We start from the raw sequence: 72,089 nt of genomic DNA on the forward strand, positions 1-72,089 counted from the left end.
ATTTGTAGCAAGCTAAAAATTTGGATTGCAGTTTTGCCCAGAGTTAGTTGCACTTGGATAACCTCGGCTGCATTATACTGAGCAACAAGCCTGGAGGTGTGGATATCCTTAATGAATATGGACACACCTCCACCTTTGGTGTTCCGGTCCAGGTTACATGGCCAAAAAGTGTGGTATGAGTTATAGCCTGTTAGTGCAGGGGTGCTCTCTGGAGCCTTGAATCAGGTCTCAGTCACTGCACAGATATCGATGTTCTCCATTTTATGGAATGCCTCAAGTGAGTGCATTTTGAGATTTAGACTTCTAGCATTGAGTAGCATCACCCTCAGTTTTTGCTTGCCTGTTCCTGTTACAGTGGTGAATTTGTCATTTGAACCTTGCCTAAAAAAGGCACTATAGGGGTGGCAAGAGCCTTAGCCAGTATCCAGAATCCCAAGGGTGACAGGTGCAGGCTATCTCTGGCAAAGCATTGTGATCTGTCGATCATGTCATCCCAGGCAGACAGATACTGTATCCCCTTAGAATGACACCAGAAGCTTAGCCAATTGTTGAAGTCAATCATTTTGTCCTTGTACTGTGGTATCATTCTGGGTGATGGCAGGATGCTGCTCAGGGCTAGGGTCATACCTGCCTGGGCTACAAGATCGGAGAGCTCTTCCATGTCTCTTTTCATGTAGTCCAGGGAGTTACGTTTCTGGTCATTCACACCAGCATGGACAATGACAGAGTCATATTTGTACTTGTTGTGGAGTGACCTGGGTTATGTGGCAGATCCTGGCACCCGACAGGCAGCTGACAGTAACCTTCTCCTTGTTTAGCCTGGTGAGTGGGACATCAGTGTGCCTGACTATAGAGTCATCTATGACTAGTGTGTTGGGTATGTTGTTTTGCCTTATTGGCTGTGGTTGAGTGGCACACTGAGTCTGCGGGCTATGTGTCATTTGGGTTGTGTTGGGGGGTGGAGGTTGCTTGCATTTCTGCTTTGGAGGTCTCTGTTGCTTGAGCAGATTATTATTGAGAGCCTCCGTGAATGTTTTTGTGTTTCTATGTGTGGATTTTGGTGGTGTAGATTTAGTGAGACTATGTGATGAGTGTGGTGTGGTGCAAGTGTTTACCTTCTCCTCTTGACTGTCAATTTCAGTCTTGACTGGAGAGAGCTTTACCTCCAATTTGGCTAGATAAGTGCATCTCTCACAGGTTATAGTGTTGGGTGGTAGGAGGAGAGGGTTGTCTGTGTACATAAGGCAATTTCTACATTGCCCCAAGATGCCCAGATTCATAAGATAGACAGGAGAGAACACTGGGAGCTGACCCTTGGACATGCCTGAATAAAAAAACTATTTTCCTCTAGATAAGTGAGAAAAGTGAGTACAAGAGCTGTTTTTCTCTAAGCAAGTGAGGAAAGTAAGTACCAAAACTGTTTTCCTCTAGGTAATGAGGAAGGCTGAGTGCTGTAGTAATTAGTAGGTTATTTAGTGCTTACAAGTTCTGAACAAGTGCTGATCACGAATAAGCAAATTCAAGTGTTAAAACTAAGAATCTGTATCTGGACTAAACTAGTTACAGGAAAGGGGGGAAACAATTGCAAATGTGGGCTTTTAAATCAGAAAGTTGAGAGAGATGGAAAAACTGCCCAAACGGCCATAACTACAATTTCTGGGCCAGAACCCCTCCTTATGTGGTAGATAGGTTACCTAGTGCTTACCACTCCCACTGATAAGCTAGAAGGCTTCTCTCCAACACAGAAAGCTTGGTGGGGCTCAGAAGCTTACATACAGTCCTGTATATCAGCAAATCTGAATCTGGACTACACTAGTTACAGGAAAGGTATATTGCAATACTCAAATTCACTTTTACATGTTATTATGTCAGTTTTACAGCAGAACAACATTCATTCCACAAGGAAAATGATATGTGCTATAGTCAAACTTGAACCGTGAATGCCTGTTTGTTAGGCGGCTGCTCTAACCACTACACTATTGGTGTTCTGCTTCATTTATATGTATACCCATGGTTCATAGTTACCCGAACACATGCCTCAGCACTTCAATAACACAGCAGGCATCCATTCTCCTGTTGGGAAAACCGCACCACTACACATGCACCATTCCCTACTGCTGTGGACCCATCCCTCATGTTGACTCACTCCAAGTATATTCAGACTTCCCAAGCCTATAGTCCTGGCACATACATTTGTATGATGGTCAGGGTGTTCATATGGTCATCTGAGTTTAGGCTTGTCTGACTGGGGACTGAGACAGCCCTGTACCCATTTGAAAGTCAGACTTAGCATATGGACAAAGTTACTCCCACTGTTAGCATCCTACCTGTGGTTAGAGACACAGAGGGTTTGTCCACCTCTGGCCAGCTTGATATGTCAGCACTAGATAATATGGGTGTTCCACTGCTGTTTTTCTTCTCATTCGTTATGAATGTTTTCTTGTGCCCATGTTCATTCTATAGATATATATATATATATATATATATATATATATATATATATATATATAAAATATCTGTACATACGCATGCATATACATCTGCATGATTACTTTGATCATACTGTTGAATGACTGTGCTGTCTGCTATGTTTGTGATAACATCAGAGTTAGGCATAACTGCCATGGCTTAGTGGTAAATCACATTGGTTGTGGTGTGTAGGGTCCTGGCATCGTGCCTGGCTGAGGCGGTTTATTGTGTTGCTGGGCAGAACAAGGGCCGTTGGACAAAGGGTGAGTAGAACACTTTTCACCAGCGGTTTTCCGTTTCGTCATGTTTAACCGCCGTTTCCCATCATGCAAACACCTTCTGCATTCTTACTGTGATACGTCACCCCAGTTCACATTTCAATGGTATTATATCATTATACAGCATAACATAGCAGGATATGCTCGTATACGGATTACACTTCATAAACGGTGTGTGCTGCAGTCAAACCGGCAACATCTGCTTGACAGGCGGATGCTCTAACTACTACACTATTGCTGTGCTGCTTCATTTGCATGTATACCCATGGTTCATAGTTACCAGAACAAATGCAGCAAAACATCACTAACACAGCAGTCATCCATTCTCCGGTTGGAAATAAACCACACCACTACACATGCGCCACTCCTTACTGCTCTAGACACATCCCGTATGTTGGCTCACTCCAAGTATATTCAGACGTCCCAAGCTTATAGCCCTGGGACATACATTCATATAATGGGCAGGGCGTTCAATTAGTCTTCTGGTTTTTGGCTTGTTTGAATGGAGACTGTTTGAAAGTCAGACTTAGCACGTGGACAAAGTTAGTTCCACTGTTAGCATCCTATCTGTGGGTGAGGGTGCAGGAGATTTGCTCACCTCTGGCCAGCTTGATATGACAGCACTAAATAATATGTCAGGTTCTGCTGCTGTTTCTCTTCACATTCATTATGACTGCTTTATTGTGACCATGTTCATTCTTGATGTGTGTGTGTATATATATATATATATATATATATTTATGTATGTCTGTACATACACATGCATAAACATCTACATACTTATTTACATTTCCCATACTGTTGAATGACTGCCACTTACCGCCACCCCTATATCCGACGGCCATTATTCTGGGCATCATATAAAATTAGCAGCCCTTGCATGGTTTGGACCCAGGAACTGAAACACCTTAGTCACCGGTTTGACCACTACACCATCCGTGGTACATTCTGCATGGATGGTAGTTAGGTAATATGACTTTACTACAGGCATTCCACACTACTGGCAACAAATGTGACAGTCGGTTGGTGTACATATGTATAGTACATGTTAATGTTCATAGGTTTCTGAGAGACATATGTATACATTTGCAAGTATACATATTTATAAATAGGACACATACTTGACAACTACTTATATGCATGTATGTGTGATGTGTAGCTGTAGCTATGCGTATATAAGTATGCACATTCATAGATGTATGACTACATATCTGGGGTTGTACATGGCCATGTATATGAACACCCACATCTGTGAGAGATGTGTGCCATTTGTATAAAGGGGTTGTGTGCATCATTACCACATGAAACCTGGACAGGGTATACAATTTATGGACGTGTACTATTTGGACGATGGCTATGGGGAAGCTTCTAGGGAACATGTGAAAGGTATATATTCCCGATAATGCACATAGGGAGACATGCATCACAGTCAGGTGTTTAATCCCGGGTCGTAGGTTATGCAGGTCTGGCTGGAGGCTGAGCAGGGTTGTGGACAACTACTGCTAATGCAACTTGTGTCCGGATGTCTACGGGGCTGGACATCATGTTGTGCCACCAAGTCTAATCTTTAGAACAGACACTTATCCCATGAGGGATGTCCAAAAATTGCAAACACCAATGGCTCCCATTCTTTTGGCTTTATGAAAATGAGGGAGGGTTATACATGCATGGGAAACCTAGTTTGCAAGCCTGAGACTGCCTAGGGTGAGACTGCCTACTAGATGTGGGTAGGGGCACTATGTGCAGATATGGCTGGCCTAAGCTAGCAGCCCAAGTATGGGTGGTTTTGGTGGACGTTCAGCAAGGGGGTGTGGTGTGCTGTGGAGGGGATAATGGGTATTCAATTATGTATCCAAGTGCGTAGGGGGTGGATGGCTCAGTTCAGGCCAGACCATTATGTGGGTGTGAGCCGGTACCGTTTCTGTACATGTGTATTGCACATTTTAATGTTCATATGTTTGTGGGATTGTGTTCTGCAGTATGGCCTGTCAGGGTGTATTGGGGATGTGAATGTATGTTCTTTGGTTTCCTTTTTGATTCACCCACTGTTCCCTCGTACACCTCCAGTTCACCTATTGTACATCCGACCCAGTCTCCCCTTGGCGAATTATTACATTACCCGTCACCCCCCCCCAAATTCCACAAACACACCATCCATCCCTTCTCTGGTTGCTGGCCCATGGCACAGACAGCAGTACACATTGCATACTCTACATATCTCTGGTACCAATATGGTTGTGAGGACAACCCTAGCATATTTGGTCTTCCACATGCTGTACTTCACGCACATAGGTACACGCAAATACTTAGCTTTCATGACATGGTAGGTTGACCCAGGTAATACCCATTCATCTTTAGGCCGTCCAGACAAGGACAACTCAGACCGTGAATGGCCAGTTATTGAGCAAATGCTCTGACCATTGCCATTGGGCTAGGCTTAGCAAAGGGCAGTGGCATGCAAACATGCTGCGTTTCGCTTCCACTTGGTATAAAAATCAGCACTACAATGAAATACGGACACAGGGTTTTAAATATCATTGTTCGAGGGATAGGGGCTCAAATTTCAGCTACGTGCTTTTGTGTTTACTCCTGTGATTTAATTTTGGGGTTTGCAGAACTCTCTTGTATGCTTTGCATACATTTCAGTATCCACAGACACTGACAGGAGTGATTACTATTAGAGGCAGGTTGTACTAGTCAGTATTTTAGGTTGCGCAACTGTAGCCGACATGTTCACGCCTCCGTGCAGTGCTTAAGCACGCCCCCTGTACTCGCGCATGTTTCCTTCATTAATATGCATATGGTGCTGCTGTGCCATCTCTACGCCGCATGGTCGGCGCAAGGCTAACGCCGTCCTTGCGCCGAGCTTCATGAATGCCAGGGTAAGTGTTTGTGGTCTCTTTGTACTTTTACTTTGATGATGCCCCAGAAACTGTAGGGGGCAAAAGCACTAAGTCTTTTGTGGTATTAAAGCTTTTTTCACCATCTTTAGTGCCTTTTATTTGTTTTTATCATTTATTGAGTTTTGTTTGCTTAACATTCATGTCAGGTTGTAAAGGTTATGAGTATTTGATTTTACAGTTTGAAGACAGGACTTGGTTTTTGTTTCAGTTAAATTTCGTAAGATTGTCACAGTTTTTAGCATTTTATTCCTTGGCTGTTAAGCAGGTGCAGCACATCCAAGACTTGTATGAGGCAATTTAAAATTGTATCCATTCTGCAAAGCAGCAGTCGCTTGGATGGGATAACAGTGTGGTTTCCAAACCAATGGTGTACTTTGGGAGTTCTCAGAGACAAGCTGCAGTAAGGGGTCTATGTCTGATGTTGGCTATGGTAGTAATCATTTATGTGTAACAGCCATCTTAAACAGTGCCCCAGATGATTTGGGATCAAACTCTGATTATTTCAGGTATAATATGAGTCTCAGTGTACCTTTCTAAAAGGGTGCTATATTGGCTATATATGGATTATCCAAATCTATTTGGCAAAAAAATGACTGAACCAAAAAAGACTGCTGAATTTCAATTTGTTCAAAGGCAGGATAACATATGTACATTTTTTTCTTCGTAAAAACAGATGTTAACATATACTTACCATGTAGTGTAGTCCATTGATGTGTAATCACATAAAGTCCAGATGCTTTGTACCCATTACACTGCCACCAACTTATTACTTACTTTAAGAGAACTGTTGTTTCACTTGCTGTAGGTAGATGTGTCCAGTAACAATGATATTTCTGTTAAACTGCCTTTTAGTAATTTGCAAATCTGTAGCATTCATTCCATCAAGCTTCTTTGATATGCATAGGTTTAGTAACCTGAAGTACTATACCCCCCTTAACTACATTAGCTGAGACAATGCCGTGTTATCAGTTGTTATAAAATAGCTAAGGACACAAGCATATACTGTCTAGCTACTATGGTCTTTCTCCTGTATGCATTTTGTTCCATAACTCAGATGAAAAAGGCCAGTACACATTAAACAAACAGACAAACAAAAAAGTCAGTTCATATTATAACCAAAACAAATCCATCAAGTTTGGATAACACTCTGAACGCCATTCAAAGAATTTCTTAATAAACCTTGCAGCTCATTGTTTCTAAATATTTCACCACTGCATGATGATTACAGGTCAGTCTCCAATACAGAAGGAAAAGCATTTCAGACAGCCACCAGCATCATGCAAAGCTGCATTTGAGTAATTCCAAGCTATGGCACTGCTACAATACTATACCAGAGCAATACATGATTAACTCTAACAAATGTCAAGTAAGTGTGTGAAGTCAGTGGAACATACTACACCAGAAAAAGGTAATGACATCCATTTATATAAGCTGTGTCAGAATCTCATTACCTTCTTCCTATCATAAGACAAGCACCACCAAGCCTGCTGCATAGCTGTCAAAACACTCAAATTCAGACACCCCCACAGTGACAGCTGTATTTCAGATGTGAATTTACAGACATGCCAGATTAAGTTTTGTAATGTTTGCTGTATTAGGCCTCAAAGTGCAGGAATGGTGCACAGTGGCTACACGCCTACACAAAGTGTAGGTGTTAGTGAATCTGGCCCCATGGTTTGAACGTACTAAATTAAAAGAGATTTGATTTGGCCTCTCTGAACAAGGAGATGATTTGCACACACTATTACTACCACACATATGAGTGGTTGACTAACAGCACCTCAGTTTCCTTCACAACCTGTAGCCAGTTAAGGCTATCATCCATATATTGGCTACAGTACCAAACTGGACTTACAAGTAAAGGAGTAGCAATACTGTAGAGCCCCACTGATATTAATGGACAACTGTAAAATCTCTAAGTGTGCATCATAGCAAGCCCAATTCCAGTTTTGGAATTGAAGGTAGCCATCCAGCATTCTCCATTTTCTATGAAGAATGAAAATTCCAGGACATCTACTTATAGAATCAAGTGCTGTTAAAGAGCTTGAATTAGTGTCCTGTCCTAAGCAGAAATTATTTTAGAATCTATTTTGCCTGAATTTATTTACAAGGCAAATAGTCGTATACCTGTGTGTACACACAAACATACACACACATATACAGTATCACATAGAAAAAATGTTGCATAGTCATTGCTGTGACTAAATCAAAACTTGATTAATGCTGGAGGATAATCTACAATTATTTACAGCCAACAATAAATAACTAAAATGTCTTCAGTTACATATAGACACATAAAATGGCAAAAAATGACCAATCAAATTGCTGGCTACCTGTGTATGAAATATGTTCCATATATAGGAAAAATCTAGTTCAGATCACTGACACCTCACATTCAGACACAGATGACTATTCCCAGACAAACTTCAAATAAATTACTACCATCTTGAAAACTCTTTTACATTGAAATATTATGAAACGCAGAAATACTCTGTTCCTATAATAAGACAAACACCACAAAATCTGTAAGGTACAAAAGTGCTTAATCACTTGTTTGATTAAAGATACTTTTCATGCATTTCACAATTGGTATTATTTTGTGTGGCCCTATGGTTTAGCACCCAGTGTGTTATTTTCGTTTTTTTTTAGAATTCCAGATAACCTGGATCACTGAGATCAAAGCCAGTCAGAACACACTATTTTTAAAACTTTAGTGGCTGCTTTGTGCCCTAAACCTGTTGACTGTGATAAAATATATTTGGCTGTTGCTGTTGTACATAGGATTGGTAGGGTATCTGCTGACAGATACAGTACTTTTAAGTGGTCATGGTAAGATTTGTTTTCAATTTCTGTTACAAAAACTTGTGAAAATGGTTATCAGAAAAAACAGAATTAATGTAAGATAATATAAAAAGAGTAGTAACTATCTTAAATGTAATGAACAAGAAATTGGCCCTAATTAGCTTAGATATTGAGAGAGCTTTTGATTCTGTAGATTGGAATTACTTGTTTAAAACTTTAGAAGTGTTTGCATTTCCAGAACAATTTATTGGAATATTAAAAAAAACTGCATATAGACTTCAAAGCATATGCTAAAATTGGACTTTACATTTCTCAAGAATTCGTTTTAAACAAAGGCACAAAACAAGGGTGTCCCTTGTCCTTTTTATTATTTGCATTAGTCATTGAACCCTTAACTAATAGTACAAGCAGCAATGGAAAAAAATGACAAGATTCTAAGTTAATAGAGATTGTCAATCTAAAACACAGCTTTTTGCAGATTATATTTTACTAACTGTAGGAGATTTAAATTATTCGATCGAGAAATAGATAAGGAAATTGAAAAGTTACAAGAGGTATCGCTGCTGAAATTTAATAGCAAAGAAAAAAGAAACTTTAGTTTAAATCAATTACTAGATGTAAATTTAAGGATAAATATAAATATAAATGGAAGGAAAGGAACTAAAATATTTAGGAATAAAAATCTATTGAGATGTGAGTAAGATTATTAATAATAATTTTGGAAAAGTAATTGAAGAAGTGTTACTTCTTATTAAAAATGGAATGATTTTTTTTTTACTTCTGAGTATAGGTTAGTGCTTATTAAAATGATTATATTTCCCAAGATTATATATATTACATTCAATAGCTTTAATACCTGACAAAAAACTTTTAAAGAAAATGGAAAACATGTTGACTTCATTCTTATGGTATCCTAAAAAGCCAAGAACTGCTCATAGAAATCATATAAGACTATGGGTTTACGATGATATTAGCTTCCCAAATGAAGAATCTTATTCGATTGCTACAAGTTTTAACTCTATTATACTCTGAATAGACTCAACCTCCACTAGTGAAAGGAAAACCATCCAGGAACAGATTATACTAAATTCTTATAAATTTATTAAAGATGATAAATTAGAAATATGTGATAATTCTTTTATCTGGTTAACCAAATTTACCTTATGAGGAAATTCATTTCAAAATTTAGATTCTATATATATATGAAATCATTTCTTAAAACAGTTAAGAAATATGTTTTTAGAACTCCATTAATATCAAAATAGAAATGTCTGTGTTTTCCTATTGCAAATACCTTTAATTTTAAGGAAACTCAGAACAATGTTAAAATTAATTTACTAAAAAGGAATGGATTAGTATTATGCTCTGATTGCTTTGAAAAAGGAAAAGATAAGTCCCCACAGTAAATAATGAAAGAATAGAAGTTGGATGTGTCTGCTAACCCTTTAATATTATCAATCAGTAAGAAATTAAAATGAATTTGAGAATAATATTAGTGAAGAGGAATATAACAGTATTACCCCATTATATCTAGCACTAGACCCTCCTGTACTGGTCTCTATTTGACCTTACCAGCCATCCAGTAAAAGAGTTCACTGTACCTATCCAGGCATGTCCAAAGGGCAGTTTCAGATGTACTCTCCAGTCCAACTGGTGAATCTGGGCATTGTGAGGCAATGTTACAACTGCCTCATGTACACAGACAACCCCCTCCTCCTACCACCAAACACTAATACATGTGAGAGATGCAGTTATGCAGCCAAACTAGAGGCTAAGCTCTCTCAACCCAAGATTGGATCAGACAGTCAAGAGGAGAAGGGAAATACTTGCATCACACCACCAGTCTTACATAGACCCATTAAACCAGCACCAGCAAAAAACACACATAAATACATGAAAACATACTCTGAGGCTCTAAATAAAAATCTGCAAAACCAACAGAGACCTCCAAAGCAAACATCCAAGCAACCTCCACCCCCCAACACAAACAATGAAACACATACTTCACAAAACCAGTGTGCCATGCAATCACAGCCCTTAAGGCAAAATAACATACCCAACATACTAGTAATAGGTGACTCTATAGTCAGGCACACTGATGTCCCACTCACTAGGCTGAACAAGGAGAAGGTTACTGTTAGCTGCCTGTTGGGTGCCAGGATTCACCACATAACACAAGCTCTCAGGTCACTCCAGAACAAGTACAAATATGACTCTGTCATTGTCCATGTTGGTGTGAATGAACTGAGCCGTACCTTCCTGGACTACATGAAGAGAGACATGAAAGAGCTCTCTGATCATGTAGCCCAGGCCGGTATGACTCTGACCCTGAGTAGCATCCTGCCCTCATCAAGAATGATACCACGATATAAAGAAAAAAATTCTCGATTTCAACAATTGGCTAAGTTTCTGGTGTCATTCAAAGGGGATCCAGTGTCTGTCCACCTGGGATGACAAGCTCGACAAGCCACACTGCTTTGATAGAGACGGCTTGCACCTGTCACCCTTAGACTTTTGAATACTGGCCAAGGCTCTTGCCACCCCCATAGTGCCTTTTTTAGGCAAGACTCAAAAGACAAACCCACTGCCGTAAATAGCACAAGTAACAAAAAACTGAGGGTAATGTTACTCAATGCCAGAAGTCTAAACCTCAAAATGCATGCACACGAGGCTCTCCTCAGTATGGAGAAAATTGATATATGTGCAGTAACAGAAACGTAAGGGTCTAGAGAGCACCCCAGCACTACCAGGCTAAAACTCATACCATACATTTCAGCCACAGAACCCAAACCGAAATACAAAAGGCAGGGGCGTATCCATATTCATCAAGGATACCCACACTTCCAGGTTAGTGGCACAGGGCGATGCTTCAGAGATCATCCACATGCAACTAACAATGGGCAAGACTTCAATTCAAATTGTAGCTTGCTACAGATCACCACCATGTCCCAGGACCCTCATTCCGCATTTCTGGAAACACTGGGAAACATAAAGATTCTACCAAACACCCTAATATTGGGTGATTTCAATTACCCAAACATTAACTGGGAGAACTACTCAAGTACTAACTCCCTTGCCCAACTTTTCCTAGAATTTATAAACTCAAACGCCCTGGTTCAACTGGTCAACTCTCCCACCAGACAACATATTGAACCTGGTCATCACCAACATGGGAGACCGTTGTTCCACACCAGAGGTCAACCTCTCGCTGGTTGGATCTGACCATAAACAAATCACTTTGGATATCCATATTCCACCCCCACCCCCGGACAAGAAAATCACCTTGAAAAACATTTCAAAAGCAAACTTCACGTTATTTAAGACCGAGGTGGAAAGTTTCAAAGCCCCCATGCTGAACGATAACACTGTCCAAGCTGCAAAATCATTTATTAATGCATTCTACGGGCAGCTACAAGAATGCAGGGATCATGCCATCCCAAGCAAAAGCAGGACTTACTCCTCCAAGAAAAGGAAACCAGTCTGGTGGACTCCTGCCATAAACAAGCTATACAATAGAAGGAGGAAACTAGTACAGAAAAGAGTAAAATCCCAAGAAGGGAAGACATCCCTGATCAGTATCAGCAAGATACTATGATCCCTCATAAAATCATCCAAGGTGAGCTTTGAAAGAAAAATTGCCAAGGACTCCAACGATAACCACAAGGCATTCTTTAGCTATGTCAAGAATCTAAGTGGCAATGCTCAGATCTGCTCGGAGTTAGTGCAGAATGACACAAAATACACTGAACTGACCGATGTCGCCAACATCCTGGCAGACAGGTTCAGCACAAACTTCACCCCCCTCTCACCCCCAAAAGGGCCCATAACCATACCAGAAGAATGTAGAGTCCCTGAAATCACAGACACTCAGGTTAAAACAGCCCTTTCCAAAGCCAAAAACGCAGCATCAAAGGGACCGGACAGTATCCTAGGCTGCATCCTACATGAGCTCAAAGACGAACTAACCCCTCACCTAAACACACTGTTCAAACTCAGCCTCTCCACAGGCTACATACCCATAGAGTGGTGCACAGCAACGGTTATTCCGCTCCACAAAGGTGGAGCCACAACAGACCCTGGGAACTATAGCCCTATAAGCCTGACTAGCTTGGTCTGCAAGGCTATGGAGTGCATCATCATGGAACTCATTAACAGAGACATTGGGAACCTCCAAACACTGGACCCTACCCATTTTGGCTTTGTTAAGGGAAGATCATGCCTCCTAAATCTGGCGGACTTCTTTGAGACAGTTAAAAAGGCTATAGACGAGGGAAAGGTGGTACACACAGCCTACCTAGACCTCGCTAAGGCCTTCGACACCATTCCCCATTCTGGTATTATAGACAAGCTCACCAGCCTGAACATAAACCCCTACATCACAAGATGGGTTGTCAAATGGCTCATGGACAGAACCCACATGGTAAGAGTTGTGGAAGCTAGGTCCAACTCTAAACCGGTTACAAGTGGCATTCCCCAGGGCTCAGTCCTAGGACCCCTCCTGTTCGGCATATACTTCTCAGAGGTACAGGCAAGCACAGGAGGACTATGGCTGACCAAGTTCGCAGATGACTGCAAACTAGGGGCTATAATTGACTCTCCGGCTGACACAGACATCCTCCAAAAGGGTCTCACTGAGACGGATACATGGTGTCAAAATCATGGCCTCAAGCTAAATGCCAAAAAGTGCATAGTCATCCCCTTTGGAAAAAAACAAAGTACCCACAAACTACCACATAGGTGGTAGTCCCCTAAATACAGAAGATGTCATAAGGGATCTGGGGACCCAAGTAGATAGTAATCTCACCTTCGATAATCACATTACCAAAGTGGTTAGAAAATCCTCCTACATGGCCCACCTAATCACAAAAGAGTTCGCATCCAGATCAAAAGAGGTCATTGTGCCCCTCTACTCATCACTCATCAGACCCATCATAGAGTACAATGCCCCATTTGGGATGTACCTTAAAAGACACCTGCAACAGCTGGAAAGACCACAGAAGTACCTCATCAAGAGGATCAATGGCCTCAAACAGATGCCCTATGCAGCTCGACTGAAGAAACTCCAGTTGTACTCGGTTGCATACTGCCTACTCAGAGGTGATCTCTGCCTGACATACAAGGCCATGTCCAACCCAGAATTGATGGGCATGCTCCACCTAAAAAAAACCTTATCCCCTCGAGCCACATGCTCTAGGGATCTAAACCTCACCACAACAATAAATAGGATGTGCTGGAGGGATAGATTCCTGTCCCAGAGACTTCCCATGCTTTGGAACAAGATCCCAATCTACATTAGGCAGAGCTCCTCACTAACACTCTTCAAAAGAAACCTTGACAAGTGGATGGGAAACAGAAAGTTTACCTCGGGGATCACTTCAGTGGCTCTGCTGGACAGAGGCACAGGGAACTAATCTAAGGGGGCGGTGAAAGCCAACACATTCTGGCAAGGCTTATAAATGCCTTCAGGCAGATAGCCTAGTACCAAACAATGAATCTATGAATATATGAATGCTGTTATCAAAGGTTGATTGATGCACAAAGGAAGCTTGTCCAATTTATATAAGTTAATTATAAATAATAATAATAATTTGGATGCATAATTCTGGAACTTTTAGTGTGGATTGAGTGACTCAATAGATGGTAAAGCTTTGATACTTAAATCAGTTAGTTAAACTTCTTCAAGTTTATACTGGAAAATGTTTATGTGGAAATATATAAATAGAATGTTTGTTACTCCATATAAAATCTCTAAGTTTAGTGAAATGACTTCTTCAATTTGTTGGAGAAGTAGTAAGGATGCAACAGCTGATTGGACACATGTATGGACTGTGAAAAATTAAATGTTTAAGAGGTAAGTATGTTTAATAAGGGGCTATGGTCTGATAATTGTTCTTTAACTAGATCAGTAATACAAATGAATGTTCTACTTCTTGTATCTATAAAAGCCAAAGAGCAAAGACTCTTTTGGGTTCTCTTGGCAGTTGCCAGAAAAGTTATTACAAAAAATTGGAAATCGAATTTACTTCCTATGTTCAAAGAATTTTTTAAATTTAACAAAACACTGTAAAACTGAAAAAGAAGTGATGAGAATAAGATCTATAAATCATGGTAAGACATTTAGTTGTTGGGATAACCTTGAAATGTTACTGTTGAAATACAAAGATTTTTAATGTGTTAATTGTATAAGATTACCTTGATTATTCAAAGTATTCCTATCATTGTATAACAATATGTGAAGTTGCATTTTTTTACTTTCTGTGTATATCTTGTGAATATGTTAAATTAATTAAAATTTTCTTGAAATTGTATTCTGTAGCCTACAGACTACTAAGGGCTGACTTGTTTCTGGCCTACAGGGCATTCTACAATCTGGTTGTGATAGGTTCATAGGTTCATAGGTAGGTACAAGGCTATTGGTCCTAGGGCCTATACAAGCCTAGCCAAAAATGTACCCTGGCTTTCGCCACCCAAGACATTTTTTTCCTGTGCCCCTGTCAAGCAGAACAACAGAAGTGATCCCCGGGGTGAATTTCCTATTACCCATCCAATCATCAAGATTTTTCTTGAAGAGTGCTAATGAGGAGCTCTGTTTGACATAGATAGGTAGTCTGTTCCAGAGTATGGGAAGTCTCTGGGACAGGAATCTATCCCTCCAGCATGTTCTGTTTATTGTGGTGACAAGGTTTAGGTCCCTAGAGCATGTAGCTCGGAGGGATTGGGATTTCTTTAAGTAGAGCATGTCCAACAGCTCTGGGTTTGACATAGCTTTGTATGTTAGGCAGAGATTGCCTCTGAGTAGGCGATATGCGACGGAGTAAAGCTGGAGTTTTTTGAGACGGTCTGCGTAAGGCATCTGTTTGAGGCCAGTAATCCTCTTTGTGAGGTATTTTTGCGGCCTTTCAAGTTGTTGTAGATGTCTTGTGAGGTACATACCAAAAGGGGCTTTGTACTCTATAATGGGTCTAATGAGTGATGAGTAGAGGGGAACAATGACCTCTTTTTTTTCTGGATGAGAAAGCTTTTGTGATGAGGTGTGCCATGTAGAAGGATTTCCTGACCACTTTGGCGATGTGATTATCAAAGGAGAGACTACTGTCTACCTGAGTCCCAAGGTCTCTTATCACACTTTCGGTGTTAAGTAGACTACCGCCTATGTGGTAGTTCATGGGTACAGAATTTTTACCAAAGGGGATGACAATGCACTTTTTGGCATTGAGCTTGAGACCATATCTTTGACACCAGGCATCTGTCTCAGTGAAGCCCTTTTGTAGGATGTCCACATCATTAGGAGTTTCAATTATGGCTCCTAGTTTGCAGTCATCTGCGAATTTAGTTAGCCAAAGACCTTCTGTGTTAGCCTGTACTTCAGAGAAGTAGATACCAAACAGGAGAGGACCCAGGACTGAACCCTGTGATACTCCACTTGTCACTGGTCTGAAATCTGATTTGGAGTCTGCTACTTTCACAGTGCGAGTTCTTTCAGTAAGCCAGTTGGCAACCCATCTTGTGACATAGGGATTTATACCTAGTTTAGTGAGTTTATCTATAATTCCAGAGTGGGGGATGGTGTCGAACGCCTTGGCGAGATCCAGATAGGCTGTGTGAACCACCTTACCCTCATCTATAGCTTTGGTGACTACTTCAAAGAAGTCTATCAGGTTTAGGAGACATGATCTGCCTTTTACAAACCCAAACTGTGTGGTGTCCAGGGTTTGGAGATCTCCAATGTCTTTGTTTATGAGTTCCATGATGATACATTCCATGGCCTTGCAGATGAGGCTCGTCAGGCTAATGGGGTGGTAGTTCCCAGGGTCTGTTGTGGCCCCTCCTTTGTGGAGTGGGATAACTGTCACGGTGCGCCATTCAATGGGCACAAATCCTGAGGTGAGGCTATGATTGAACATGGTACTTAGGTGGGGTGCCAGTTCATTCTGTACTTCATGTAGAAGGCAGCCTGGGATGTTGTCAGGTCCCATGGATGCTGTGTTCTTGGCTTTGGAGAGGGAAGTTTTTACCTGTGCAGCCGTGATTACAGGAACTTTGCATTCTTCCGGTATAAAGATGGGCCCTTTTGGGGTGAGAGGGGGGTAAAGTTATCACTGAACCTATCTGCCAGGATGTTGGCAATATCAGTGGGTTCTGTATATTTAGTGTCATTATGCTGTAACTCTGAGCAGATCTGAGTGTTGCCATTGAGATTTTTGACATAGCTATAGCATGCTTTGTGGTTGTCTTTAGAATCAGTGGCAATTTTGTTTTCATAACTAGCTTTGGAGGATTTTATGAGGGATCTCAGCTTCTTACTGAGGCTGACCAGGGAGTTCCTCCAATCGTGGGATTTTACACTTTTTTGCAACAGTTTCTTTCTTCTGTTGTAGAGTTTGTTTATGGCAGAAGACCACCAGATTGGCTTCCTTTTTTTGGAGGATAGCATCTTGGTCCTGTTAGGGATAGCACGATCCATGCACTCGTGTAAGTGCTTATAAAGTGCATTTGTGTATGATTTGGCAGTCGTACCACTATTGTCCATCTTCATGGGTGTCATGAAGTTTGCCACTTCTGTCTTAAGAAGCGTGAAGTTGGCTTTGGAGAAATTTTTTACGGTTGTTTTCCTAATGGGGGGTGGGATCGGGATGTGGATGTCTAGGGTGATTAGCTTGTGATCGGATCTGACCAATGAGGAGCTGACCTCTGGTGTGGAACACCGGTCACCCATGTTGGTGATGACCAGGTCTAGGATATTGCTGCCTCTGGTGGGGGTCTGGATAAGTTGATCCAAAGCGTTGGAATTGATGATTTCCAGAAAACGTTGAGCAAAAGAGTTGGTACATGAGTAGTTTTCCCAGTTAATGGTAGGGTAGTTGAAATCACCCATTATTAGAGAGTTGGGTTGTACCTTAATATTTTCCAGTGTATCAAGAAAAGAGGAGTGGGAATCCTGGGGCATGGTGGGGGGTCTGTAGCAAGCCACAATCTGGATTGCGGTTTTTACCAGAGTTAGTTGAACTTGGGATAATCTAGGATGCATTATGCTGAGCAACTAGCTTGGAGGTGTGGATATCCTTAATGAATACGGACACTCCTCCACCTTTAGTGTTTCAGTCTGGATTTGGTGGCCGAAAGGTGTGGTATGAATTATAGCCTGGTAATGCAGGGGTGCTCTCTGGAGCTTTGAACCAAGTCTCTGTCACTGCACAGATGTCAATGTTCTCCATTTTAAGGAGTGTCTCTAGTGAGTGCATTTTGAGGTTTAGACTTCTAGCATTGAGTAGCATTACCCTCAGATTTTGCTTGCTGGTACCTGTTACGGTGGTGAATTTGTCATTTGAACCTTGCCTAAAAAAGGCACTATAGGGGTGGCAAGAGCCTTTGCCAGTATCCGGAATCCCAAGGGCGACAGGTGCAGGCCATCTCTGGCAAAGCAGCGTGGTCTGTCGATCATGTCATCCCAGGCAGACAGATACTGGATTCCCTTAGAATGACACCAGAAGCTTAGCCAATTGTTAAAGTCAATCATTTTGTCCTTGTACTGTGGTGTCATTCTGGGTGATGGCAGGATGCTACTCAGGGCTAGGGTCATACAGGCCTGGGCTACAAGATCAGAGATCTCCTCCATGTCTCTTTTCATGTAGTCCAGGGAGGTACGTCTCAGGTCATTCACACCAACATGGACAATGACAGAGTCATATTTGTACTTGTTGTGGAGTGACCTGAGTGCATGCATTATGTGGCGGATCCTGGCACCTGACAGGCAGCTGACAGTAACTTTTTCCTTGTTTAGCCTGGTGAGTGGAACATCAGTGTGCCTGACTATAGAGTCACCTATGACTAGAGTGTTGGGTACGTTATGCCTTATGGGCTGTAGTTGAGTGGCGCACTGAGTATGTGGACTATGTGTCATTTGGGTTGTGTTGGGGGGTGGAGGTTGCTTGCATTTCTGCTTTGGAGGTCTCTGTTGTTTGAGCAAATTAGTACAGAGAGCCTCCGCGAATGTAGATGCGTGTTTTGTGGTTCTGTGTGTGTGTTTTGGTGGTGTAGGTTTTGAGGGACTATGTGATGAGTGTGGTACGGTGCAAGTGTTTAGCTTCTCCTCTTGACTGTCTAGGCCTGTCTTTGGTAAAGAGAACTTTGCTTCCAGTTTGGCTATATAAGTGCATCTCTCACAGGTCGTAGTGTTGGGTGGTAGGAGGAGAGGGTTGTCTGTGTACATGAGGCAATTGCTGCATTGTCCCAAGATGCCCAGATTCATCAGGTAGACAGGAGAAAACACCAGGAGCTGACCTTTAGACATGCCTGAATAGGTGCTTATTTATTCAGTACTAAAAACTGTTTTCCTCTAGACAAGTGAGGAAAGTTGAGTGCTGTAGTAATTTGTAACTTATTTAGTGCTTACAATGAGTTCTGAACAAGTGCTGAGATCAAATAAACAGATGAGTGCTAAAACTAAAAAGCTGGCTAGTTGCAAGGGAAATTTTGAAAAACAGACTTTATGGCGCCAGGAATAGTTTAACCCCAGTTAAGTGTGGGGGTGGCTTAGGAGCTCACAAACAGTCCTGGACACAGCAAATCCGTATCTGACCTGCCACAGGAAAGGGGGGAAGCAAGCTTAGAATTTCTTTTTCCAGTAAAGTGGAAATGGAGAAAGCTGGAACAGAAGTTAATTCAACGTTAAGAATCTGAGTGGGTTGGCCTTCACAAATGTTCTCTATTAGATTGAGTGAACTAATGACACTAGACTGGGAGGAGTGTCACAGATCAAATATACAGTATGGGCGGGCAACTGCAAAGCCACCAAGTATAAGAACAAACAACACTACGGAGAGTGGGTGGGAAAGAAAATTACAGTTCCTAGTTGTAGCCACTAAATGAAAGTTTTAAACAGATCAAGGAGCAGACTACAGAATGCTTTTAACAGACAAAAAAAGCACAGAAAAGTTCAGATAGAGCAATCACAAACAAAATACAACTCTCAATATGAAAAAGCAGTTTACAGTTAAGTAATGTTAAAACCATTTAAAACAATACAAAATGCAGTGAAACAATAAAAAAAAGCTTTATAACAGTGCAAAAATATAGTAGATCAACTGTATAGCACAATTATAAGCGTTTCAGAAGTGCAATTCAGTGAAATAAATGTAAGAAATAACTTAGCTTGCTCTTGGAATCTTAAGGAATTTCCACTTATGCAATGCAATCCAGAGCCTGACAATACAAGCAGAGCCTTTATAAGACACAAGGTTTATATAGCAGTAAGAATGGAAGAGTTGGGAAGATCAGATTACTCCTCAGCCCCTGCTATTACCCAATCACTCGTACTACAGAAGGTCAGGAGGCCTTGTTACTCTCAATAATGAAGACAATCAGCAGAAAATGGCTGCCAGAAACACAAACAAAACTTCCAGCCTACACAACAGGCCTCTATCAAGATTATGCCACCTGAGCAGAATACAGAAACCTCACTTTAAAAGCATAGAAAGAACACCCACAAAGAGAAAATCCAAGTCTCAGTATGAAAAAGCAGTTTACAATTTAGTAATTTAAATAAAAAAAAAACAATTATAGTAATGCACACTATTACAGTTCCTAGCTGTAGCCACTAAATGAAAGTTTTAAACAGATGATGGAAATGTTATACATTGATAAAGCAAATTGCACGATGGTTACTTGTTCCAAGGATGTTAACCTAGCCTCTGACATAACAAATCATGTTTGAGAGATAGATGCATCTCTCAGACACTACGTTTTCTCTGGAACAAGCGTATTATTCACATAAAGCATATGATAGGGAGTTATCTACAAAGGTATTGAGATCTGTGACAACTGTATCACTCTGTAGTTTAGTATTGTCTGTACACTAAACTGCTGTTGAGATTTGTTTAGCAAAGGTGATGATACTACATGTCTTTGTATTTAATTTAAGGTTAAGGTGTTTGCCTTACAAGCACAAGGTGCAGGGTTTGAGTCTCACAAGGGACAATTGGCTAGGCTTACAATGGCTCACATGGGCAGATAGCTTAGTACTAACCTATGAAAGCTATGAAAAAGAAAGTTTCTAATACACTACTGATTTGTACGGTTAGTCCTTGCTGTAGTGACATGATGTCAGATATTGATCAAATGACAATACTCAGTTTGTAGTCATTGTCATGTTTAGTCTGGATTAGTGGTTAAGAGATATGAGAAGTCAATGCTGAACAGGAGGAATCCCAGTACTATGCCCGAAGGAATGTCACCAGTCACATTTTTTGCTTTATAAGGTGACACCTGCTACTTTAACTACATGGTTTCTGTCTGTCAGTCAGTTTGCTATCCTTCTTACATATGTATATGTTTAGGCCTTTAAGCTTGTTTACAATTTAAGAGTGAGGAATAGAGTCAAAGGACATAGGCAGATCCAGCTATATGGTAAGAACTAAATGGATACTATTTAATGCTTTACTGACTTTCCTGAAGATGTTTACTAAATTAGACATGATCTCCTGTAGATAAAACTATGTATTGTGAGTCCAGAGCAATAACATTATTTCTATATTAGAATTTATGATATCAGGTATAATACATTCTATTACTTTACATATTAGGATTGTTAGCCTGATGGGTCTATAGTTTCTGGGCTATGATGTAGACCCCATTTATGGATTATCATAGGTTTTAGAGAGGGTTTGTTTGGCACTTTTAATTTGGCAACAAAATATATTGTCAGGGGCCATGGAGGTGTTATATTTAGGTTTAGACTGCATTTGGGACATGTTCCATAATAATCTTAGGGGAAGAAAGAGACTTGGGAATTTGTAGAACTTCAGTGATTATTTCTGGAGTGAAGAAGACACTAAATTTATCTGTAAGTATGCAAAAAAAAAGACTTACACCAAAGAGAAACAGAAGACAATGATGACATATATTGAGGGTTTTCATCTTTTATTAAACAGACTTTTTGCAGAAAACATGCCCTTATGCAGTGCATTGTTTAAATACTTCTTTGGCCCTGGATCATGTGATCAAAAGAATAATAAAATAACTTCTCCATATCACAATCACTTGTTACTGTTCAGTAAACAATTAAAGTATCTATTTTCATACTAAAATGCTGCTCTTCCTTGCTTTTGTTCATGAAACTTCTATGACCTGTTACAAAGCAAAAGTTGCTCTTAACTATCCATGGGTCCCCTTCAAAACATCTAAAACTCATAACATCTAATTTCATAACATTGAGACCAGAACATCTAAAACCCATAACATCAAATTTCATAACATCTAACACTACAGATCATATGAAAATAACATCCCCTCCACATATTACGACCCCAAACTACCAAACACACTTTTTGCTACATTTCTGCAGGGGGACTTGATACTGTGGGGTTAAGAAATTAACCTTTTCCCACTGTAGTGCAATCTTGGAGCTGGTATATTTAATTTACGGGGACATGGGGGGGGGTGCATGGGGGCTTGCCCCCCTGAAGAAATGTAGTAAAAGTGTGTTTGGTAGTTTGGTGTCATTATATGTGGAGGGGATATTGTTTTCTTGTGATTTGTACTGTTAGATGTTATGAAATACAATGTTATGGGTTTTAGATGTTTTGGGTTTTAGATGTTCTGGTCTCAATGTTACGAAATTAGATGTTATGGGTTTTATATGTTTTGAAGTAGACTCCCATCCACACATCATAACTGGGCTGCTTTTAGCTTAAGTACACATTTGATATTCACTGCTATTTAAGGTAATTTGTTTGCCCCATTTGCATTGCCGCAATAATCAGAACGTAATCTGACCAAATTCTGCTAGAGATTTGATTCTGTCATATCTGATCAATAAAATTGATCCTATGACAAAATCAGTTCTAGAAAATACTTTTTTTTTTAGGTTAGTGTGTGTGAAGAATTTAAATTCTTTATGATTTACTTGCCTTCAAAGATCGCACAAATCACTGCTTCATAAAAACTGTTAATCTACACGTAAATTATATAGTAATGATATCTATTTTATGATCTATTATTCTATTGAAGTGTTCTAATAAAATTGTGAAGTCAACCTAATTAGCATCAGTAATTTATTGAATATCTGCCAAAAATTGTTATATCCTGCTAAAGAAAAATAAGGTTCCTATTTGATCGAAGACGCATTCTTTCGAATGCATCTTGATAAAACTTGAAAGCATGAAAAGTCAAAATAGCGACACGGCATATAAGTGAATTCTTTCCCTGGGAAAGAAATTGCTTGGCTGCTTCTGTTACTTTGCTGTTTTTGTGACTGTAACGCGATCTCGGAGTTGATATATTTAAGTAGGGGGCATAGTTCCCCACTTTATATAATGTTTTATAATTTTTTTTTTTTTTGTGGAACAGTGATTTTTTTCCAAGTGTTCGAGGTTGTAAGCTTTCATTTACATGGGTTCGATAAATCATCGTTCGCTTTTTTAAGCATTCTATGATTTAACATAGACCAGAAAAATAGCCATTCAATAGTTTCTTTTGATTCTACATGCCCCACAGACAGATAGTTCTAGCCTGAATGCCATTAATTACCTTAAGGGCTTTTTTATCTGCAAAGACTAATGTAGCCATCACTTTATCTTTCATGTGTGATAGTTTGGCACAACTAAGCAAAATTATTTTCTTATCTTTAATTGTTATGTCATGGTCTTCTTTTATTGAATGATGTTGCTCGAGGCAATGTACATCAACTTGCATTTTCCAATATGTTGCAGAATCTTTTCTCATTTCCTTTGGGTATTAATTCAATTTAGATTAATGAATTTAGATTTCAGTATGTTATATCCTACCATCATTTGCTGAAATACTGTCACATAAGTCTGCTATGAACTTCCTCATGTTTGGTGACGGTCTTCCTCAGGGAACCCTTAAACTCATCCATTTAAAGTTTCTGCATAGGACAAGAAAACAGATAAAAGACCAAAATGAAATAACCACATTCTACTTCTGCTGGATTTCTGGGGCTTTGACCAAGTCAGGATTGGTGTATGCCAAACCACTAACTTCTAAACAAAAGACTCAATTTAATTACAGGACACAAAAATCAGAATTAAAAGATCACAGCTGTCTGGAAACAACTGCCTATTACAGTTAGTGTCATTACTTCTAACTCAGCTTCTATATGTCCTGTTAGATCATCATAGATTACAGGGAACCCTGAAGGAAAAAAAAATCTGCTTAGTCCATATTAAGTATCCGATCTTATCAAAAAAATATCTAGGCTTTTATGACTTCTTAGGAAAAGTTACATTGTGTTTGAATCTGTTGTTGCTGAAAGATAATTCTATTTTTTCTTTTCTTTTTTTTTCTTTTTTTTTTAAGAAAGTCTTTGTCCAACCAACATTGCAGATGACTGCTAATTGTGGACAATCCTTGAATCCAGTAATGGTATTGATATACTACAGAAAGTATTAACTCACACAAATGATTGGTACCAGAGCCATGGAGACATACTAAAATGTCCAAAAAGGAATAATTATTCCCTTTTGTAAAGCAAATACCCAAACTAATTACAATATAGACAACACACCCCAATGAGTGGACCCAGTGGTACGTGATCTGGGTACTCAGGTAGAAGGCAATTGGAAGTTCGGCCACCATGTCTCCACAGTGGTGGCAAATCCCTTCTACATGGCACAACTCATAAATCTGAGCATGTCGTCCAGATCAATGGGCATTATAATCCATTGAACTCGGCCCTCATCACAACAGTAATTGAGAACAACAGCCTTTTGCATGTAACTCACCACACATCTGCAACAGCTGGAGCAACACCAGAGATTTTGCACAAGGAAAATACAAGGTGTAAAAGACAAGTCCTGCATGGAAAATTTTTGGAGTCCTGAAAAATTGGCTAACTGAAAGAATATGTACTAAAAGAAACTAAACATTCCCTAAAGTTGTTACATTGTAAACACAACTTCTTACCTTGCAAGCTAAGGCTCTAGCTATCTTGTGGGCTGGCTAAAGCACCACTCTGCTTGCCATCGCTATGCTTGGGCTCGCTTCATGCCTCACCCTGCCCCCATATCCCACCAGCCCCCAGTACTGCTAAATTTATACTTGTATGGTCACACCCCTTTTCTTTACATCCATCCACCATCTCACACATCATCAAGGGTCACTCCCCTCCTAAACCCAGTCTTCTCCTTCTCTTTTTACAATACCCTGTTCAAACTATAATCCTTTAAAATGTATCACCTACCCACAAAAGTATCAATAACAAAGCCACTACTCTTTTGCCTACTACCTCTAATGCTCACTCTATACCTCCATACCATTTATGAAAATCAGTACTATCTAGGATTACACTACCCAAAGTGCCAAACCTCTACGCCAAAACTCTCTTATCCAGTACCTCATGTAACCATCCACCTCTTATCTGACTCTTCTTCTTCTCCTGTATCCTGTCACCCTATTAGATATAAAAATTTCAACCCCAGAACCAAACAATATCAAAAACTAATAAATAAACTTCTAAAGCTCTTAGTCAGTCTACACTATAACCTGTTAATCGACGGAGACATTCACCCAAACCCTGGCCCAACCACTGCTGTGGACACTGGCTCCCAAGCTTTCAACCCCAATAACACTATACCACTTAGCAGGCCCCCTAGTTCACTCCTAGCCTTTCACCCAAATATCAGAAGTATAAACAACAAAGTCCACAAGCTACATGCCCTCTTAGTTGAATATTCCACAGATATACTCTGTCTCACTGAAACCTGGCTAAAGCCCACAACTAAAGACAATGAGGTTCTACCGCCAGGATATAACATAATAAGAACTGACCGCTGTATTAGAAAGGAAGGTAGGGTAGCTGTAATTTATAAAAATATACTAAAAATTACTAGAGAACCCCTTCCACCACCCAGTTTTGATAAATCAGAAATTCTTCTCACCAAACTACAAATTAACAAATACAAATATATAAATATTGTCTGCATCTATATTTCCCCAGGCAATAACACTAACATCCTAAAAGGCATACTCCACTGGTTAACCAACAACCACCCCCAGGAAACAATTGTGCTTGGAGATTTCAATATAGACTGGAACTCATACTCCTTAGAATCCCCTTCCACCCATATAAATCTATATTGGTTTACACAGATTATATCCTCTCCCACTAGGATCAGTAAACCCAATAAAAAAGAAAGCATCTTAGACTGGATACTTATAAATAGTCATCCCCATATGTATAAAGGTGGGACCCTCTCTGAAGACCTCAGTGATCACTCTCTAACCTATATCATCAGACATAAAACTGATGATCCTCACCAGCCCACTCACAAAACAATTAGAAACAATAAGAACTTCAATCCCGTCAACTTCCAAAATGAACTAAAAGCATGCAACTGGTCAATCCTAAAACGGCTGCCACTTGATGAAGCAGTAGTATTCTTTAATATTAAATTTCTTGTCATACTTGACTCACATGCCCCCGCACATACCATTAGAACTAAAACAAAAACTGCACCATGGCTTACAAAGGATACCAAAGCAAAGATCAAACTTAGAAATAAAATATGGGCCACCTGGCATGGCACCAAAGCCCCTCTAAACCATCTGCAATATCGGCCGCATCGTAATGACACAAAAAAATCCATTCTGCTAGACAAAAAAAATACTATTATAATCTTCAACAAAGACATCAAAATAAAAATCAAAAGTTTTGGGCAGGTATAAATAAACTCCTCCATCCAGGACAATCCACCACTCCTACCTCTTCCACTTCTACCCATAAATCTCCAGAAGAGATTGCCAACACCTTTAAGAGCTTTTTTTACTGGGACTGTCCAGACCCTTGCTAGCCAGCTAACACCCACAAGCACTAATTCTATCATAACCTCACCCACTACCCATCTCCCCTTAAGTTTCCAACCAGTCCCTATCTCACTTATCCATTCCCTGCTTAAAAAAACTTAAACTGACCACCCTATCTCCAGATCTTCTATCTGCAGAGTACCTACAAAAAGCCGCAGATGTCATAGCTTATCCAGTCTCGATCTTGATCAATAGATTCATATCTGAAGCCTTCATCCCCAACATTTGGAAAACTTCCCATGTCATACCACTCCACAAAGGTGGCAATTCCACAGAACTATCAAATTATAGACCCATTGCCATACTTTCACCACTGGCCAAAATAATGGAGAAATGTATTCATAAACAACTTTTGCATTATCTCATATACAACAATCTGCTGGCTAACTCTCAGCATGGCTTTAGGCCACACCATAGTCCCTCCTCTTTCTCCAATGTCATAAATCATAACCGTTAATAACAACAAACTATCCTCAGCTCTATTCCTCGAACTATCCAAAGCCTTTGATATGGTCAGCCACCAACTACTCACTGCCACTTTGAAATCCATTTCCTTGAGTAACCATGCCATTCAATGGTTTCAATCCTATCTGAATGGCAAACAGCAGGCTGTCCTATGGGAGGGAAATTTATCTATTCTACTACCTCTCACCCTTTGAGTTCCTTAGGGCTCTATCTTAGGACCTCTTCTCTTTTCAATCTTTATTAGTGACCTTTACTCTGCCATTTCAGATGCTACATGTATACAATACGCAGATGATTCCATGTTGATCTGCTCAGCCTCCACCCCATCTGACCTGCATACACTATCCCAGAAAACATTTGACACAGTTGAGACTGGGTCTCATGCCGTTGTTTGCTCTTGAACCCTAAAAAAAACAAACTACTGCTTTTCTCCCCCACTCACAGGTCAACGCCACTTTCCTTTACGATTTCCTGTAATAATGGAACTGTTATTTCCCCAGATAACCACACTAAACTCTTTGGGATCACTATTGATAATAACCTTAAATTTGACGTGTATATCAAGCAAACCATTAAAACCATTAATAAAAAACTGAGCTCCCTGTATAAAAATATACCTTTCCTTACCCCACTAGCAAGGACTGCCATTGCCCGCACTCATCTTCTCTCCACCCCCTTCTATGCCTCCTCCATTTTTACTGACTTGAACAAATCTGAACTCTGCAAACTCTCAAGCTGTTATAATCACATTGCTAGATTTGCCACTGGCTCTACTTACAGAACTTACCATTGTCAAAACCTTAAACCTTTAGAATGGCTAGAATTGACTAGCTCACTTCAGTACAATCAACGTGTAGTAGCCCACAAAATTCTCAACCAAAGAGATAATACCCCTGCACTTAAAAACATCATTTATCCCTACAGGAACACTAGGCCACTGCAATCTTCTAACAAACTACTAATTCAAACACTCAAAACTAACAACTCAGCTGGTGGCTCCTTGTTTTCTAACTCGGTAGGCAACATTTGGAATTCACTTCCAGCTGATCTAACACTAGAACCATCACTAAACCAATTCAAGAAAAATCTCAAAAAGTATTTCATGACACACTGGCTTTGTCCCTGCCAGAATACAGACTAACTCCTCCCATACTATAGTATATGAAACAGTATTGTAAATAATACCTAGCTGCTTCTATCTGATTGTCTGTAACCATATAAGATTCAGCTATGTCTAAGAAGAATTGTTTTTAATATTCATGCTTAATTTCACTGTAATGTTTTAATGTTTGGAGTTTTTCTCCCTGTTGCTCCGCTGAAAATGGACATGTATCCAGTCGGACTATCCCAGTCAACAAATGTAAAATAAAGAAATAAAATAAATAATTGCCAAACAGATAATAGGAGATTATCTCATAGGTAGAATCCTGACAAGCATTTTGACTGAAAAAGGAATAAAATTGGGAACTTCTTCTATGGTGCTGATCAGTTAAGCCACATCTCTCTAAAGTTTCACTCACCTGGTATTTTTAAATTAACATTCTGCCAGCATTTTGTTTGAATTTGATCAACAAAACTTATAGAAATAAACAAATCTTAGAATAATTTGAATGAAGAGACAGGGAAAGAAATCAGGACATCAAAGGAGAGCACAAACCTCCTAAGAATATATTAACTATATTTAGCTCTGTGGAAATCAGCATGAGACAGAATGCAATTGAGAAAGGGGTGATAATCAAAAATGTTTTCTTGGACATTCAGTGAATGAATATAAAGTGGGAAGACTACATAAAAGAATATGATAAAATATTCAACATTCAGACATGATCCATAATATGACACAAGATAATGAAATAATGAATGTGAAGGGAGCAGCCAGTGAAACAAAAATTGTAAGTTGATGGAAGCAATGTTAACCAACCACAATGATAGAATGCAAAAGAAAAATATAAGAATAAGTGGAATAATAGAAAATACAGGAGGAGACTGTGAAGCCTGACAGAATGGACAAATGTTACAGAAGAGATACAAATAGAAAGGGCTCATAGACAGCCTGGGAGCCATCCAGAATGCAAAATATAAGTACAAGACCAATTCAAGTACACTTTCAGATGTTAGAGCTGAAAGACAGGCCCCGGGATTCATGAAGCTCGGCGCAAGGCCGGCGTAAGGCTTGCGCCGGCGGTGCATTGCATAGCCGGCGCAGTAGCGCCATATGCATATTAATGAGAGTGCACCGTAACCACAGGCATGTGCGTAGTGTACGTGAGCGAGCCCAAGTAGGATGCGTCAGTAGGCGTGTTTAAGCAGGCAGGCGAAGAGCAACCTAACGTGCTGTCTGCCATAGTCCGCCCAGAATAGAAATGGCTGCAGCCATGGCCCGTGCAGAATGAAATGTCCGCAGAGTATGCAACAAAGTACCCGTCCCAACTAAACAGAGAAGCAAATAAAACCCACGCAGCCCGAAATGTACCTGTCCAAGGAACAAAGGATACGCGAAATACCGTGTCCGTACAGCAATGTACTGTGAGTGTGCATAGTCAGAGAAGGTGTATAGCAGCATGTCAGCACGCCGCACCGACACAGGAGTAGCGACTAAGGTCACCAACCGTCCCACTTTGCGAGGGCAGTCCCTGTATTGGCATACGTGTTCAAATAAAGCATTAAAACGGGAAGTGTGCTAAGAGTGTAGGTCATAATGATTTCCGTATTTAATGTAATTGTAGCCTGAATCGGTTATCTCCGTAACTGAAATACCTAAATGTCCCAAGAAACAGAATAAGCTACCAAACTGCCACAACAATAAGCTCATACTTAGGCAAATAAGTGAAGTTCTATGCTATATAGTGACCGTGTGTAATGTCGGGCTGTGAAGTCAGATGTGACTCCCTGCACATACAGGTGGTCAATGTAGAAGTCCCACAGAACCACGATAGCAATGTGTGTGTTGAATGAAAGGCGACCGACAAACCCTGTCCCCTGATCCCTGGTAGTCACCCCTGTGCTGTGTGGACAGCCACCTATACGTTGTACAGGGGTGACCTACTACCCTCGACAGGTATGACTTTGCATTATGTACCAGTCAGCTGTGGGACATGTCCCTGACAGCAGATATGCATATCCGGGAGGCCCCTGCGAAGGATATCTGTGTCAGATGTCCGTCCCAGTATGGCATCTGTTCTGCAAGCATCTACAAACAATGTTACCCATAACACCGCCGTGTGTGCCTGTACCGTGGAAATGTAGATGTATGACAGGGTGCACCCACGGAATGGCACCATGGGACACCACCTGTGACAGGCAGTTGGTCTGACATGCAGCCAGCAACTATGACCATGTGGGTTGTGTCACATAGACAGTTTACAACACATTCTGTGATGTACATGTTCACATCCCAGCCAATGGTTTCATTAACGTTACCTGAGGGGGTAATGTTATGAAGCCCTTTGCCAGGACGAGGTAGGCTGTATGGACTGCAACACCCCAGCAATGGGCTGGGTGACCGTCGAAAATGTCAACCATGTCTTAAAGGCATGAACCGCCCCTGAACAAGAGAAACCGTGTGGGATGCGGCATGTATGTCCCCTATGCAGTCATGTACGAACCGCAGTATGATCCCACCCCATGTCTATGCAGATAGGTCTCCTCAGGGTACTGGGACAGTAATAACCAGCCTCAGTGGAGGCATTGGCCCTGTGATGTGGGAATACAGTTGTCATGCGATACAACCTGGGCACCCTACCTGAGGTGAGGCTATAAAGAAATAGCTGTCCTAACTGTGGGTCCTAATCCCAAATGAGATAGTGGAGTACACAGCGGCTCACCATCTGGTCTCATGGATGCTATTCACACTACCCTGGAGAGAGCATGTCCCACCTGTGTGTCACAGAACATTTGGTGACCACAAACCGCTGGTACAGACATCTCCACATGTGTGGTGGAGGGTGGAGATGTCCTCACTGGACCTGTCAGCCTGTATGTCGGCAATGTGTGTATGTTGAGTAAACCCCACCTCTATGTGAACCCAGTCAGAGCATATGTGGTAGTGACCTCACAGGTGTCGAGTATAGCAACTGAAGGTGGTATGATTGTCAGCCAGGTCCATGTAGGTATATCTGTGGAATGTGCCCTGGACAATCCCATGACATTGTGTAACTCTACACATATGATGACCAAGGGTGTCACACCTCACAAGGTGTCTGCTCCACCCTGTAGTAGCCACCTCCTCGTGTTGTACATCATGTGTATGGCTGGGGTACACCACACTGGACGCTTGGCATTGGTACAATGAACCACAGTTGGGTAAGTGAATGCCTGGTACATGCAGTCCTGTAGGTACTGGTAGATGGCAAATGTGATTGATGCAGTGGCTGCTGTACCATTGACCACTGGCTCAGGGTCCTTAAAGGAGACCACAGTACTGCGCAGTAGTGTGTAGTCTGCCTCTGAGCAAGCAATGTGTATGTTAACTGGCAACACTCACAGCAACGGATGCCAAAAGCAGAAGCCAATGTCCAAATAACATAGATCAACTTCTGCATGACAATATGTGTTATCATACATGTATTGACATGTGTCTGCCAATTACAATTGGAAATGGCTGGTAAGACTGGCCTAAAGTTCCCATGATGTACACAGTCTGGGGTGTTGTTCCGATAATAAAGTGGCAATACCTCCCAATCGTGACCTCTGGGTATGGTATGAAAGTGGTTGTTAACCTGCAACAATGGATGTATAGCATTGGTTTCTGGTGTCGGAAGACATGTTTCCTGTAGCACAACACAGTATGGGTAGTCAAGCACACATACACAATTGCTGAACACACAGCATCAGTGAAACCCACTGCTCACAAGGACACAGTCCGTCAAGCTCTACACTTTACATATGCACAGTGGTGTCCATTGTAGGACCCAAAATTTGTCTAAAGACAGCTCTTCCGCCTTCTTTAATCACCTAACGGAACTCATTGTAGTCACAGGTACACATATGCACTGCAAGCGTGTTTAATGTTGCTGATAGCTCTCCATGTAATGCAGCACAGATGCACAGAAAACCCAGGGTACGGGTCCATAGAACTGCATCCACATCACACTTCCGCACACATGACGGATGTGTAATGGGTACTGGCAATTGTTGCGGTCAAGGGATTCTGGGTATGAAGACTCTGTGCTCGGTGTTGTTTCGCAGGCAATCATTCACCCGCCCTGTGGGATGGATTTCTGCGTAGCACCTGCCTTACTCTCCGCTAATAATGCAAACCATACTCCGGAGAATGCTAAATGTAGGTGTGGAATGTGTACAGCCCTATAGTAGTGTCCAGTAGGCAATTGTCATGGATGGACACCAGATGGCCAGAATGGCACCCACAACTGCAGACACGGGTAAATGACATAGCCGCGGAAGGCATAACACAGGAAATACACATAGGGACTACAGTTGACATTCCACATACAAAGCAGGACCGTCGTGCCAACACCGGGCGTACAGCACTCAATCTGCCAGCAACAGACTGAGGAGCACCCGCTACCATACAGCGTAACAGATGTGCGACCTGTGGAACACATACTAATGGCACACACAACGCCAAGTAGGATATGTAAACTATGGCTTTCCACCTATGAAGACAACATGGTTAAATGAATGCATAGGTAAGCAACATGTTCTGGTGGTGTTATAGTGGAAATACAGTGACGGATATGTCCCAGTGGGACGTCTGCGGTTTAAATTGAGTATTTGCTAACCAGCATCGTTGGATGTATGTAATTTGTCCACAGTACTACATCACCTGGTTATGTAGCACCATGTGGAATGGGTAGTCAAACAGACATCCGCGATTCCTGAACACACAGTCTCAGTGAAACCCACTTCTCACAAGGACACAGTCCGACAAGCTCTACACTTTACATATGCACAGTGGTGTCCAATGTAGGACCCAAAAATTTGTCTAAAGACAGGAATGCCGCATTCTTTCAACACTTAAGTGAACTCATTGACGTCACAGGTACACATATGCACCGCAAACGTGTTTAATGTTGCTGATAGCTGTCCATGTAATGCAGCACAGATGCACAGAATTACACAGGGTACCGGGTCCATAGCACTGCATCCACATCACACTTCCGCACAGAGGACGGATGTGTAATGGGTACTGTCAATTGTCGCGGTCAAGGGATTCTGGGTATGTAGACTCTGTGCTCGGTGTTGTTTCGCAGGCAATCCTTCCTCCCACCCTGTGGGAGGGATGTGCGTAGCACCTGCCTTACTCCCGCTAATAATGCAAAACATACCGGAGAATGCTAAATGTAGGTGTGGAATGTGTACAGCCCTATACTAGTGTCCAGTAGGCAATTGTCATGGATGGACACCGTATGGCCAGGCTCGCGCCCACAACTGCAAACCCGGTAAATGACATAGCCGCTGTAAGGCATGACACAGGAAATACACATAGGGACCACAGTTGACATTCCACATACAGAGCCGGACTCTCGTGCCAACACCGGCGTACACAGCACTCAATCTGCCAGCAACAGACTGAGGAGCACCCGCTACCATACAGCGGAACAGATGTGCGACCTGTGGAACACATACTAATGGCACACACAACGTCACGTAGGATGTGTAAACTATGGCATTCCCACCTACGAAGACAACATGGTTACATGAATGCATAGGTAAGCAACATGTTCTGGTGGTGTTATATTGGAAATATAGTGACGGATATGTCCCATTGGGATGTCTGAGGTTTATATGAAGCAGTTGGTAACCACCATCTTTGGATGTATGTCATTTGTTCACAGTACTAACGCAGCCGGTTATGTAGCACCATGTGGAATGGGTAGTCAAACAGACATCCACGATTGGGGAACATACACCAGCAGTGAAAAGCACTGGGCAGGTGGACACAGTCCAGCAACATCTAACTTGACAAATGCACATCGGTGTCCATTGTAGGACCCAAAAATTCTGTTCAGAGCATGCCTGCTAGCTTCCTGCATTACTCATGTGATCTAATTGTCGTCACCACGTCACAGGTACACAGGCACGCAAGCGTGTTCAATGTTGATGATAGCTGTCCATGAACTACAGCACACAGGCACAGAAATAGCCAGGGTATTGCGACCATTCAACAGCGTCCACATCACACTGCAGCACACATGAAGGATGTGTAATGGGTACTGTCCACTGTTGCAGTCAAGGGAGTCTGGGTATGTAGAATCAGGCCTCGGTGTTGTTTCAAAGGCAATCCTTTGTCCGCCCTGGGAGGGACGTGTGCGTAGCACATGCGTCACTTCCACTAATAATGCACACCATACTCCGGGAATGCAAATGCAGGTGTGAAATGTGTACAGCCCCATACCAGTGTATAGTAGGCAATTCACATGGATGGACAAGCGATGACTAAGATGGCACACATAAATGCAAACCCGTGGAATTACACTGCCGTAGTAAAGCATTACACAACTCATACACATAGGGACTACAGTTGACATTCTCCATACAAGAAACACAGACAACCAGCCGATGAAGTCCAAAGCAAAGACGAGGTACTGTAGGGACCGTCAGTGACCAACCAGAGCACACCAAGAATTAAAGGCAGTCACCATAGTGTCTTGAGCACACTGCCTGCTTCATAAGCAGACTTATTCAGACTACATACAATGTAGTTCAACCTACTAAATTTACAAGCATTAATTGGTTGGTACATTAGATGTGCTAGGTACTAATTACATGCCTTAAAGGCAGACAAGCGAACAAACCTTACTTGGGTTACACATCCCACACAGTGAGGACAACAGACATTGCTCGAAGGTACAGTATTCACCGAAAATGGAAAAATATGTACCTATATGGAACATGAACCGACATAAAATGTTTTCCAAATCTCTGACTGTGTAAGCTACATGTATATGTCCCACGGATTGTGCCAATATATTAACAGAACTGCAGACACCTAGTAATATGAATGAACCATAATATATACACATAAACCGTATGAATATGAGTACTGTAAAATAGACCAACGAAATGTAAAGATTCACAATGTGCTAATGTAACATTCATTTACAAGGTTACAGAAATAAATCAATGCAGACATCCATGTGTAAATACTAACAGAAGGCCAGCGAGGTGCTTGCCCTTACATGTACTGGGATGTCGTTCCACAGCATAGTGAGTGTCCGGGTGATGAATCCGTCCCAACAACACGCTCGATTAATGACAGTGTCAAGGTACGCCAGCTGCCCTTGTGGTTCTGAGGATCTACCTTATTTACGTGAAGCAGAGTCATCAGATCTGGTTCGACGTAGCCGTGCATGCCAGGCACGGGTCACCTCTGGGCAACTGGTATGCAACTGTATACAGCTGGAATACTTTCAGTCGGTCAGTATAACACATATACCTGAGACCCTGCATCCGTTTGTCGAAGAACTGTTGTTGCCTTTCCAGCTGCTGCAGGTGTTGGGTCAGATACATTCTGAATGGGGCATTGTACCCAATCATAGGTCTATTGAGTGATGAGTACAGGGGACAATGACCTCCCTGATCTAGATGTGAATCCTTCATGATGATGTGGCCAATGTGGAAGGTCTACCCAACTATGTTAGCAACATGTGTGACTAACGAACGGTTAACAACAACACGTGTCCCCAGATCACTGGTAACCCCCTCCGTGTACAGTGGAGTGCCACCTATAGGGTAGCTCGGGTAACCTTGTTCATCCCGGGGTATGCCTATGCATTTCCTGGCATTTAGCTGTAGGACATGTCTCTGGTACCACTTATCCACATCTGTGAGGCACTCCTGAAGGATATCTGTGTCAGATGTGTGTCTGACCTTGGCATCCGGTTTGCAGTCATGCAAACATTGTCACCATAACCCCCTGTGTGCGTGTACATTGGAAACGATGCTGGAAATAGTGGACCCAGGACTGAGCCCATGGGACACCACCTGTGACTGGCTGTGAGTATGACATGGCGCCAGCAACTATGGCCATGTGTGTTCTGTGACCCAGCCGTTTGCAACCCATAGCGCGATGTATGGCCTTACATTCAAGATGACGGGTTTATCAAGTATACCCGACACGCCTATTGTGTCGACGGCCTCTGCCGGGTTGAGGTAGGCTGTATGGACTGGTTTACCCTCAGCAATGGCCTTGGTGACTGATTCTACAAAGTGAAACACGTGTAAAGGGCATGATCTGACTATGACCAAGCTAAACTGGGTTGTATCCAAAGTATGCGGGTCCCCTATGTCCTCATCTATGTGTCCCATTATGATCCATCTCCATGGCTTTGCAGATAAGGCTTGTCAAACTAATGGTATGGTAATACCCAGGGTCAGTGGAGGCACCATCTATGTGGAGTGTGACTACAGTCGCCCTGTGCTACTACTCAGGTACGATCCTGAGGTGAGGCTAGGATTACACAGCTGTCCGTGTGGGTTAAATTCCCATAGAGTTCCCGGAGTGCACAGCTGGGACACCATGTGGACCCATGGATGTTGTGTTAACTGCCTTGGGGCCGGATGTGGGTAATGCTGACATACCAACGGCAGACGTGCCACGTCCCAGTCCGATGCCCAAGGGACCACACACAGCCGGCCTTAGGCATAGGCCAGGTAGCCGCCTAGGGTGTTGCTATACTCGGGCACCTTTCCAGACTCTATGTGGTGTAGGTAGACCAGGAGGGGGTAGCGGACGTGATCGGTGGCAACCTCTGCCTAGGTCACCACTTACCCTAAGGCCACTCTTCGTGGGTAATACAGCAGTACCCACACCTAGACGCTGGTCATCGCTAGGGTCATTGCTAGTATGGCACATCATCTACGAAGGAAGGAAACCATATATCCCCAGACAGAATGGCACAGCATAATGCCTGTTCGCCGCCAAAGGCAGACATACGCCACCCGCCGGCGGACGCATCGCGAGATGTCCGTTAACAATGCCGACAATGTGTCGCTTTGTGAAACAAACTCCACAGAGACATTCAATAATAGACAACGACGGACAACCCGATGTCCTCGTGTCTGAGCTGTTCAACCTGTTACGCCATGTTAAATCCGGGCCAAAAAAAGCAACGGACATGTCTGTGGCTCAGTGAACGTCGTCACGCAATGTCAAACCCTTGTAATATTGCGACACAGCCCATACATACCGAGGGTTAGTAATGGCAGTAGGTTACTTCGATCAGACCGTGTATAACGAGATCTACAACGGATACACCGGACATTCGGCGCACACGGTTAAGACTAATTGGGGCCGTGACATAGTACCATGGACACGGACAAACGTGCCCATGTGACTCATCTAACATTCGTACAGGGTCAGGGCGGTCCCGTACTGTGGGCGGACAAGACCAAACCCAAAGCACCACAGCAACACCCTGACAATCGAAGGCCTGTATGCATATGGGATATAAGCAGCTGTCATCTGAACAGCCCTGTGGTGACGACATATGCATCCTGGGCCATGAGCGAGGGGAATTAGGAATGTTCAACATGCAGTACCGCACCTTTCCCAGCAGGGGAATGGATGCCTGTGACGTATGCGTGTGCGGGGGTGATATGCAAATGTACATAGGTACCACGGGTATGCATATTAATGACAACGAACAGCTAACGTGCACTGGTCACAGTAGTCTCAAACGTGACTGCAGTCACGCTTGGAATCATGACTATAGAACATATAGATGCACGGTACGTAAAGTCCATGCTGCAAACACCGTTAGATATATAAAGCTGTCAGTGCTTTCTGCACACGTCCGTCCAACCGGATCAGACATATGTTACCGAATAGTCACAAGTAACGCAAAACACGTAACCACAAAGACACTGTAAACATATATAAACGGATTCCGGTTATGCATGTCCGGGTCGGGGTAACACACAATCCGGACATGCGAAAGTGTACGCAGCGTGTGTGATCCAGTGGAACCAGAGAAGGTTACGGATGTCTCCTCCACACGTTTACATTCACAATTGTGAAATATATGCTTAAATAGTACCTATTGATTCCATGCTTTGTTATCGTAATGCTACTAATATACACATCGATATACAATAACCTGATCAACACACTACATCCTAAGGTGCACTCTCAACAATTATCAACTATGTGTCCGGATACTGATTGTATTTACCAATATTGTAGATACATTAACACATCGTTGGTGTATTATTGTTTCCATTAAGTAATGTATGCAACACTGATCAGTATATGTCACGTTATCATCAAGACCTGGAGCACTGTCTACTTAACTATGAGCAGGTTTATTGATTAAGTGACTTCGAACTGACTCTGAAGGAAGTGTATAAGGGACTATCCAATGTATTTTGTACTCACGATGCCTCATGTCAGTGGGTGAAAGAGCTCTGTATCATTTGACTGTGGAGTGTATCTTTAGTGTCATTGTCTGTTTTGGCCTGATATATATGCAATAATGTCTGTTATGAAGATGACCAGGACCCAAGGTTTGCTGTATTTCCACACCCCACCACCACAAAAAGGGAATAGTAAAGGGCAGTATGTTCGAGGTAGTTGGATGACCTCTAGGACAGTGATTATGAGGAAGAGTGTATGAGCCTAAGAGGGATGGTTTTAGATAGAGGCTACCCAAGGAAATTAATAGATGAAATTGAGAAGGAAGTAAGGGAAGGAAGAGTGGACAAATATCGGCCTATTTTAGGACAGGAAGATGACCTTGAGAAGGTGACCAACCTCGACAAAAACAATTTTGAGTTAAGAAATAACTTTATAACAGATTATAGTGGGGAGGCTAAGGTCATACAAAGAATAGTGGAGGAAGAATGGGTACAGTTTGGTGAATTCTGATTTAAGAAGTCTGTTTATACAACCCTTGAAATGTACATATAGAAAAGGGAGAAATTTGAAAAATTTGTTTGAAAGAAGAATTAAGGAAAACAATACTTCCAGGGAGAGAAAAGGCACATATAAATGTGGGAGGTGCTCCCAGTGCCCGAATATTTGCAATAAAGATATAAATTTATGTGAAAAGTAGGGACATATTAGTGCAGAGTAAGCAATATGTTAATTGTCAAACAAAAGGTATAATATACCTAAGTATTTGTAAGAAATGTGAGGCATTTTATGGGGAAGTCTGAAAGAAGACTAAGAGATAGAATCTACGAGCATAACTATGAGATGAAGACAAAAGATATGTGTAATGCTCTGTACAAGCATAAAATAAAATGTGAAGAAGCTGATTATACCTTCTTTGTGTTAGAGGTAGTAAACAAAGATATACGTGGTGGACAATGGGAGGAGACAATTGAGTACAAAGAGTTATTATGGCAACTTCATTTGGAAGCTTATAACCCACCAGGGTTGAATAATTATGTATCTTGGCCCCAGTATTGAAAATAAGAGCAGCCAAGCTGAGTTGGAAAATTTATAACAGGGATAAAGATACTGAGACATTATTAAAGATAATTAAATATATAATTAATCAGCACTATTTTGTGGAAAAGGTAAAAAGAAGTGACAGGATAATTATGGGAAAGGGTATCTGTAAGAAATGAATTTGAACCTGGGTAAACTTTGAAGTGTATTAAGTTTGGGCATAACTGTGAAAACAGTGGTTGTAATGTGTTCATCCAGACACCAGAGGGCATTGGATGTTTTTACTTGTATGTTTGTATATATTATTGTAGATATATTTTATATGTTTAGATTTTGTATATAAAATGTCAAATTTTAATGTTTTGAATATCATGAATAAAAGTTGATAATTAATTATAGAAAATGTTGTGAGCAGGAATGTAATAAATTGTAACATGATTTCAAGGGTAGACATGAAGGCACTTTGTAAATGTGATGTATAGTATAATATATGAAGAATATGGCAATTAAGTACTTATTGTATTATTAGGATTAATTATTCAATCAGCAATAGTATTTAAGCAGAAGGGGAAGAGCTTGTAGTATTGTGCATCTGAGGAAGTGTATTCAAACGAAAACGCAGGTGGAGACATAAGCGTTAATGTGTTTGGAGTGTTTTGCTGAAACTATGTTGCTGCTTGGTTCGTTACTTTGTTAATAAAGCTGCTAAAAAGAAAAAAGGAGCCGCTTTCTTCCACTAGTACCTTTGCTTTGTTTAGTTGTGACTGTTCTGGTACTAGGCTCCATTGTCGTGGTTTTGCTGTATTTCCGCCACCGCTCGTGGACATAGACAGGCCAAGTAATACATAATATGGGTAGTCAAACAGACATACACGATTGGCGTACATACAGCAGCAGTCACAACCACTGGCCAGATGGTGACAGTCCAACACGTTCTACACTTTACATATGCACATCGGTGTCCATTGTAGGACTCCAAAATTGATCCATTCGCAGCATCGACCAGCTGCCATCGACGCAGAAGAAGTGACAGCCCTGACTGCGGCACAGCTAGACATATGCACCACCAGCGTGTTTAAGGTTGGGGACAACTGTCCATGAAATGCAGGACATATGAACAGAAATCCCCAGATTGTCGTGTCCATAGAAGTGCGTCCACATACCAGTCCCGCACACATGACGGATGTGTAATGGGTACCGTGGAGGTTTGCAGCCATGGGATCCTGGGTATGCAGATATGGGGCTCGTTGTTGTTTGGCAGATAATCCGTTGTCACGCCCGTGGAGGGATGCGGTATAGCACGTGCCTTACTCCCCACTAATGATGCAAAGCATCCACCGGATAATGGTAAAAGCAGGTGTGAGTGTTGTACAGCCCTATATCAGTGTCCAGTAGGCAATTCCCATGGATGGACAAGTGTACGACCGAGATGGCACCTATAACTGGAAACCTGATGGAATTACACAGCTGCAGTAAGGCATAACACAGGAAATACAGATAGGGACTACAGTAGACACTCCCATACAAAGACAGACTGCCATGCGAATACCGGCGTACATGGCACTGGATCTGCCATCAACAACATGAGGATCACTCGCTTCCATACTGCGGAACAAATGGGCGACCTGTGGAACATATACTAATGGCACACAAACAACTTCAACTAGGAAGGTCATAGGATGTTTCAACACTGGCGTTCACGCATATAACGAACATCCGTAAATGAATAAATAGGGTATACATGTTCCGCTGTGTTATATTGACAATACAGTGGCGTATCGTCCTACTGGGCCTTTGAGGATTACCTAAAGCAGTTGCCAACCTGCAGCATGACATCATTACCATTTGGGTTAATCGTAGTAGACACGGGTTTCGTAGCACAACATAATATGTGTAGTCAAACACACATCCGCGATTGGGAACATACAGCAGCGGTCACAACCACTGGCCAGATGGACACAGTCCAACATGTTCTACATTTTACATATGCACATTTGTGTCCATTGTAGGACCCAAAATTTCTTCTTCTGCGAGGAGACCAAGATGAACTACAGCCGTGACTACGCACAGCAGCAGAAATGCACCGCCAGCGTGTTCAAGGTTGATGACACCTGTCCATGAAATGAGGGACATATGCACAGACATCCACAGATTGTCGAGTCCACACATGCGTCCACATCCCATTCCGCACACATGGAGGATTTGCAATGGCTACTGTCGAGGGTTGCAGCCATGGCATCTTGGGTATGCAGAAATGGGTGTCGGAGATGATTGGCAGAGGATCCATTGTCCCGCCCGTGGGAGGATGTGGGTACAGAACATGGCTTACCCCCACCAATAATGGCAATCATCCACGGAGAATGCAACATGCAGGTGTGAAATGGGTACAGCCATACACCAGTGTCCAGTAGGCATTTCCCAAGGCTGGACAAACGTACGGACAAGATGGCACCCAGAATAGCAAACCTGGTGAAATAACACAGCTGTAGCAAGGCATAACACAGGAAATACAGCTGGAAACAACAGTAGACACACTCCATAGACATCCATCCAGCCGCGGAATCCCGGCGCACACAGCAACCAAGCTGCTAGCAAGTCTATGGGAGCACCCGCTTCCACTCTGCGGAACATACGGGCGGCCTGTGGAACACATATTAATGGCACTCCAACAACGTCAACTAGGAAGGTCATAGCATGCTTAAAGTATGGCGTTCCCACTCATAAAGAACATCCTGTCATGAATAAATGGGTTCTACATGTACCGGCTGTGTTATTATGGCAATACAGTGGCGGATAGTTCACAATGGGACCTCTGAGGCTTACATAAAGCAGTTGCCAACCTGCAGGACTACAGTAACACCATATGGGTTAATTGTGGAAGGACACGGGTTCCGAAAGCACCACATAACATGGGTAGGCACACAGACATCCGCGACCCGGAAACATACAGCGGCACTCCAAACCACTGCCCGAATGGACACGGTCCAACATGTTCTACACTTTACATATGCACATCGGTGTCCATAGTAGGACCCACATATTTGTCCATAGGTGTTGGCGACAGGCTGCTATCGCGAACCAGAAGAAGTGACAGCCGTGACTACGGCACAGGTAGATATGCGCACGACAAGGCTGTACAAGGGTGATGACAAGTGTCCATGACATGCAGGACATATGAATAGGACTCCCCAGCTCGTCGTGTCAATAGACGTGCGTTCACATCCCATTCCCGCACATGAAGGATGTGCAATGGGTACTGTCGACTGTTGCAGACATGGGATCGTGGGTATGCAAAATGGGTCTCGCGTGGATTGGCAGATGATTCGTTGTCCCGCCTGTGAGGGACGTGGGCATGGCATATGCGTTACTCCGCACTAATAATGGCAATCATCCCGGAAAATGATGAATGCAGCTGTGTAATGTGTACAGCCCTATACTAGTGTCCAGTAGGCAGTTCCCATAGATGGACAAACGTAGGGCCAAGATGGCACCCATAGCTGCAAACCTGGGGGAATCCCACAGCTGTTACAAGGCATAACCCAGGAAATACAGATAGGGACTACAGACACGCCCCATGCAAAGCCAGACCGCGGGCCAGATCCCGGAGGATACGGCACTTAATCCGCCAGCACATTAATGGGGATCGACGCTTCCATACAGCAGAACAGATGGGTGACCTGTAGAACCATACCAATGGCACAATATCAACGTCAGCTGGGAAAGACATACGATGGTCGAACCATGGCGTTCCCACCAATGAAAGACATCCTTCAGTGGATTAATAGGATTGATGTCAATTGACCATGGAAAACACATGCTCAACAATAAAGACCGCTGGCACCCTATGGCCACAAACCATGTCACACATAGGTAGATGGAACAGTCAACGTAAACATTTCGCACGGCAGGTCACACATGGTATACAAGGTTAGACATGTATGCGCTTATCACCCGTAGGCCCCGTGAGGCGTACACATAACATGGGAGCATCCAGGCTTTAAGTATCCACACGTACACTTCCATTTGTCACTTTCTATGCGAACAATGAACATGTAGCCACAGCATAGAAAGCACAGACGCACTGCTAACGACACACACGTATGTCAACAATTCAGAAGGCATCCTATGAACACGTATTACATGATATTGTACTATGCCGACCCCACAACGATCAGAGACCTAACAATGTATATGGAAGATATGCATAGCATATCACTGTAATACAATGGTACAGAACTGACAGAGTAGACAAATGTATGTTAACCCTACATCTGCATCTACACTACATTCCCGTTACGGGTGTTCGCTCCACCTGCTTCACAAAGGATGCCTCAACAGTTATCCATCGGTCAGCCCTGGTGTGTGGCCAAACCTCCACCTACTAATCTATCTACATACGCATTCTTCAGCATAGCTGTGGAGGTCCCTCCTGTGGTGTAATACCCTAGACGCCGAAACACCGACTGTAGACATGTGCCTTGTGATGTGCCCATAGCGGCGTAGGCATACGCCAATCCTGCGGCTGCCCAGGCCGCTGCTGCCCTAGTAGGGACACCTGTCTAGTAGGCGTGTCACGTAGGTATATCAAGATGGGTGCACCATGTGTTGTGCTGGCGTGTGCCATGTAGCCCCACAGCCTAGGGCACCGCCGATCTAAGGCCGCTGCCGCCGCAGGGTAGTACAGTCTGCAGGTATGTGCAGACGTGCACATGTGACAGCGGGCCACAAGGATACCCATAGTGGCGACAGCTGCACACATGGCTATAGTGGGACACACACGCGGCCATGCATACAGCACACATAGACATACACACACCATAAATAGGCAAGTACACACAAGGTGTATGTCATGTATGGGTAAAGTGTAAGGACAGCAAGGATAGCTGTCTGCCATGTAATCCAGCGATGTCTATGAGGTGTTCTGAATACGGACAGTGCATGGACAATGTGTGGATATGCAAAGTACCACAGTTATATGTGTCAGCCGTGCAAATATGCGATACATGGGGAAGACGGCTGTCCATGGGAGAGCAGCTGCGGCCACAACATAGGTACATAGATATACAAAGAAAGAGGTACACACGAGCACATCCGCAGGCTGGAGTGTAATGTACACAGCAACCCACAACACCATAGTAGGGTACACGTGGAGAACACGCCACGGAGGTCGCCAGAAGAAGCACACAAGCAGTACACGATCTGCGTCCCACCATCCACAAACACAAGGATGGCGCCAGGATATGGGTGTTCAGAAACCTGAAAGCCATACCCTATGAACCCATGCAGCTGGGAGCATGGACACACACACACATGTGGCACGCATGGTGATTGACCACACCCCACATACCCAACCGCACAAACGTACAACACAGGTATGGTATGCGCCACGGACCACCGAGCACACCACCAGCAGAGGCACATGTACAGGTGGGTGACAACAACCGTACAGGAATGGCCGCTGGTAGGCAAGGTATGTGTTGTTGCGTCTAAAAGCATGTACATCCGCAGAGGCAGCTGCAAAAACACACACACACAAACACACGCAAGGGCCGGGAGTCGAACCTACGCCTATCTACATGAACTCACTACAGTATGAAGCATTTACAGAACGCTACCGAGTTTGCTAAACAGAGCGCTGTCACAGGCATACTTGTAGGCTGCTGACGTCAGCCGCAAGACAATAGGTGGCAATAGCCAAGGCATGTGTTGCGGAGCGTCTAAAAGCATATGCAGTCGCAGACGCAGCTGGAAACACACACACACACACACACACACACGGAAGGGCCGGGAGTCGAACCTACGCCTATCTACATGAACTCACTACAGTATGAAGCATTTACAGAACGCAGCTACCGAAGTTTGCTAAACAGAGCGCTGTCACAGGCATACTTGTAGGCTGCTGACATCACCCGCAAGACAATAGTTGGCAATAGCCAAGGCATGTGTTGCGGAGCGTCTATAAGCATAATCAGTTGCAGAGACAGCTGGAAACACACACACACACGGAAGGGCCGGAGTCGAACCCACGCCTATCTACATGAACTCACTACAGTATGAAGCATTTACAGAACGCTACCGAGTTTACTAAACAGAGCTGTCACAGGCATACTTGTAGGCTGCTGACGCCAGCCGCGAAGACAATAGGTGGCAATAGCCAAGGCATGTGTTGCGGAGCGTCTAAAAGCATATGCAGTCGCAGACGCAGCTGGAAACACACACACACACACAGAGACACACACACACACACACGGAAGGGCCGAGTCGAACCCACGCCTATCTACATGAACTCACTACAGTATGAAGCATTTACAGAACGCTACCGAGTTTGCTAAACAGAGCGCTGTCACAGGCATACTTGTAGGCTGCTGACATCACCCGCAAGACAATAGTTGGCAATAGCCAAGGCATGTGTTGCGGAGCGTCTATAAGCATAATCAGTCGCAGAGACAGCTGGAAACACACACACACACGGAAGGGCCGGGAGTCGAACCTACGCCTATCTACATGAACTCACTACAGTATGAAGCATTTACAGAACGCGCTACCGAGTTTACTAAACAGAGCGCTGTCACAGGCATACTTGTAGGCTGCTGACGTCAGCCGCAAGACAATAGGTGGCAATAGCCAAGGCATGTGTTGCGGAGCGTCTAAAAGCATATGCAGTCGCAGACGCAGCTGGAAACACACACACACACACAGACACACACACACACACACACACGGAAGGGCCGGGAGTCGAACCTACGCCTATCTACATGAACTCACTACAGTATGAAGCATTTACAGAACGCGCTACCGAGTTTACTAAACAGAGCGCTGTCACAGGCATACTTGTAGGCTGCTGACGTCACGAAGACAATAGGTGGCAATAGCCAAGGCATGTGTTGCGGAGCGTCTAAAAGCATATGCAGTCGCAGACGCAGCTGGAAACACACACACACAGAGACACACACACACACACACACACGGAAGGGCCGGGAGTCGAACCTACGCCTATCTACATGAACTCACTACAGTATGAAGCATTTACAGAACGCGCTACCGAGTTTGCTAAACAGAGCGCTGTCACAGGCATACTTGTAGGCTGCTGACGTCAGCCGCAAGACAATAGGTGGCAATAGCCAAGGCATGTGTTGTGAGGCCTAAAAGCATATGCAGTCGCAGACGCAGCTGGAAACACACACACACACACAGAGACACACACACACACACACACACACGGAAGGGCCGGGAGTCGAACCTACGCCTATCTACATGAACTCACTACAGTATGAAGCATTTACAGAACGCCACCGAAGTTTGCTAAACAGAGCGCTGTCACAGGCATACTTGTAGGCTGCTGACGTCAGCCGCAAGACAATAGGTGGCAATAGCCAAGGCATGTGTTGCGGAGCGTCTAAAAGCATATGCAGTCGCAGACGCAGCTGGAAACACACACACACACACAGAGACACACACACACACACACACGGAAGGGCCGGGAGTCGAACCTACGCCTATCTACATGAACTCACTACAGTATGAAGCATTTACAGAACGCGCTACCGAGTTTGCTAAACAGAGCGCTGTCACAGGCATACTTGTAGGCTGCTGACGTCAGCCGCAAGACAATAGGTGGCAATAGCCAAAGCATGTGTTGCGGAGCATCTAAAAGCATATGCAGTCGCAGACGCAGCTGGAAACACACACACACACACACACACACACACACACACACACGAAGGGCCGGGAGTCGAACCCACGCATATCTACATGAACTCACTACAGTATGAAGCATTTACAGAACGCTACCGAGTTAGCTAAACAGAGCTGTCACAGGCATACTTGTAGGCTGCTGACGCCAGCCGCAAGACAATAGGTGGCAATAGCCAAGGCATGTGTTGCGGAGCGTCTAAAAGCATATTCAGTCGCAGACGCAGCTGGAAACACACACACACACACAGAGACACACACACACACACACACGGAAAGGACGGGGACGAACCTACGCCTATCTACATGAACACACTACAGTATGAAGCATTTACAGAACGCCACCGAGTTTACTGAGCAGAGCGCTGTCAGGAGGCATACCCCACGTGAGTGGTATCATTTGCAAAGGCAATGCGCCCGCCGGTGTTCGGACAGAGGCGCAGTCACGCAGTCTGTTACCATCCCAAGGTCGCCAGACACTAACACGTTAGTGCTGCAGTCCAGAATAACAAGTAACTACTGATCAGTACATCACTGCATACTGGGCATGCTCAGACACTTAGACTCGGCACAGGGCAGACATGCATACACATGTTGCGACGGCATGGGTGGCGAATGTGGACCGTCGTGTGTCCAGCCACACAACAGAAACCTGGCCATGCCACAGACGTGGCCGCTGCGTAGGGATAGAGGCATGCACCGGGTATTACTGCAGACGGCTGCGGTGTGCACTGTGCTGTGTGTCTATCTACACAGCTGCCTACTGGGCATGCTCAGACACTTAGAGTCGGCACAGATCAGACATGCATACACATGGTGCGACGGCATGGGTGGCGGAATGCGGACCATCCTGTGTTTCCGGCCACACAACAGTAACCCGGTCATGCCACAGACGTTGTTGTTGCTGCGGGGAATATGTAGGTACAATTAACCATGTGTAGGACTGGTCTACAGTTTGTTGCATGCTACAGACAACCCTCACATACACAGGATACCTTCACAGATGTCCTGAGGACACTGGTGAGTGGGCATGCTCTCACAACAGCACCGTTTGTGTGACATGAACCACCCATGCATAGCCTGGGAACATTACCCATGGCGCAACACAGCACGCCAGCTGTCCCAGGTGTTCACACACCGGGCCACTGTCAAACAGCCATGCACCATACATACCAGGGGGGGTGGATGTCTGACAGTTCTGCCCATCACGCATGGTGAGGATAGGCCCCACACAGGATGTACAGCCCTCAATGGTGATGCAAGAACGATAGTGGATCCACTGGTCATCCACTCACTGTAACCAACACCAGCATGGGGGACCTCAGTGATGACCTCTCCACAGAAAACCACACACATCATATGACCGGTGTGGTACCCTACATGTCCTCCATGCCAATGTTGAACAGAGGCCAGACCGAAAACACCTACCAATGCCTTCCCGACCACCCACATGCATGTCTGCAACAGGCAAACATGATGACATCAGGACCTTGTCCACCACAGGTAGGCACATGGTGTGGTGGACCGCAGCCACTGACTACCTGTACATCAACAGTTGCAGCTACTACATGGCAGGGCAATGACAGTACCAGCGAAACCATCACCCATTCATACCGGCGTCACCATACGGCCCCACATACCAACATCCAGGTCCGCTCGTGGGAGTGGTACTGCAGAGGGCACATGAGACAACCACAGGGCCTTCCCTAACTGTGGTAAGGACATGGTTGGGGGCACACTGACATGGCTGGAAATGGTCCAGAATGGTACAACAGTCACTGCACCCACAGACATTGTCTGCATACCACAGGACATGTTCCATGCATACATCCCCCCCCCCAACAGGGAACATATCCATCCCACCAAAGTGTATCCTCCAAAACATGTCATATGGCCTGGGGTGATCCCATATCTCTATGGCGTTTGACACGTCAGCAATGGGCACCGATGGTTTCCCTGGCTGTGTGCTACCCATCCTCTTTGAGGCCCTCGGCCCACACATGCGGCCACTGTGTCATGTTAGCCTTACTATGGGCTATGTCCCCAATGGATGCCATATGGCATCTGTGGTCCCACTATGCCAGGGTAGTGCTCCTATGGACTGTCAACAGCCACACCCTATACGCTTGACAAATGTTGTCTGCAAAGCTGTGTGGAGGTCCATACAGGTGGTCATGGTTACAGATAGCGGTGTACAGCCAATACCGGAACATACCCACAACTACATAGTCAAGGGCGGATCCTGCCTCCCGAACCTGCTCGTCCAGTCTGGAGTGTTCACCAAGGCCATTGATGGGGATATGTGGGTTTGCACACAGTACCATGACCTGGTGGGAGCGTTCAGAGCACACTACACATGGGACCCATGTAAAGGCTTGCCAGCATACATGTGGGGACATATGTCACCCGATGCTTCTCACACAGGTTGGAGGTCACACCACACAGGGTTGGTGCTGAAGGTGCTTTGTCACACTCATATCTGGACCCAGTGGAGGGCCACAGGGCTCACTCCTGTGCACCCTGCCAGATAGCATCCGACCTTCCAATGTGCATGCAATCATAGGGGGATTGTAGCAGACAAGGTATGCAGATGACTACGCACCGGCCGACATACCCAGCACCCCATGTTACACGTACATCCACCTAGGGCGTCATAGACATGGCTGACTGGTGCCAGAGCCATGGCCTGCTAACAAATGCCAGAGAAGGTGCAGCCCTACCCAGTGTGAAGAACATGTTCGTCCCAATTTCACATGTAGGTGGTACGCCATTAAAGATGGTGGACATGTTCAGGGTAATGGCTACCACACCTGTTGGCAACCTCTGTCAACACACACAATGGCAATGTGGGTGTGAAGACATTCCATTGTGGCCTCCTGGTCTGGATGGAATGGCAACCACATCAGGGGTGTTCATTGTACCCCTGTACACATCACACACCAGTGCAATGACTGCGTACAATGGCACATGTGGCCTGTAGCTAACCTGATGCCTGCAGCACTCGGAAGGACCGCAAACATTCCACAAGACGGGGATGACGCTGCTAGGACATGTGTCACAAGGTGCACGGCCAAGGGGACACTGGCTGTGGATCTCCACAGCACAGCTGCTCCGTGGTGATCTGTGCCCGACATACACGGCCATGTCTGACCTGGGTGACATGGGCACATTCCACCTCCCAGGCCCCATGCGAACACGGGCACAGAAGCGACTGTCAGACACCTCAACCCAACGATGAGTGGGACGTGCTGGGGGAACAGGGTAACGGCCAGACACACACTACAACACGGGAGGGCTGCCAGGCCATGTGAAGGAAAGGCCCTGACTGCCTTTGTCCAGGACTGCTACTGACGCGTGTGGATGTGTGACTATAGTTATCGCCAGTCAACCTCTGTGTGTCACTGCTAGACCAGGGACTGGGGACTGATGGATATGGCATCACCATCCTGAGGGGTGTTAGATGCCACACACAGTCATGCTAGGTCCACACATGTCGTAGGGCACATATCCTGTCACGTTCATGTGTGCCTATGTACCCATGTAGGGGTCCATGCCAGATGTGGGTAACTGTGCTATGCTGATTTTGCCAGACATGCCTGTGGGTACACCACGACTACACGTGGGGAACTAATTACAGTGCTCTCAGTAGGCACGCAAGTACACCATCAGTATCATACGGGTTAACTGCACCGACATGGTGCTACACATGTAACCGCCACACATACTGTGTACACATATCAATGAATGCTGCACCTGTCCTGCATGGTATGTCTGCTGCATGATGTCCGTGCAGAACACACATCACATACACACCTGTCACCAGCCATACACACACACCACAACATACACAGCACGTACTATGCGGACACAGGTATCACATACACCTCTCACTATCGTGTCCACCCTGTGCATCATAATATGTCAGCTTAACCGTGCATTGATGGTGTGGCTCACAGTTATGCGGCAGAGACTTAATCATTTGCACAGGGTGATATGAGAGCCACAGGCATGGGCTGTACCAATGGATGACATCATGTGTGTGTGTAAGGGCCAGTGCATTGAGTGGGCATGACTATGTAGATTGCATGTGAGTGTGGTGGAGCCCTACAGTTGTGTCTGCTGTGTGTGGGTGTGTGTACACAGTTCAGTCATCTGTGATGCCTACACGGGGTATGCTTGGCAGCCCCTGACTGTACAGTGCAGGTGTTATGGCTCACTGTGTCTGCCGGTGGCGAAGTGACCCGCGCCTGCCTGGGGTCGCACGGGCACGACCGGGTGGAGGTACAGACTGTCCACTCTCCGATGTCACATGTCCGCTGGAAACGTGCCCACGACGGGGCCGTCCAGGGCCACGTCCACGTGGCCTGCTCTGTCCAGGTGTGGATGGTGTGGTAGCAGCTGCAGTGCTACTGCTACCATCACTGTCTGTGTGGGCATGGGAGGTGGCACGCACACGCTGACCTGCAGCAGGTGGTGTTGCTGGCACACGGCCACGTGCCCTATGCCTCACCCCTACCTGGTGTTCCTGCACGGAGTGCGCACGCTCAAGGATGGCCAAGCCTCGGTCGATGAGACCAGCCATATCGCCCAATCTCCTATCCAGAACATCGGCAAGATGCTGTTGTGCATTCGCCAATGCCTGGATGCTGTCATTTAGGGTACGGATTGCAGACCTCTGCAGCCTCTGCCCCTCCTGGTTCTGCCGTTCGGCACGTGCCTGCGCCACCATTACAGTCTGGAACATGCGTCTGGTTATACCAGCTGCTGCACCCTGGACGGCAGGTGTATGTCTAGCGGTGCTCCCCCTACGGGCAGCACCTGCCACATGCCTGCGTGGCACTGCACCAGTCCTTACACTGGCAACATCGTGTGTCCCCACACCTTCTGCAGCCACCACACATTCCTGCTCGGGGACAACAGACGCTGACTGACCATCATCTATGGGCAATGGTGTTGGGGTATGTGTTGGCATCTGAACTGTGTGCAGGGATGAAAGGGACGTATGTGTGATGTTCTCCAGTGGCACAGTCTCTGCCTGTGACGACCCTGCCTGTGCCTCATGCACATGCTCATCACCACTAGTATCTGTGGGGACACTAGCATCAGATTGACCGCAGGAGGGTAACGCACCAACAGCACCTGTCAATACAAAGACATACCATCGGTTACAATACAGACACACACACACACACACACACACACACACACACACACACACACACACACACACACACACACACACACACACACACACACACACACACACACACACACACACACACACAGCATGCATGTGATTATGCAGGTGGCATGCAGCATTCACACAACACAGACCAGTGAATGCAGACCAGACATTCTTAGTGGCAGTATGTACACTGCCCTGGTGGGGACAGTACAACAGGCAGGTGTCATTTAGTAGGCATGCAGTACACACATTCATGGTAGTTTGCATGCATCAGCGTGATACACCGTGTGGCCATGGGCAAGTTGGGAGTACACATGGCTGGCAACAGTATGTAATGTACAGCGCAAACATGTGCGGTATCATGTGGACGTGTGAAGATGGTGTCCCACCGCATGCACCACATCATGATGGCTGTCATGGTGCAGTGTTATGTGTACAGTGTACAGATACAATGTATGTGTAACAGTGATGTCTGTGTAGGTACGTTTGCTGTGAGCTGTGTGCATAGCTGTACGGTGTGTGGTGCGGGCTCTGTGCCACTGCACAGTAGCAGGACACAGCTATGTGTCTGTGCGATGCGTGACCTGGACGCATTACATTGCCATGTCTGTAAGCCAGTTCAGCTGCTCAGCAGCACATATATGGTGAACATTGGAGGCACCTGTAGTAGCTGTGGAGAGGAATGTCATGTCACTGGTGTACTACATCAGATGTCCAGGGGGTCCACTACATTGATGAACCCACTATGTGTGTACAGGGTGCAATGGTGAGTACCCACTGTGGATGTGCTGTGTGGCAACATGCCTGTAGGTATCAACCATGGCCTTGTCTGTCTGACTCATTGACAATTGTGTGTGGTAGACATTGTGCACACGGCCCTGTGGTGGCCCATGTGACATACACCCATACTAGTGTGACGTGTCACATTCTCACGGATATGCTGACAGTGTGTATGTCTGCTATGTTGTGCATAGGTCATATCATGGTGTGACAATGCTGCAGCCAGACATCCACGTGCATGGGACATGGCATGCGCCATGTCACAACGCAGCACCGATGCAGGGCATGGGTCACATTGGTAACACCTGTGCTCTGGCCAGATCACAGCTCACTCTGTGGTACTGTGTCCATACTGCACTGGCATACCAATGCATACTACACATGCAGCCATTGTGTAACACCTACACTATTGTATGCATAGCTGAATGCACGTAACACACCAATTGGTTGTGTGGTGTCATACCACTGCACGGTAACGGTGTATCTACTGTACATGGGTGGTGTGTATGTCGGGTGGTGCGAGCTGTATACCGTGACGGGGCACACACAGGTGAGCATGTCATGCCTAGACACATGGGGAATATCAATACAGCAGAACATGCGTTTGACTGGCAACAGACTTACCTGCAACAGACCCTTGGCCTTGCGACACGCCAGACATACCTGTAAAGGCATTACACAAAGGTATACACATTAGCCATTACTATCTCCACGGTCAGCACTGTGCATGACACATCATGCATGTGTGTGGTTGCATGTGCTATGCACATGTCTCTAACACAACATAGCATACAATGGTTTGCATCTTGTGTGGCCATATACCTGGCATGTATTGCTATATCATGTGTTGTACTATGACACCCACACCCACGTCGCCTATCATACAAACATGCAACACTGACTTACCAGGCAGCTCCAGGATCATAGCTCGGGAGACACCCACCTCCACGATGGACGCAGGTGTTTCTGCGTGTTGTTCCGTGGGTGTCCCCAGACTAGCCAGGAGCTCCTCTGTAGCTGTGAGTGGTGGCTGTGTTGGTGGCCCACCACCTGTCCCACGTTGTTGCCTGGCGATTGCAGCGGCACGCTGTCTTGCATGCCGGATCAGGTCTGTGCAGTGCCTGCGGATCTGTTGGTAGCTGCGGTTGTTTCCGCCCACGCTGTTCACCCTCCTGCACAACTCCTCCCACATCTCCTGCCGTTCTTGTGCCTGCTGTGGCACATGGCTGAACAGTGCGTTGTAGTTACTCTGGAGGTATGGTATGATGACCTCCTCCTCCTGTCGGCTAAATGGTGGAAGCCGGGAACGTGGCATTATCTGGAAGACATAATGATGGTGGCAGGTCACATTCACACTGCTGTGCTGGCATACTGTTGGAAATGCATTGCTATGACATGTGCGACGACATCTGCACAGTGATCTGTGAAGGGCATCGTGGCGGTGACACAGCCGATGTTGTGGCTTCACACCATTGAGCACTGGGTGTCACATCATATCTGTGTGCCACCCCATCACACTGTGCACGCACCATGTAGATGTTAGCCTGCCATGGACATGTGTACCTGGCTGCACCTATGTCCATATCAGTTGGCATATGTCCCCATGTGACGTCTGTGCTACTGTTCACCTGTACACTGTGTATATGTCAGTACACATCACGACTGTGTCCATTGTGAACGTCAGCAGCAGCACTGTACACATACACATGGACACCTGCACATGCATGTGTTGTGCCATGTACTTCCACACAGCACTGTACCGGTGCTGGACAACTTGCCCCAGCTCACCTGTGTTACATGTGATACACATGGAGCAATGTGTAACCATGACACATTGGCAGGAAAGGTCATGCATAGCGTGTACACGCACACATTGTGCAGAGCATCACACAGCACCTGTAACATGACAGGGTGCATCGCCACCACATTACTACTGTGTATGGTTGATAGTGAGAGTGCCTTTTGTCCATTGCACCATGTGGGACCGTGATAGCTCATGCAGCCTTGCTGGTCATCTCTGCATGATATGGCAGGGTATGCCACATACATGGCAATGGGTGTGACCCACTCAGGGGCTGACGGTATTGGCAGGGTGGCTGTCCATTGCTTTTGTCATAGCTGTGTGAAAATGGACATTCCACATGTTTATCACCATGGTGTGGACACTGTCCTCCAGCGAGGTATGCTGTACGCTGCTTGTTGAGGGTGTGTGTGGTGCATGCAGGTATCACACATCCATGCATACACTGTAGCCCTGGCAGGTGCTATGTGCTGGGATGTTGATCGACACAATGCTGTATGTGTACACACACCGCTATCCCATGCACATGGATATCTGCCTGAACTGATGTGGGTAACACATATGTGTACATACATTGCCCGCTGCCACCCACATGTCTGCTGCTGCACTACACACCGCCATCCCTCCCTGTGTGAATGTGGTGTTGGCCTCAGCAGAGGTATCCGTGTATGGGGACATGGATGTTCACATAGCAGGCCCACTGATGGTATCGTCCATCTGACCATACACATATGATGCACCCCTCACACATACGACCCATTCATATTGTTGTTCACAATGGTGACACGGCTATATTGCTATGCCGGAGCCATTCACAGACATACATACACAGAGGCATGCACGCCCATCTGTGTCATTGGCCGGACTATTGTTGTTGTTTGGCACCTAATGTGTTTGACTGCAGGTGGCGCAGACCTACTGTGCACATGTCTACATGGTAGGCCTGTTCTACGGTAGGCATCTGTGATGTGCTGTGCACATCTCATACCTGCACATTTGCTTGTTGTCCATCGGTCCACAGGCCAGTGGTGGGACATACAGGGATGTTGCGGAACATATGTACATGCGACCCTGTACAAGTGTGACGCTAGCCTCTCAGATGCTCATGTGTCATGGACGTGAACACCGTACACACACATGTGGTTGTGGGCTGCCGTCCATACCCATCTCCACCTGTGGGTTGCTATCATCCCACACACTCCTTGTACTGTATGTTCAGGCTATGCAGCTATGTGGGGCTTGTGTGCATACAATACGATACTATGTGCCTTTGCACCCATCACAGACATTGTCACACAGGTACACCGGCAGCCATATACATCGCAGATTGTTGTCAGCATGTCACATGTGGTACACACCTAACACATCTCCTGCGGGACATGGTACTCTGTATGGGCATGTCCAGTAGTGACATACCACAGCTACCCCTACATGACGGCTATGCAGGACATGTCTGTGTACATCTACTGTGACATATACACAAGCAATGCCCCCTACCGACATCACATGGTACTACCTGTGGAGTATGTGTGTCTGCATCCATGCTATGGCCATAGATGACAATTGTACATCTATATGTGCAACATACCTCAGTGGGGTTGTCATGAGCACATGTTCCATGTGTCAATGCATTGTTCATGTCTGTTTGGCAGTCATTGTTGTGCATGGTTTACATGGCTGACATAGTGTACTGTGTCTGATTCCAGGTACTTCATTGGGCTACCAGCATTGTACATTTCTACAGCACATTCCAGCCATCATGTAGACAGCTTAGATGACAGTGGGAGGTGTTCCGCCATGTGCACATATGTCACACGGCAAGGGTGACTGACACACATTGTCGGGACTGGGTTCTGACTGCTGTGGATGTGTGTACCGGTGTTGACAACCATGACTGCACCAGATGGTGTCTTCTGGATGTGTGACATTCACAACAAACACCCACATTCACATAGCAGCACATCGCCCACGACAATTGACATTCCTGCCTGAACACTGTGTACAGTATGTTTGTATGACCACTGCATATATCACTGGTGGCCACCAGCATGGCTGCCTACAACAGCAGTGTGTCTCCTGTGCAAACATGGGTTACACCAGTCACACCACACCTGTGCCAGCTGGCCCTGTAGTGGGTGACAGTGCAGTTCCATTCATCATGTAACAGTATACATCATGCACCAGTATGTTGCAGACATGTGAACGGCTGTGCTACTCAACATATGCAGACATGACACATCACCTGGTACACCGTGTCTGCCTTGCCACCTGCTATTGTGACCACCCTGTGATGACATTGTACGGCCCACATGGACGTGGACATGTGATGGCTCAATGGTGAATTAACCGTCCAGGTGTGTGTCTAGCCAGGTGTCCAGTAGCCACTGGTCTGCATGCAGGGATAGTCTACATTGGCCTACTCTGTCACTGGGACTGTTGACTATGGTCATACTGTTGTTATGCAGGCATGTGCTGTTTGTCCAGTCTGATAGTCGTGTTGAACCACACTACCGCGGTGGCACACATGACGTGTGGACATCTGGCTAAGGTGTGCAGCCCACATGTACATCTTCTCATGCTATGCTGCCTGTGCAGCGGTGTCACATGTCTGCCTCTGGCAGGGCTGTCACAGGTGGGCACAGCATGCAGTGATGTGTGACAATGCTTACACCCTCCACTGTGCTGTACAGTAGCACTGCACACACAGTACAGCACACATGTCATTTATCTACGGTGCCTGGGACATGCCTCCATGCCCTACACGGCACACCTGCCAGTCCAGATTGTACACAGATCATACCTCCCAGTCACATACCTGGACTGCAACACACACAGGTGGGTGGTTCCCAAACCACACCGTGATTTACACACATACTGTATTTTCCCATGACACATTGCATCATAGGCAGTCCATGTTCAGATACCCATGTTTGTGACCAGTACACACATTGTGACACGCTACAGTGCAGACACTGTACACCACAGGTTACATGCCAGTCGGGTTGGCATGCTGTACATTGCACCTGGGACAGTTGCTACTGCTATGTATTGCGGGCAACAGGACCTTCCCTAGTATGGACTCCCACGTACCCACACATGCTTGGCCATGCAGTACGCATAGCTGGTTGACACATTACACGACACATACCATACCTGCAATACCCTCAGCATGCACCAAACCTCCATGTGTCTGTATGCTAGTCCTACACACCTCCCCCCTCTGTTTGCTGAACATCCATGCTTACCATCCCTGCTAGCCACACCCTAAGCACACAACCATAGCAGCATGCATGGTACATACACACTACAGCCGGTATTACTGACATCCACTGACAGAGGTAGTTGAGGGCATGGCACCCCATCTGATGGACAGTCTATGTGCCTATGCCAACAGTGATCACAGTGCACTTCTGCTACATTTACACACCGGTAGGGACCATGCTATCCCACACTGAGACATGGTGGTGCTGGCACTTTCACAGATGCCACAGTGGTATTCCTGTTCCATGCACACGTGCTGTATGGGCACATGTGCAGGCTGTTGCACGGTAGTTTTGTTCACCTGTGTGTTGTGTGTCACTTGACAGTCATGGTGTGTCCTGCTGGTGCATGACATACTCCACAGCTAGCTACCTACACATGACTGCCAGACATTGCAGTGTGGGCCCTCACGCAGTGTGGTGGTATGTCTCTGCTGTTTGACTACATCCACATTCAATGCAGCATACCACAGTCATGCAGGCATTGACGACACAGATGTTGCTGGCATCCTGCCTGCCAATGGGGTACCTACCAACAATACACACTCTCACTCACTACAGGGTTCCAATCCTTGGCTGGACATTGTATTAACCCTGTGGACACATACATAGTACTGTCATGCACATGTTATGTCTGGGAACACAGTCCCAATGTCACCTCCAACCGCCGTAGTTGTTGTATCCCGCCAACCTGGCTGTTACATGTCTCTGCAGCAGCACACGCCAGTGACTGCTAGCCCATTCATGTACGTTGTGCACCCTGACCACCACACTACCACATCTATCACACTACACATGGATGGTACTGCATTGCACGTATGGGGCTGCATCTCTACACCCATGACTGGGCCATTCAGTATGGCACTGGGCCACATCTTGACATACATGCTTCACACACTCAATGACTACCTGCATGCCTTTCCTGGCACCCTTGTTGGGCTTCTGTGCACCACAGCACACCACATCCCATGCTGGCCACCTGTCATATTATTGCATGGGTGGTTGGGGTGCTACAGAGGGTATCACATCAGACATGATCCGCTCTTTGCCCTTCAGCACCATTCCACTTTATGCTATTGACAGTGTACACATCCTGCATCACATCATACCGTATGTTTCAGCATGTTACGCCATGTGCCTTCTGTACAGTTCACACAGTGGTGCAGGCATATCATGCTGACTCCGACATTTCAGGGACGTGTGGCATTGCACATTCCTCAGACATGTGGCCCCTCATGCTCAATATTTGCATACGTACACTACCTGCTGTCACACACTACTGTACATGCCTACATGTACCACTTCTACATACCTGGCAGCATTCTAGGTCATCCTGCTCATGTTGCTGACACCCATACAGGTGTCAGTGTGGCAGATATATCATGTAGATATCATTGCATCAGTTACATCACACATACTGCATACACATCACATTTGCATACTGACAGTCATGCGGTGTGTATCACATGGATACTGTCCGTATACAGGCATATCACGTTGTACATGGTTGATGTACACACACATGGCCCACATGGTGCTGTGGTTGCCATATTACACCATAGCATGGGTACACATGTGCAGGACTACACATTTCTGGACCGTATGTCTAGCTGATACCTTGGGTGCCCTTGTACCTGTGCCATACACACATGTACACGCAGGCCGTGTTACAATGACACATGTGTGGTGTACCTTACACAATGGATACAACGTTACATGTCTCAGTATAGTCATGCTGTGCTGTCTACCCAGCTCAGACAGTTGACATATGCAAATGACATGTCATGTAACACATCTGTGCTCACCTGCATGCCACGCACAGGGGTGTAATGTACTCTGCCATGGGCCATGTTCTCCACAGTACTGATGCATGTAGTACTCCTACATGTCGTTTGCTGTGGGCAGGGGGGGAGTAGCAGTCCTGCATGTGTGCACACATGCCACATTGCTCAGCCCGCGCGTCTGTGTGACATCCACAGACTGGACACACACCATGCTGTGGGACATAGGTCCTGTGCCCACCCCACAGGCACACTGTGTCACTAGTCGTGTGATAGCTGCCTTGCTGGTGGGTGACACACACCCATGGTACCACCACAGCGGACGTATTGTATAGACATGACAGTTGACATCCAGTTCTGCCCCTCCGTGGACACTACCATGGCGGGGGGTGTCAGTACTGTGTACATTGCACATGTGTTTACACACGGCCCTGCTGGACATCATTGTGGCACACATTGCACCTGCTATGGAACGTTTGGACATGGTCACTTGCTGTTACCTCCATTTTGGGTACCTCTTCTGCTACTACATTGTCCCATATGTGCAGGCCATACATATCTTGTGTATGTATATAACATTAGCCCATCGCCCCATCATGCATGCTATGCCTGTGATACTGTCTATGATTTGTGAACATATCCATCATGCCAGCTTTGCATTACACATAATTGACATAGTCGCCTACTGCGTGGGATAGGTGCACGCCGCACATTCCGTATGACATCGACGGTATATGCCCATGCACATGTGTGCTGTGACACTATACATAAATGTCCTATCCTGCTGTGGCACTTCAGTGTTGGATATCCACTGCCAACATCGGCGTGGGTGGTGGCATTGTTCTGTGTTTGCAACCCCTATGGCAGAGCTGGGGTAGGGTTACCACCTGTGCCTCTTTGCAAGGGACAGTCCCTCCTTGGGCAGTTGTGTCCTGACAACTGTATCACAAATGGCAAATGTCCTGAGATTGTGGGACATCACTATATCCCATTCTTATGTAGGAGTTGCATAACATACTTGTTTATGTATGTACATTCCTAACTGTTACAAGACACACAATAAGCAACTGACCTGCTACAAGACTACACATTTCATTATGCAAAAGAGTAGAGTTCTAACCTTTGTACTGACCATGGGTATGTGTCCACCTGTAACATCTGAAGTGTGTCCCGACGATTTCACACTTTGGCCTTTTGAAAGGGTGGCAAGCCGCCCTGGGGTTATCGCGGTGTTTACATGTTGTCCCACTGCTGTGCACACGTTGTCCACAGTTGTTGGTATGCTGCGCGCTTTAGCATTACATATCCAACCTTCGCCTCTCTGCCTGATGGACAGGTATCTTTACCTACACACACCGCTCACATACTGTACAGATTCGTCATACGTATCGCGTTACACACCAGTACATGTCGGGTTCGACATACCTTTCCGCCTTTTGTTCGAGTTCGCCTCGATTCCCTTGTTTCTCTTGTTTCTCTTTCTCTGTTTGGATTAGTTCGGTATGAACATACGGTTTGAATATCCAGGAGGTCTTCCTTATATTCGGTGTCGCCGGATGCATGTGGGTTAATCAGGCCAATAGCTGTTCCTCGGTGTGTACTTATGCGAATATCAACGGTGATCCCCTTCCTTTCGTTCGTGGCGCGGCGGCACTAGGCCATGGTTCTTTCCTCGTGTGGCCGTTGGTTATTTGCAATACCTTCGTGAGGATGGTATGTATTGTATCATGTTTGTGTGACTGCATCCGCTATGTGTGTTGTCGGGTACATTTCGCTGTGGTGTTAGCCGTGGATTGTGTGTGTTGGGTATGGTATTGTGTTCGACATGTGGGTCCCCGTGTCCTGGCGGCGTCTGTCGATGGCGTTGTGCATTCAAATGTGTTACCTGGCTGTTATTTTCCTGTACATAGCGAATGCATGGATGCATGAGCCGCTGCTAGTGTTTCCCAGGAGCTTGTTGTGGGTATGCCGCTGTCATTCACTGCCTGTATGTGTTTGCTACTGTTTTAGCTGTTATCCCTTTGATATGTGCAATGGGGTATATCTGCGGATGTGGTTGACGGGGACGGTGTGTGAGTCTTGCATTTATACATACCAGATATGCTTGTGTGTGTGCTCCATCCGTGCTTAGGGAGCTGCGGGTTACCTGTGTTGTTCCGGGAATATTTGTTTTGTTGATGTCGCCTGCTGTCGGTGTCGCCTGCATGTGTGCTTCCTGCACGTATTCCTCCTTCACATCGGTTATATATCTGCGGATGTTCGTCCGTGCCTACCATCCATTGGCATTTTGTCGCTGATAGTTACGGTGATTGTGGTCCTATACTTGGGGCGGACTGTATGCTACCGGTAGCCTCCTATTCGTGTGGCGCTTGCTTACGTCACGGTCGTGGAACACACCGCGGTATTTACCGGACCGTGACTGTTCACGATCGGTGCCGGGATGGCACATTCGTATTTTTGCCGTACATGCCTGATGCTGTGTAACGTTGCCGACGGACCGTGTGGAGTGTACGTTATGGCCGCCATACCTACGGTCGTGGTTTGTACATGCGTCCTTTGCATCTCCTGTTTGCTATGGCCCTGTGGTACAGTTTGGGACATTTGCGCTTTGCATCATTTTACGTCGCCACATGCATAGCCACTGAGGAGATGTCGGTACTACTTTGTGGGTACTGCTGTACATACGCCTATGGTTCCTGTACTGTATGCCTACGCCTATTATTACACTCCGCTGTGACATGTCACCTTCATACACAGTTTACAGTGGCACACACATTACACACACACAGCGGAACACACGACAACCTCACCTCACACATACACATATTGCCGCCATGGCTGTCAACCTTCTATTGCCGAAGTGGGGAACACACACAGTAGTAATGTGAAACACATGGGCATAATGTGGAACACATAGTAATGGCATAGTGACAACTTCAGCTAAGTAGGTCATAGGTTGATTATGATATGATGATTTACTTACAGTGAAGAACCTTTAATGACTTACTATGAGTACATTGTATTTACCAGGATGTCATTTATATACATTCCTAACAATGGTTGTTTGAGAGACATTTTCAATGTTGAACTTGGAGGAACTGCGAGGAACATGCACTGTTTTACACCCCAGATGAGGTACGTTCCTCATAATGTCGTACACTTCACTGGTATGCTTTCCGCTTCGCACCGACGGTTGGACACAATACCTACGTTCGCCCCATCGCCGGTGGCGGCGTGTATCTCCGCACGTATGTCCTATGTATATGACACGCATATGTAGGGTTGCCACCTTTTCAAATGGCCAAGGTGGGACATTTTAGTAAACGCCAGGTTTTGCATGCCAACACATACCCACGGCCAGTACAGAGGACAGCGCTCCACTTTTTGACGGAATACAAAGCTGTAGCATTACAGTTGCTTATTCTGTTTATTATCATATTTAGATGTTTCTTCTACAAAATAACTGTTTTCTGCAACTGATAGCGTAATTATGGGGAATAGTTTTGTCCTACAATCTCAGGACATTTGCCATTTTGTCATTGTTTTTGCAGGACACAACTGCCCAAAGGTGGACTGTCCCTCACAACGTGGGACAAGTGGTGACCCTACACATATCCCGTTACTGTACCGTGGACCGGTGACCATCCCGACACGCGGATATGTATTGCTGCAGGTTAACATTTCCATGGCTGGCGTTACCTGCCCTGCCCACCCTCCAGGATGATCGGGTTGTCGGTCACTATGTTTAATATGTGGTGATTTCGCGTCTTACTTATCTGTGACCTTGCATCCCTGGGTTCCATATTACCCTGTTGTCCTTTCTATCTGTGTATGCGTACATATATTTCTACATGTGTACTGATATGTATTTCGGTATCTGTGTATGCAAATGCGTACATGTGTGGTCGACTTGCGCCGATAGTGGCAGCATATGGCTACGCCGTGTGCTGTTGAACCGGCGTGCGTTGAGTTGTTGGCGTTCCATGCTCTGCTGACTATTGGGTGTGCAGTGTTTGGCCGGTGCCTTTGTTGGAGTCACACATACGTCCGCACATACGGTACACATTACGGGCGGACATGTTTGTGTGGCGTCCATTTTACTGTGTGTGCAGGTCAGGAGGTGTCAGTCCATGGGGCCTACACTGTCAAAGTATGTGCTATGCGTTCCCTCTTTGCCAGGGCGTAGGCATATTGGGTACGCCTCTGTCTACCTACTGGGGCTGGCTCAGTGTGTCCGTGGCGACGCGCCCTGTGCCTGTGCTTGCCCTGGCAGTTGTGGCGGGCTTGGTGGCCCTCCGGCATTATGTCCCTGCAGCAGCTGTTTCCGCAGAATCATATTGTGTAGCATACAACATACTATGAATATGTGGGCACTTGTGCCTGGAGAGTACTGCAAGGCTCCACCGGATGTATCCAAGCACCGGAACCGTGATTTCAAGATCCCACACGCTCTATGATTATTCTCGTTTGTGCGTGTGCCTCATTATGGCGTTCTTGCATGTGTGTGTGTGCATTTCTGATGGGTGTCATCAACCACGGCTCCAGTGCGTAGCCAGCATCCCCCACAAGGTGACCTTGTGTGATGTCCCCACTGGCGAATACCTGATACAGCTGTGAGGCATGCCAGATATGGGAGTCGTGGTAGCTTCCAGGGCTGCCAGCACACACATCCATGATAATGCCCTGCGCATTGCACACGACCTGGCAATTGATGGAGGGGTATCCCTTGCGGTTTATGTAGCGTCTACCCTGCTCCCCAGGTGGTGACTTGATTTCTATGTGCGTACAGTCTATCGCACCCAGGACCTCCTTGTGCCACACGGTGGAAGCGGCGATATTGCTAGCCAACTCCTCCTGAGATGTGGGGAACTTTATGTGCTCATGGGCATGTGGTAACATGGCATCCAGGAACTGGTGTAGTACCCTGGATGCTGATGCCTGTGAGATGCCCATTATGTCCCGGTGGGCCTTTGAAGGTACCTGTAGCCAGTATTCGCAAGCTCACACATACCTTTGTGTCCACTGGGATGGGCTCCCTCTGTTGTCTCTTGTTCTCAGGCGCCGGCACAGCTCCACTATTTGCTGTAACGTGTCCCTGTCCACCCTGTAGCGCTCTACTATCTCCAGGTCTCGCAGCCCCTGGTAGGTCACCCTTGGTCTGAACACTCTCCTTCTCCTGTGAGGCCTACGGTAGTTGTCGGCACCACCCTCCGCAACTCCGCCTGTCTCTGCCACATACCTATTCATCACGCCACGGCGCCACCCAGTATACACATGTTAAAAGTCCCCCCTGTGTTCACCCCATACGGTGCGGCGTGTGGAAAATCGCGCTGTGTGTTGTGCGGATTCACATTTATTACTGTTGTGCTGTATACCCGGTGATGTCATTGGGTGTGTCTGTGCGGCCCTATCCATGGATTATTTCCGTGGTTTTACGCTTGCAGCTGCAACGGTACTGCCTGTAGTGTAACATTACAGTTGCCTGCATTGCCTTCGCCTGGCATCTTACATTACTGCATCCTGCACGCATGGCATATGATGCATTTTATCTGCGCCGCAGTTATGCTACATCTGTACTTGGCTGTGCTATTTCGGTTCTTTGCTCTTTGCATTTCTACTACATCCCCTATTATCTTTGCTCTCATATGCCTCCCCTTTCCCCTTCTGCAGGAGTCTGCATGCAGACTTATCGGCTGCCGGGCGCTTGCCCTTCCTGCATTGATTGGTGTTAATTGCTCGTTACGGATACATTTACACTGCTTCCGCATTTCCTCGTATTCTCAGCATTACCTTCCTATATCCCTGGTTGTTGCCGGTGAGGCCGTCACATGACTGGTTTCGGGAACGTAGTCGCCCTCGTGCACATGCATTTGTACGCGCATTCTGTACTGTCAGCGCATCTATTTCCTAACACGCCAGTCATGATGTTGTGATGTGCATTGTACAGCCCAGATTTGCTGTCCTCCAATATCCTTCCTCCTACGGTGGCACACCCTGTGTGGTTGACGGTATCTGGTGTAGGCCACTCCTCGGTGTAGTACCGCCACGCTTGCTCCATCCTTACGCTGGCGCTTTTGCGATTCACTATTATCTGCCTCATTTGCATGGAATTGACTACTAATACCTGGTTACGGCGCCGACACCGCCTCCACTCCTTGACAACCATTGCGCTGGGGTTGCAGCTTTACATACATACTATGGTGTGTGGTGGCTGTGCAGCTGATTTGTGTTCTAATGCTCTTTTCGGACATTATCATATTATTTCATTGCTTTACAACTTCTGTGCACACATCCCGGGTCTGCTGTTCTTTCTACGACGTGCCATTTATGTCATTTTTACATTTTGTGCATATTTTCTTTGGACATTCTCGGTGCCTTTCCACATTGGCATATTGCACCTATATGATACCTGACTTTGACAGCCTTCCGTTACTCCTCCGGTATGTTTGGGTAAATGTAAACCGCTTTTTGGTTTACATTTCCGCGTTCTTACGCTTACTTCGCGCCACCGTGGATCGCTATTGCCCTCATTTGCATGGTGCAATACCGCACACAGTGTGTTTTGCATACCTACGCCGGGGGGCGGAGACGGTCCGGCGCACGCCGGTAGTGCACGTGGAATTCATTCATACCTGAATCGCTCAGCAGCCATATTTGGCGTTATAACGCCAACGCTATGCGGGCGCCTGGCGCAAGGTTCATGAATCCCGGGGAGGGTCTTATCCCGAGTTTGGAAATTGGGGACTAAACTTTCCTATGGTGAAAACAGAGTGCAGATAGGTGAAGACTGTTCAGTTACAACTAGATGGAAAGGGGTAGCCTTTGTAGCAGTGCAAATACACAGTAGGGTTAAGGGCTTTTCTGACAAAGATCCTATTTTGGCTGTGCAGTAGAGTAAGTTGCTCAACCTTTTGTGGTACATTTTAATCCTTCTAGTATTAAAACATACCCACCCCCCACATACACACACACACACACACACACTCACAAATATATATTTACGTGTGTGTGTGTGTGTGTGTGTGTGTGTGTGTGTGTGTGTGTGTGTGTGTATATATATATATATATATATATATATATATACATAGATAGATAGATAGCTATAGATATAGCTATAGATATATAGGTATAGATATATCAAATCATTGTAAGGCGGTGTGAGGTATAATAGCTTTCCAGCCTTGGGGGGTGGTGCATGTGGAGCACAGCCCCCCACTTTGGTGGGCTTACATTTGCTTTGTTTTGGTTCGCTACCATGGTGGCCAAGTGGTTCCTTTCACAGGGAAAGGAATTTAGCAGTCCATGCATTCATTCTAAAGCTGTTTTCAGTTGAATCAGCTCAGGTAAGTCAGATTCATTTAAACGTACTTTCATTTAAATGAAATAGATCCTTATGGGTCTACTACAGGTGCTAGTAATTGGTGCTGCATCTGCTTGCTGCCACTTGCTTGAAAAAGCAAGGTATCTGACTCAGGTCTGCTCTCCTGTTTCTACATAGCCCTCCCAACATCTAATCATACAAACAACATAACCCTACTTGAACCTAAACCCTAAATCTCCTATCCATGTCCCAACCCCAGTCCTCTGTCCCTTACCATAAACCTCTACTCCTTCTTCCTAACCCTAAACTCCCTTATCTTCAGTCAGGAATGTGACACAATTCATTGACTGCCAGTAGGTACTGAGTTAAAATAACTTAGTGCATGGTGAAATAATTACAAACTAACTGCGAAATTAATGTTGTGCTAAAAGAAAATATTAAGACTGGATCTGTTAACAGACTGTTTAATAAGAGGTATAAAATCCAAATCATATCTTTGTATTATAGTTAGCTGAGAAAGAGTCAGGTGATGTGGTACTTCTAACAGGTTAAATTCTCTGAAGGCTAGGCAGTGTGTCCTATTTTTACAGCAAGTTTAGCCATTTTATTATTGTTCAAGTCTGGAGACTTGAAGATTAGTGAAGACTGGGGAGATGACATGAGAGATGGCAGTAAAGAACTAGAGGCTAGTCATCTTCTGGTTATGTCAGTGAGATAGGTTTTTAATTTGTATAATGTACCTAGTTTTTGATTATTTTTTTTATTTTAGTAATGTTTGATACATGATGGTTGAATTTCATCTGGTCGTCTATGATGACACACAATAATTTTGTGTGGTTTACTTGTTCTATCATGGTGTTGTTGGCAGAGATGATAGTGAATACTGTTGGTTCATTTGAAAACCAAATATTTTGGGGTATAGAGCAGTAGTTTATTTTTTTAGGGTTTAATAGTAGATATGAATTATTTAGTCATGTTTCAATCAATTGTTGTGTAAGATATTTGAATTTAGAGAGATTTGGCAGAGCAGAGTCAGCATGTTGAATTATGATAAAATGTTTTGTCTCTCTACAGGTCATTGATGAATATGCTTAAAAGTATGGGGCCTCGTATAGATCTTCATGGGACACCAATAGTTACAGGTAAGAAGATGGAGAAATCAATTTTCCATTTCACTGCTTGTGCTCTGAGATGTAGCTATAGAATCATTGTAGTGAAGAGTCGGTGAGCCCTAAAGATGAGAGTTTATGTAAGAGTCTCTGGTGGTAGACAGTATCAAAAGTTTTTGATAAGTCTAGGAAGATGGTGGAGACTAGGCTGCTGACATTTCTGTGGGTGTTAACAGTATTAACAAAATTCCGCAAAGCAGTAGTTGTGCTGTGATGAGGATGGAAGCTGTGTTGGGTTAAAGACAAAAGCTGGTTATCTAGTAGATAGCTCAGAGGTTGTATATAAATACATTTTTCTAAGATTTTAATAGAAATGGCAAAATTGCAATTGTTCCATAGTTTGAAAGCTTTGTATTGATTCCACTCTTGTGCAGTGGAATAATGAATGATTTTTTTTCACAGCGAGGGAACTTGATTTTTAGATATGGAGCAAATTTATCAGAACTGATATTGGATATGTAATAGCTTTAGCTGCCATTTCGTGATACTCACCATGTAAATTGTCAAGGCAGTTGTAGTAGGCTTTACATTTTGTATGCATTTTTGAAGGTATTTGTGAGTACCAATTGAAAGGAGAAAAGTTGAAAGAGGTTGATTGAGTAAGGACATCAAAAGCTTGATTAGCCACCTGGTTGCTTAATGACTGCACTGTTTGTATAAAGTGGTATTGAACTGGCTTAATTGTTTAGTTTCTGTGTGTTAGGCATTGACTGTGCTGCTTACCCTGGATTTAACAGTTTACTGGTTGAGGCCCAGAACAGTTTTGGATTATCAGTGTGTGCGTTTTGTTTGGTTGAGTAATCGGTTTTCTTATCTTTGGTGATGAGTTGTTTTGTTAGGCTTCTTAGTTGTCTATATACTAGTAGAGAGAGAGAGAGATTTTATTTTTTTTATCTAGACCTTCCATGCTTTGTCTCTTTGTTTCATGAGTTGTTTAGTTGCTAAGGATAGGCACAGGGTAGGGTTAACACTGACTGTTTTTATTCTGAGGTAGGTTAGTGCATTTAGAAAATCTATGACGATTTATTGAGCTCAAAGAACATCATCTATGGGAGAGTCTTGAGTGTCTCCCAGTTAAGGAGATGCAGTGCATTAATAAAAGTGTCTTCATGAAAAATAGTAAGTTTTCTTACCAGGCTTTAATTAATTTATTTACTTATTTGCATTTTGTTTACCGGGATAGTCCAGTGGACCATAGAAAACCCATTTTCAGTGGAGGCCCAGGGAGAAAAAATAATGCGTTTTTGGGACTGTTGCTTTGGTACCCCATGGTGTAGATTGGCAAGTGATCACTTAGGTTGTCTATCACAGTTCCATGAGATGATATTTTATTTCAAGAGGATGCTAGGGTCCATCCAGGGGTTGGTTGTCTGTCTGTGGCTTTATTATTTCTAGTTGGCATGGTTATAAGTTGGGTGAACTTGTACATTATTGGTTGGATTTTCAGACTGCATGGTTTGTCAGATCTATATTAACTTCACCCAATATTTTGGTTTCATGAGGGATTCTTGTGGAGGCCTGGCAGAGAATATGTTTAAGGAGGGTGGTTTGAAGTTTTAGGTTTAAGGATCAATCAGGTTGCATAGTGAGGAAGGACATTGGCCTGAAAGCTTTGTGTATTCTAAATAAACAATTTTGATACTTACTATTACCTGCCTAGGTTTCTGATCACTGGACATTACCTTGAATATTCCTGACTGAAATCAGGCTGGACTGCAATTACCTATAGCTGAGAGAAAAAAGAAAATTAACTCAAAGAATATATTTTCAACTGAAAAGAAAAACAGCTTTTTGCATTTTCTCATTCAGCTTTCGCCAATGTAAAATGTATTGCTGCTCTTTATATAGCAAATTAAGATAACAACCATTACAGATAGATGCACCCTCCTTACAACATGCAGTACCACATTATAATATTTTTTATTGTTTTTACATAGGTTCATAGATGCTTACTAGGCTAACGACCACAAGGGCCTTTTTAAGCCTAGCCCTGCATCCCAAATCTCTGACAAGTTCTGATACCCTTGATAAGTGTAAACATGGGCCTGGGAGAAGAACCAATTGCAGGTTACCTGTTTGCATTAGAGACATAGGTGCCAAACTAGGATGAATTTCCATTTTCACATCCAGTTGTCCAAGTTGCACTTGAATTGGGTTAGGGAGGAACTGCTTCACTTAATTTGTTTACAAAACATACAGAAAATGCTCTTAAAGATGAAAGCTCTAGTAATGACATCATGAAAAACTAGCTCACAATGCCTCACTGCCTAAATTGTATAAGGTACTATGTTTCAATACCAGCTGCTGTAACAGAAGAGTCTTCCATTCTAGTAAGACAAGTTGTCAGCTGTATCTCACAGGTAGAACACACTTCATTGAAAATTACCTTACATGATGATTTATTACTGAAACCATGATGTAAGCAAGTATCTACTCTTCCAGAAAAGAAAGTTTTTCTTGATTATGCAGAATGTTTTAGTGGTGTATGTAAATCATTGGCAATACCTACATCAACATAATTTTGTGAGTGTGTTCACAATGAAACCTCGGTAGGTAATGAAATTAAAACATCAGAAAACACAAATAATTTTCATCTTTTAGGTTCATAGGTTCATAGGTTCATGCTAGGCTATCTGCCCTAGGGCATTTATAAGCCTAGCCAGAGTGTGTTTGGCTTTCGCCACCCATTTCAAATTAATTTTGCTATGCCTTTTTTTGAGGTTAGTATACTGTGCCTCTGTCTAACAGTGACACAGAAGTGATAGCCGGGGTAAACCTACGATCTCCCATCCACTCATCAAGATGCCTCTTGAAGAGAGTCATTGTGGGACTCTGCCTAACCTGGACTGGGATTTTATTCCAGAGTGAAGGGAGCCTCTGGGTTATGAATCTGTCCCTCCAGCATGTCCTATTTATTTCAGTGCTGAGATTCAAGTCTCTCGAGCGCGTAGCTCGATGGGATTTGGATTTTCTGAGGAGCAGCATGTCCATTAATTTCGGGTTGGACATGGCTTTATACGTCAGGCACAGATCGCCTCTGAGCAGGCGGTATGCCACTGAGTAGAGCTGGAGTTTCTTTAACCGGGCAGCATATGGCATCTGTTTGAGCCCTTTGATCCTCTTGGTGAGGTACTTTTGGGGTCTTTCCAGTTGCTGCAGGTGTCTGGTAAGGTACATCCCAAAAGGTGCATTGTACGCAATTATGGGCCTGATGAGGGATGAGTAAAGAGGTACGATGACCTCCCCTGATCTAGATGTGAATCCCTTCATGATTAGGTGGGCTATATAAAATGTTTTTCTAACCGCTTTGGCCACGTGGTTGTCAAATGAGAGATTGCTATCAACTTGGGTCCCCAGGTCCCTAATGACTTCTTCTGTACTTAATGGATTACCACCTATGTGGTAATTTGTGGGCACTTTGTTTTTGCCAAAGGGGATGACTATACACTTTTTGGCATTTAGCTTGAGGCCATGGCTCTGGCACCAGTTGTCTGTTTCTATGAGGCCCTTTTGGAGGATGCTTGTGTTGGCTGGAGAGTCGATTATGGCGCCCAGTTTGCAGTCATCTGCAAACTTGGTCAGCCACAGTCCTTCCGTGTTGGCCTGTACCGCTGAGAAATATATACCGAACAAGAGAGGTCCCAGGACTGAGCCTTGTGGGACGCCACTTGTAACTGGTTTGGAGTCTGACATGGCTCCAGCAATTCTAACCATGTGGGTTCTGTCCTTGAGCCAGTTTGCAACCCATCTAGTGACATAGGGGTTTATATTTAAGCTGGTGAGCTTATCTATAATGCCCGAGTGAGGTATTGTATCGAAGGCTTTTGTGAGGTCCAGGTAGGCTGTGTGGACCACCTTCCCCTCGTCAATGGCCTTGGTGACTGTTTCAAAGAAATTGACCAGGTTTAAGAGGCAGGATCTGCCCTTAACAAAGCCAAACTGGGAGGATCCAGTGTCTGTAGGTCCCCAATATCTTTATTTATGAGGTCCATGATGATCCTTTCCATA

This window comes from Protopterus annectens, chromosome 2.part1, assembly GCF_019279795.1.
Source record: "Protopterus annectens isolate FY-2018-M chromosome 2.part1, PAN1.0, whole genome shotgun sequence".
Classification (NCBI taxonomy): Eukaryota; Metazoa; Chordata; order Ceratodontiformes; family Protopteridae; genus Protopterus; species Protopterus annectens.